This window comes from Polypterus senegalus, chromosome 8 (genome assembly GCF_016835505.1).
Source record: "Polypterus senegalus isolate Bchr_013 chromosome 8, ASM1683550v1, whole genome shotgun sequence".
Lineage (NCBI taxonomy): Eukaryota > Metazoa > Chordata > Cladistia > Polypteriformes > Polypteridae > Polypterus > Polypterus senegalus.
In genome coordinates this window covers 189,076,375-189,148,463 of record NC_053161.1, presented here as the reverse complement: position 1 = coordinate 189,148,463, position 72,089 = coordinate 189,076,375, and the positions used below count along the sequence as shown (strand labels likewise).

General features: G+C 40.3%; 1 protein-coding gene across 1 annotated transcript; it reads left to right on the top strand.

Annotated features, from left to right (window-relative positions):
• The first annotated feature begins 14,642 nt into the window (after positions 1-14,642).
• On the top strand, positions 14,643-66,519 carry LOC120534773 (NACHT, LRR and PYD domains-containing protein 3-like). Its single transcript, XM_039762353.1, is given in 9 exon segments — positions 14,643-14,890; positions 38,802-38,968; positions 48,215-48,381; positions 48,590-48,764; positions 49,649-49,714; positions 56,802-57,391; positions 57,393-58,528; positions 66,157-66,261; positions 66,444-66,519. Coding segments are annotated over 8 exon segments (2,400 nt in total). The 5' UTR covers positions 14,643-14,890; positions 38,802-38,883.
• The last annotated feature ends 5,570 nt before the right edge of the window (positions 66,520-72,089 follow it).

Sequence of the window (72,089 nt, the reverse complement as noted above, 5' to 3'; positions counted from 1 at the left end):
AAACAGTGTTGCTGGAATTTATTAACATAAAAAGAAAAGTTCAAGAATTTAGGAATCTTTAAAAGTTTTATATAGTTCAATGATATCCCCTAATAGTACTTCACAAGAATATATATTTTGTTTTTCAGTCATAAAGACTCACAGGAATTAAAATTAACCAGCTTCATAGCATCAACAAAACGGGTGGACTTATCCAGGTTAGGGATTTTAATTTCAAATGACAAAACATCAAAGACACAGCAACATGAACTTGAAACTCCAAACAATATAATGTGTAGTGCTGATATGGCTCAAAAGTCATTTTAAACTCAAAGCCACAAATGAGCAGCAAATAAAACAACGGCAAATCATCTTTGGTGTTTAAACAGCAAGAGCACGAGTGCTGAGTGACGGTACAATACAATACAATACAATACAGTTTGTTTTTGTATAGCCCAAAATCATACAAGAATTGCCCCAATGGGCTTTAACAGGCCCTACCTATTGACAGCCCCCCAGCCTTGACTCTCTAAGAAGACAAGAAAAAACTCCCCAAAAAGATACCCTTGTAAGGAAAAAATCGAAGAAACCTTGGGAAAGGCAGTTCAAAGAGAGACCCTTTTCCAGGTAGGTTGGGCTTGCAGTGGGTGTCAAAAAGATAAAGGGGGTCAATACAATACAATATACAGAACAGAACAAATCCTCAATACAGTACAAAAATAAAAAAGACTTCTGCTTGCTTAAAAGTACATTGAAATGTATCTTTTAAAAATGTGCTAAGTTCTAACTGCATTGTATGCCCCTCATGCTATTACCGGTAGTAAAAGCAAACACGACACAAGTCGCTACTATTAGAAATACCTTAAAAAAAAAACTTTAAAATTTAGAGGCCAGTATTTTTAAATTATTATCGATTTTGAGGTATCCACAATTGTAAGCTCATTGCTTGAATTTAAAAAGATCGTTGCACTTGAAACTGCCCCTTAACTTCGATATCAATACCATACATGAGTGGTCAGAAGCACAAATTGGGGACCTCCAAGAGTTCACGCATGTTTAAATTTTCTATAAAAAAATCGAAGGTTTGGGGGCGACTTGTACAGCTTTGCCTGTATTCTAGAGCCAGCCCTGAGTGAGCCACATTCCTCTTTATTACTTTAATGGCACAAGTGAAGGCCCCAGTCTGAGTGAAGTGTTAATGCCCTGCTAATTTTATACACTCACAAATTAAGTTAGTAAGTTTATTTTAATGTCCTTCATGAGGCAACACAGTAAATACACCTCTGTAGGATATCTCTACTCGCCTAAAATCTCAGTATGATATACTTGTTCAGAATGGAAACAAAATATACAGTAAAACACTAGCCAACCCGCGGCGTACCATACGCCGCATAATCAGGCCGGTTTTTTAATGATTTTTAAGCACAGGGAGAAAATTAACATTTGAAAAATTGGTAATGTAATAAATCAGCAAGAAAAGCAACATTGTAACAATGCACGGAACGAACCAACACACAATCGTCCGTGCGGCGCTCAGGCGCGGAGGGTGGAACGGGAGGAGAGGAGAAGAACATCCACTCTGCTCCCTCCGTCATGCTAGTCTGCTGAGTTCTCATCCAGTATGCACTGCCCGCTCATGTGCCCACCTCCAACTTGTCACTTGAGTCGTTGTCGACTTTACACAGTCCAGATGCACATGTGACTCACATAGACTTTTCATTGCTCTGTGTGGTTTTGGCTGCTTTTCTATATATAATCCACCAAGACACCCGACCACGGTAGTAGTGAGGTGGGAGGGGGGTGTGTACAAAGGGTAGGGACGCAACCAGAGGGAGCGTATGAGTCACATTTAGTGGGAATTCCACGGCTTGCAGCCCGAATGGGTTTCAACGGCTTACCCACTCCGCGCTGGGTAGACACACGGTCAATCTCAGGCATAATTATTAAATGAATGCTAAACACTTCTGGAAAGACACGAATGTCTAAAACGGGTTGGTGTGAGAATACAACAGTAAGTGAATGAAAAGATGGAACTCTGGAGAGAGCAAAATACAACACAATAGTGAACCCGCGGCATAACAAACGCCGCGTGGCTCAGACGTGCATGTGGACTCTTAGCACAGACGAAAGGGACTAACTGGGTGGTCGGTGAGTTTTTGCGTCCGGGCAAATGGGCAGGCAGTGTGAATGCCTAGAGAGCGAGGGTAGATGCCGGTGGTGAAAAAGGACTGTTGGTGGGCAGGGAAACATCTTCTGTGTTGCTTCCTGCAGGAGCATCTAAGAAGACGCATGTTTGTCGTGGATGAGAATTGCTGTATGTAGCGTATAAAACAGTTTGCTATGGTGCACGCGGTCGTGCGTCGTAACCAAAAACTCGGTTTTTAAAGACTGCTTACTTCATTGTGCTTTAACCTCAGTTGTAAAGGATTGTTTTAAGGATCCCATGGGATACCCCTCGCAAACCGTTTCACATGCTGCATATGGCGATTCACCTCCGCGAGAAACATGCCTCTATGAACTGTCAACGTGGCTCAGAGGTACATGACATGCACATGACATTAACATGACCTGCACTGCATGTGGCCTCTATGACAGACGAATATAAATGATGCCATTTTTTCTGTGTCGTCGCGTCCGAGTTGGTGGGCATGGCCCTGCGAGTTTTCATCGTATCCAATGGTCTTGGAGTTGGTGGGCGTGGCTCCTTCCTTCATGCGCCATAGGTGTCTCACTTGTCGGCGGCTTAGTGAATCCACGCCCCTTCCGTCGTGCTTTCCATGGTTGTCTTGCCTTAGTGAATTATATATATAGATTTTTAAAAAGGTATCATGATTTGCACTTGTACCATCTTTCAAGAAACTCTTAAACTTATGAAAATTAGTAAATTTAGCGCTTAAAACCTAAAACCTAACTTGGAAATGACTGCCGGTAATTATGCAGATGACGTCCAAATATGAATGAATTACTGGTCTTCTCTGTTGCTTTCAAGTTTCAAATGTTACAGAAGATCTTCTAGGGACTTTTTTCACGTCAGCAGTACATCAAGAGGTCAGCATTATTTATTTATTTTTTTTTAAGAAATATTGTTGAGCAAACAATGTAGTTATTATCACTTTTGCTTTGTTCTTTTTGTTGAGATTAAAGACTCCTGTAGCAACTTTTATGTCAGAAGTGTCCATGTTCTGCTGATATTTGAGATCAAGCAGGGGAGAATTATAAATGATAATAGAGAAAAGGAGGATGTTTATGACATGAAAGTGATGACAACATAAATATATATTTATAGATGTGGATATTTGAAGAGTAGAAACTTTGGCTTGGGCCTAATCAATTAAAATGTTTCCATAATTGAATCAAAGCAGTTTGAAATGTCACACTGAGCACAGGACAACTCCTGCATCCATCAAGGCTGTTGCCCCAACATGTTCACCTCACCATGTGAGTCTTTATGTAAACACGTATTTATGTATGTTTGTCATTTATACAAAGTCTATATTAATGTACAAATATTCTGATGAACTTCTTTATCATGGCGCCAGAGAATGATCGCATGTTACATGTTAATTAGCACACAGAAGTAAGAATTTCACAGTACTCATGTAGCACTTATTTAGTTCAATGCAACATATTGTGAAAATACTCCACATCAATAGATAACTCAGCACATATCGTTTCTGTGTTTTATCAGGAAGTAAAGATGATGACTACTATCTTGTTTTTAGTTACCTAAAAATTTAACAATGAAAATTTAAGCAGTCAAATATTTGAGCAATACTGTCTTTGATTACTAATTTAATTTATGTTAAATAAAAGTAAATATTTCCATTTATGTTAGGCTTCATCAAAGTTCATAATTCATAACCAGTTTATTGATAACTGGTGACTATTTTTAATGTCCTTTTCCTGTTTATTTTTAACAGGAGCTGCAGTTTTCTGTGCAGCAAGATAACTTACAAGACAGCTGCACATCTCCCTCCTCTTCTGAATGCCATACTCTAAGAAATGCCAGTCTTTCACCTGCCCCTCAATCCAGTGAGCAAGAATGTTCCAGAAAACTTTTAAGAGAAGCCAGCCCCTCTAAAATCGAATACATACTTCATAGTGACAGAGAGATGGAGCAGGTCAGAAAACACTGCGGCGCATAGGTAAAGAGGAGCATTATATTTTTTCAAAGGATCTTCATTGTAGGTTAATTAGAAATACAACATGGTGCCCATACTGAGGACAACAACAAGGGAAGACAGATAGCCCTCCAAACATGAAGTTTCTTCAATGGCAAAACATACGGTCAAGTATTATCCAATGCTACGTGCAGCTGAAGTTCAAAATTCATAGGTGAGTGTAAGTAACTCGTTTTTATAGGGGCTTTAGACTGAGCAGTCACACCTTGTATTCACTTGCACACTTTTTAAAGAGTGTAATCTCATTACAGGAACCTGTGTTTAAACAACTTCTGAAAAGGCTACAGAATATCCGCACACCTCAGAAGTGACAGGGCTGTATGCTCAAATAAATAAAGAGATGTCTCGGCATCACCACTGACAAGCCTGATGCTGCTGAAGTCGAGAATTCAGGTGAGGCCGATTCCACTGCATCTTCATTTAATTCTATTGCTTCACTGACGTTTGTTAACGTGTCACCTTCTAGTCGTACCCAAGAAGTTCAGACTGTTTAGAAAACACAACTGATTTCATTATTCATTTATATGTTTTTACAGCTGTTGACACAACAGTTGACAGCCACCAAATACAGGCCAGGCACTGCAAAACACTACAGGACCTTTACAAGAAGCCAAAGCCAAATATATTTGCAGTTACCCAGCTCCTTGATCATGGATTTATTGCACAGAAGTCATTTATAGATTCTATGGGAAGCTTTCCCATGCTTTAAACAACTGGATCATTTAAGTACATAAAACACAGACATTCATCCATTATCCAACCCACTATATCCTAACTACAGGGTCACGGGGATCTGCTGGAGCCAATCCTAGCTAACACAGGGTGCAAGGCAGGAACAAATTCCCAGGCAGGGTGCCAGCCCACCGCAGAAACTCAGACATTTGACTGAAATATTTTTGAAAATGGTTTCTTAAAACAAAATATGTTGTAACTTTGAAAAGTGTGCTTATTTTATAGGTAATGGACTAAATGTGTTGTGTTCTTAATTGGAATATCTAAACTACATCACAGAAGTTAAGAGCAGATGGACCAGTTTTTATGGAAAAGCACAGCTGTATGGAGTAATGAAGAAGATCCTGAAGCCTCCACATATGCACGATGAGTAACATTTGTCATGCATATTTTATTCAAACTCATTTTATAGTTAGTTATGCACTTTACTCAGTGTTACAGCATGATAGGCCTAAATGAAAGACAAATTGAAGTTGTTTAAAGTTATGATATTTTGCAGTTGATGCTCAAAGTGTTGTATTTTTTTTGCAATTTTTCCATAAAGAGCAAGTCTATATTATAGTAAGCCAAACTTTGAGAAATTTCATGCAAAATATTATTGCGGCTCTCTTTGCCAGTAACTGTTGATTTATGAATTCCAGGTTCCATTTCCTTCATTGTATTAGAAATGTTGTACTGTGTTATTCTGAAATAAATTTTTGCCTTTAATTATGTTTTAAAAAAGCCATTTATTAGTATTGTAAATAGTTTTGTCTGGCATCTTTTTAAGACACAACAGAATAATAAACTGACTGACACTATCCTTTATTAGGTATAAATAATGAAGGAATATTTTAAAGAATATTTAAAACTTTAAATATGCTCTATGTAAGGTTCATTTCAATTGTTTGTTCATGTTCTAGCATATTAGTAGGTAAAAATAATACAAGACATCATATCATTTTTGGTATAAATCATTTCTAATTTAAGCTTGCTTTATGTTGTTGCTTTCATTAAAAGGACAATGTCTGAGTTACATTAGAACATAATGCGAAAGATATTTAATAATAATTATGTTCTTTTCTTTTTATTTTCATTGGTGAAAAATGTCATCACCATATTTAGAGCTCTGCCATCCATAATTCCTTCATTTTCTCTACCCCCAAAAAATTTGGGAAACAAACATGAGGCATTAGTTCATGTCCTTAAGGTAAAACTTTGCATTTCAACATTGTTTAAAGAAAAAATAAAGAGTTACTGCAATTCTTTCCATCTGTGACTAGCAGCAATTTTCAAGGTTGTTTTTAATGTTAGCTACAGGAATGACATTATACATTAGAGCACTCGAGACGAGAACAGGCCATTCAGCCCAACAAAGCTCGCCAGACCTATCCACTTATTTCTAGCAAAAAAACATTGAGTTGAGTTTTGAAAGTCCCTAACGTCGTACTGTCTACCATTCTACTCGCTTATTCCAAGTGTCTATCGTTCTTTGTGTAAAGAAAGACTTCCTAATGTTTGTGTGAAATTTACCCTTCACAAGTTTCCAACAGTGTCCCCGTCTTCTTGATGAACTCATTTTAAAATACAAGTCTCGATCCACAGGACTTATTCCCTTCATCATTTTAAACACTTCAGTCAGGTCTCCTCTTAATCTCCTGTTTCTTAAACTCTAAAGGCTCAGCTCTTTTAATCTTTCCTCATAACTCATCCCCTGTAGCCCTGGAATCAGCTGAGTTGTTCTTCTGTGAACCTTTTCTTGTGCTGTTATGTCCTTTTTGTAGCCTGGAGAACAAAACTGCACACAGGACTCCAGATGAGGCCTCACCATTGTGTTGTAAAGACTGAGCAGAACCTCCTGTGACTTGTACTCCACACATCAAGGCGCTATATAACCTAACAACACCGTGCTATATAACTTAACATACTATATAACCTAACAATAAAACATTAAACGGTTTGAATAAAAGGGCCCAAAAGAATATAACAATCTTCAGTTTTTAGTGATTTCTTTGCTATTTTAATTACAAGCTGTGTATAACTGCTTCTGTTAAAACTAGCACATTAATTCAGTATTATAAATAGTTAAATGTATAATCAATCTGTATAGGACTACAGAGTATAAAATAAATTCAGCCTGTTTTCTTTGTTGGTTTTTGTTTGTCTTTAAGACCTCTGAGAATCCTGATGCCTTTCTACAGCAAAGACTGACCACTGACTAGCGCTGCCCTTATTGTGGACCAAGATAACTGCATATTGGCTCTTGGAAGTGAACCTGTGACAAGAAATATTGCAGGAAAGTATCATGTACCTTATGGCGTACTATTATGCACTACATCTAACATATCCTAAGTGCATTGCCACTGTCCTCTCTGCAGTTCAAACTGAAATATCACTGGACACAACTCATGAGAAGGATGTAACTGCGTCATACAGGAACACCTTAGCTGAATGGAAACAGTTTATTGGTCAGTAATTACTGAGGCGCTACTTAAGCCTGGCCAACATAATTATCTTGATACATTTTGAAGCAAAATGATTGGTTAAGTGTAACTTTAATTTAGGTAAAGTGCGATTTAGAAACCATTAATAGAAATTGTACATACATTCCAAATAATTTGAAGGAAAAATACAAATATGTTAAAGAAAAATTGTGTGAGCCAAATGTAGAACAGGAAATGCATGTCTATGATGTACTGTGTATAATTGCCATATTATCTGAAAATCAACTAGATAAATTAATAATAAATAATATGATTTTTTGTGGATTTTAACATGTTAAGTTATTTGTGTGGATCCTGACGTGCAAACAATGGTTAACAATAGAATAGATGTGATACAATAGTCTCCTTTTGTAAACTGTTTCTAACTAACTGAGTTTGCTCCCCAAACTGCTGCCTTATGAAAACATGACGTTAATGTTTGCTGTTTCATATTATGTGAACTTCCACTTGCATGTGTGCACTTATTACCTGTGCTTTTCAGCCTCTCTTTTCCATTACCCACAAATGGATTGTTGGCTGATTACTGACGGCTATTTAAGTGAACTTTAAGGTTTGTCAGGTTTTTACAATTAATCGGCACAGCATACAAGGTACCCAGCTCTAATATTGTGCACTTACTATTGTCACTTGCAGTGTTATATTTACAAAACTCCCATACAGCATTCGGTTGTTTTCTTTTGGTCATTTTGATCGCTGATGCCATCTTAGAAAAGTTTATATGCTGAAATTTACCTACTGGGAAGGTCGTGAATTGTATGAACAATGCAAAAATGTATTTCTACTGTAGAGATTTGATCACAAAATCTGGGAATATTTGTGTCATTTATTCTTCTCTTCTTCATCTTAGTGTCGTCCCACTGGTGCTGGTTCCGCTTTTTGGATAGCAGTGTGACATTGTGCGCAATCAAGTGAATGACGTAGGTGTAGTTGAGTGAGCTTCATGTCCATTCTGATCGCATCCAGGCAGTAATTTTTTTGCCATACACTTTGAAGTAGTTCCATTCCACTGAAATCACCTTTGTCACATTTTCTCCATTATTGGCGCAACCTCATTTGCCACTGAATTACATAATTGTGGTAGTGGCCTAGGAGAGTTTTTGTATTTGATTTTTGTTGTTAATTATTATTTAAAATATGCAGGTGGATTGGACCAAGGCAAATGTTGTGTTTGTAAGAGAGTCTGAGTTGGCTGTGGTCTTGAGAAAGCATCAAGCCGTCTTCCAAGAGGAACAGTGGAGAATGAAGGGGATTAAAGTGACACTCACAGTACCACCAAATTTTCACTCAAGGTTTTTGAAGGCGAGTGTTTCCTCTGCTTTATGACCTGACATTCATCAGACTGGAGTGCTAAAATCTGTTTCTCATTCTGAGTTGGCCACACCTGTGGTTCCAGTTGTTGAACATGATCACGTGGGGTCTTTAAGTTAACAGTAAACCCTGTACTCATAGCTGAGCAATACCTCCTTTCTGTGATTCAAGATCTTTTTGCTGGGTTAGCTGGGAGAAAAAAATAATAAAATAGACCTTGGCCAAACATACTTGCAAATGCATGTTGATGGGGGCTCACAAAAGTACCTCACGATAACATCACATAAAAGGTTCTGCTCTTATAGTCGCTTACCTTTTGGGATTACTTACTTGGGATTACAGGCTTTATTCCAGCATATCAAATGCTTAGTTGGACTACAATGTGTCCAGGGTTACCTGGACGACATCCTGGTCACTGGCCGAGATGGCAAGGAGGATGAGGAAATCTGGATAAAATTTTAAGCAGGCTAGAAGAGTATGGGTTGCATGTTTATGACAAATGTGACTTCTTCAAAGCTTCTAAGGCCAAATAATTGAGGCTGACACTTTGCACACTGCTCCTTGTCACACACATGCACATGGGGGGTAGCTAAAGGGTCTAAATGAGAGCAATTCCATTCCAGACCAGGGGGTGGCAGAGTGCACTGACCTTTTATCTCACTTTCCTGCAAAATGTTCAAGGGAAATTCCGCCCTCGATGACTTCACTTCCTTTTCTGGCCTTTAAAGACGCCATATTTGAAAAACTTAATCAGTTCTATTTTGGACTCCGTTCTGATCACATATGTGCTAGCAATGTACCCATTTTGCAGCCAGGGATATTATATGGGTGGCTGCCCAAACCTTTTTATGACTCTTGCATCTGCTTCTTGTGATATCCTTCAAAAGTGAAGGCCGTAGTGGTTGCCTCTGCTCCAAGCAACATCAGCCAACTGAGATCATTCTTGGGTCTCCTGAACTACTATGGGCATTTCATACCACAGCTAGCAACATTGCTGTGTGACAGAAGACCCTGGAAATGGTCGCATGAGTGTGACATGGCATTCAGCAAAGCTGAGGCAACACTGGCTGGCAAGAGAGTTTAAACACTTTTTAATTATTTTAATTGAAAAAAACAACAGTCCATATAATCAAGTCAAAATTACAAAGCAGAATTCAACCTCTCCTGAGAGAAAGAGAGGAGAGTCAACATCAAGAGCAAATCTTCAAAAGCACCAAGTACAGGAGAATGTCATTTCCCAAATATAAATATTTATTCTAAAATGTTATTAATTACTGTAGATCTTGCCGTATTAAAAAAAAAAAAAAGTTCTGCACAGATCCTCTAAATGAGAATTTGAATTTTTTCAATTTCAAATAATATATAACCTCAGTTACCCACTGACTTATTCAAATAAGATGGGCTGGGATTCTTCCAGTTAAGCAGGATAAGTCTACAGTCAACAGTGTCGGACATTACAATCAGTTTGTCTTTCTCCACTTTAAGCCCCTCTGTCAGCCCACCACAAGCAGCTGTTAATGAGTTAGGAGGGATTGTGACACCAAGGCTGTCTGGTAAGCATTCAGAGATTTTTGTCCAAAATGATGTTAATTTGGTGCACTTCCAAAACATGTGGCCCAGTGAGGCTGGAGCTCGATTGCAACGTTTGCAGGTTGACCTTGGATACATTTTGGACAATTTTAAATGTGATAAATGTGATCAGTGAAGTATTAAGTTGAATGATTGAATGCTTTACACATATGGAGCTGGAGTGTATTCTGTGCATGGCTGACTTACACTCCTTTTCTGAGATGTTAAATAAAAGATCCTTTCCCCATTGTAGCCTGAGTTCTTTGAAAGGAAGAGATTTTAATTTGTTTTTATTTCTTGCTGAGATGCTGTCTGAGTCTTCAAGACTGATCAGTATTTCTTCTGGAGTAGAAATGGGGGGAGTTGTGGAAATTTGGGCAGATTGCTTTTAGCAAAGTTTCTGATTTGAAAGTAGTGGAAAAATTGTGTTGATGAAAAGTTAAATTTGAAACATAATTATTCACAATATGCAAAGACATTATCTATATACAGTTATTTAAATGTTTTAATCCCAGAATTAAATACTTTGTAGGCTTGAGGTGTTAGAGAAAGGTGGTTATTATTTGAAGGAGCCAAAAACAAAAGCTTCTCTGTCTTGAATTGCTTTGTTTCCATATTCTGTGTGATTGTTAGGCAATCAATTGATGGAATTTTCACACATTTTGAGCCATCCTAACCAATTTATCTAGCATTTGATGCCACCCCTTATGGTGCTGGTGCTGCTGTATTGAATATTGGGGCAACCGATTGCATTTGCCTGAAGGACATTAATTAAAAGGGAAACAAAATATCCTCAGAAAAAAGACATTAAACATTATTTCCGAAAAAAAAAAAAATCAAACTTAAATGTTTGGTCAAAAACTTACTTTGGCAACAGATACCAACCACTCATGTCTACGTTTAGCTCATATACTGTGGTACAATCTATGACAGTAAGCAGGCATTAGAGCTGAGCATTGCTGATGGGGCTCACAATTATGAGATAAACACAGGACTTCTGAGGCACATGGGAATGCAGATGGCTGTCAAGACTCCCCCTACCTGAACAACCAATAAAAAAGAGGGTACACCTGTAACCCAATCAAGCAGGAAACCAAGGACAATTCAACACTTTCAGAACTACTCGAATGCATTGTCAGAGATCAGGACATTAGCACCCTTCATGCACTGCCTGATGTTCAGGCTTACCTTTCACGTGGTAATGAGTTATAAGTGACAGCAGGATATCTCATGTGGGGCATGTGAGTGATTATAACACCAAGATAGAGGAAACACGTTCTGGATGAGTTACACCTCGGACACTGTGGCTCAGACCAAATGAAAGAGCTAGCCCAGAGTTACTTTTGGTGGCCTGAACTTGATTGTTTTATTGAAGAAAATGCAACTTCATGTTCATCATGCCAAAGCCTCAGAATTATGTCAAGTCCAGCACCATTGCATCCATGGGAATGGCCTGCCAGTCCTTGGCAGTGTGTTCATTTAGACTCTGCAAGACCTGTAGAGGGTGTTATGCTTTGGTCACAGTGGATGAAGATTCTAAGTGACCTGAGGTCACCATCATGTCTATCATCACATCAGAAAAGTTGATCCAAACCTTAAGAGAGATGTTTTCAACTTTTTGTGTTCCAAGAAATTGAGGAATTCCTAAAATATATTGGTATTAATCATCTTCTATCCACCCCTCATTACTAACGCCTTGGCTGAAAGAATGGAACAAACCCTTAAATATGCTCTTAAAGCATCCAAAAGGAAAGCACCTTTCAAACAATATCTTTACACATCTCCTCTTAAATATTGTGACACATCCCATACAACAACAGGTATGTCACTAGCTGATCTGTTTCTAAAATGGTGGCTTAAAACACGTCTTGATTTGTTAAGATCAGCTACCACTCAGGTGCAAGTTTATGATAAGAAGCAGGATCAAGTAAATCAATGGGCCAAGTGGACTAAATATCATGAGCTTCCCAGTGGAGATGATGTTCTTGCTTTTAATTACTTCACCACTGATAAATGGGTACCAGCAACCATTCTTCAATAGACTGGACATGTCTCTTATAAGATATGCACGTGAGACGACTAGACATGGAGACGACATGTTGAACAGTTGCTACCTGGTATACCTGCTGAAACAGTCAGTAGCACAGAAACATCTGAGGCACCAAGTCCTAGTGAGCTGACCTAAAGCCCCTGGGATGCCACCTGTCTCTAAGGCTTTAACTCCTACTGATGTCAAAGTTATCTGAGGCTGAGTTAGGAGATGAACACACACCACATGTATGACACAACCCTCTTAGAAGAAGAAAGCCTCCTGACCATCTTAAGTTATAGTAGCTAACCCTGTATGTGAGAAAATAATAATAAAGGGAAGAATAAAACTTCTGTGTTAGCGGGATGTAGAAGAGGTTTACCGTCTCTCCTTTGTTAGAATGTGAACTGCATTGCCAACATCTTGAAATTCTTCTTCTTAGACAGAAGATGCACTTTTTTAATTGTTACCCACATTAACAGTTTTAAGAAGGGAGGAATATCCAGCATATTTTAATTCTGTTAAACTATTTTGGGTTCCGCAGTAAAAAGGAATTTTGGGTATTGAGGAGCCAATATAGACAGTGTCACACATGTGCGATTAGGAGGCAGTCAAAGAGCCTAAAGGTGAGTGAAACATCGCGAGATAGAGGATTGTCACGTGGTACTTACCTGAATCTCTTTTGGTCAACAGAAAACTTGAAGAAAAATAATTCCTCCACTTCCGGATTCCAAAATGGCCGCGACGACGTCACTTCCGGCTCACCATGATGACGTCACTTCCGACTCCATCAATCCACCTCACTTCCGTCCCATCATGATGACGTTGTTTCCGGTTCCTGTTTCTAACGTCACTTCTTGTCAACCATTTCCTGTCCCATAATCCTTTCCTGTATAAAGTCGCCATTTTGACTGGAGAAAACTGTTCATTGTTTTGTTTTTGAGACTTTGAATCATTCTTTCTTTAATTGTCTGGACGACAATATATGGGGACGGTCCCCAAAACTTTGTTTTGTGTTGTGTAACATTCTTTTGGAGAAGAATAATCATCACAATAGATAGATAGATAGATAGATAGATAGATAGATAGATAGATAGATAGATAGATAGATAGATAGATAGATAGATAGATAGATACTTTATTACTCCCAAGGGGAAATTCACATAATCCAGCAGCAGTATACTGATAAAAAACAATATTAAATTAAAGAGTGATACAAATGCATGTAAAAACTGACAATAACTAACATGTACTCAGCAACAAGAACCTGTTACAGTTTATTACTTTGAACCTTCTCCATCTTTCTCCTTTGGTCAGTGCAATATTATTGCATTCAGATATAACATCCCACCTATTAATGGAGGTGGGCGCGCCTCCCTGATAAAAAGCATTCACAATAGGACTCTGATTTAACGCTCTAATATCTTGAATTTCCATGCATTTAAAATTTTTGGAAGCTGATGTTGACATAGGAAAAGCTCTTGAAGAGACACAACTTGTTAAGGTTATGTTCACACTGCAGCAAAAAGTAACTCTAACCTGATTTTCTTTCTCCTGTCTTGTATTTTATTTTATTTATTTATTTTGACTCCTCAGATAAAGTTAGTGACTGATCTAAATCTGTATATTCTGAATGTGCCCCACATGCACAAAATGATTAAAGCAATTCTGTCAGACCAATGCCATCTAAAAGATGCTGGTTGCTGCTCGACTTCACATCATTTCAGTGCAGGACGTGAATGAATTTGTCAGCTCAAGATGGCAACGAAGTGAACCGAGAAACGAAAGAGCAGAGCTGTGGGTTTGAGTGCATAGAAAGATGTGGCCCAAAAAATACTGAGGGTGATGAGGATGGTTTGGATGCAAAACAGTCGTTACAAGAACAGTGGAGATACTTCTGAAAAGTTTTTGATTCCATTACACTTTTTGCTAATTATACTTCTCTAGAAATCAGATTGTTGTCACATAAGAGTGAAAAAATGGGAATGGAGCTGCAGTGTGAATGGGGTGTTGTACACGGTGGTTTAACAATGGTGCAGTTGTCCTCAACAACACAACACATTCATGAAAAGGAATAAAATCAGAAAAAAATTTTCAATTTCAATAAGAAATAAGCTACTTACTGTAGTTTGAACAAAGCATGTCGCTCATCCCTGATTTTTAATGTGTGCTAGGAAGCAATAAATGGGAGAAAATGGACTGGTGGACTGGTGAGGGTACAGAGACAGACGCTTGCGCCTCTGTGGCCACCACTCTGTATGCGTCTGTAATCTGAAGAAAGGCCCACACGTCAGTATTGTAATTGTGTCTGTTAATATCTGTTAATAAGGAGCACCAGATAGTATAAAGTGGGCCCCTTGACTGATGAAGACTCACCAGACTGCATTCCTGTTTATTTTTATTGCTTTAATAACACGACCGCACTTGCTGCTTTCAGACTTTGCTGTAATACAAAAAGAGCAGCCAGAGAGCTGAGAGACAAGCCGAGTCCTGCTGCAGCCTCAGGTGTGGCCTCATAACTGACAACACCTACAAGTTGAGGGGCAGCAGCGACATATTGAATAAAGTCACATCATCGTCAGTTCACGGGACATCAAGGACATAAACAGGTAAGGAGAATAAAACTAATAAACTGCTCAGAGTAACTTGTGATATTCTGGTCACTCAGGACACTGGAGGTGACTTTCAGAATCTCATACTTGACTGTTGGTAACAAAGACATTAAATTATACTGAGCTGATGGAGCAGGACGGAGTTACCTGACCTGGAAATCTTAAAAAACATTGACATTAATTACTTTGTGTAACGCAGTATCACACCTATGTGTGTGTGTTTTACAAATAGCAAAAAGAAAATGACAGTTATTATAGATGTAAAATGTAAAAATTCTTGCTTTGTCTGTTTAGTGTAAGTGTATTGTCACACGTACACAGCAGAGTGAAATTCTCATTTTCATGTTTCGTCGCTGCTCTCGGCTGCCATGCTCGCTGTTTCTTTATTTTACTGTTTCTTGTCAGTCCTGATAGCAGTGCATTAAGTCTGAGGACTAATGTGTGATAGAAAATTGAATTCTAAATCTCTAATGACTCCAACATTTTATTGACCTCCATCAAGTCAGATTGAGTTTTATCTCAGGATTTTCACTTTGTTTACTGCTGCCATAAATTTAGGTTTCATTTTTTCTTGTTTCATTTAAGGCAGTTTCTGCTCTTGCATTCTATGCTGCTGGTTGTTAGGATTTGATTTTATTTTGATTTTCTCCGACCCATTCGTGTCTTTTTCAGGCCTTTTTTCTTGTTTTTTTGGTGTGTTGGCCTGTGTTTTGCTGAATACACTTCTGCCCTTTTCACTTTTTATTTTAAACATATTTAAAGATGTGTCTTGGAAAAGTGTTCACCTCTTGGCAGGTTTCACATTTTCTTGTTATACGTACAACATTGGATCATAGAGGATTTAATTGGGCTTTTTTTGCAAACACTCCCATTTTGTATGATTTGGGTTATTCTGACAGCCATATTGGTTACGGTTATGATGTTATTGCTACCATGTGACATCATTTAATGGCCTTCTTTAAGATGGCGGCCCAGTGTGCCTCTCTCCTAGGTTAGGGATGCATTGCTAGGTGCTTCTTGTTTGATTTGGCAAAGATTTTTTGATGGAAACAAACTTCTCTTTTGTCAGGGCTTGTTTGATCAGCTGCGTTTGACCTGTTTCAGATTTTTGATTGAGATCATTGGCCTTCCATGGGATTGGTGTTGTGGTCACTTGTAGTTTGTCCTCTTGTTGCCTGTTCATGTTGGTGATTCACGGGTCAGATTGGCCTTTATTGAGTCCAAGTCAGCAGAGAATCAGAAAATTGTAACAAATCTACATAAGTAAAAGTGTGTTTTTTATTTTTATTTCTCTGCACCACTTGGTGAATAACTTGTACTCTGCAAGATCCATCTTGCCATGTCAGGGCCACCAGAGAACATCCTGTGATTGAGTAGCATGTTTAAAAATCAATAATTGTTTCATAATCAAAAAAGGGAAGACAAGAGGTGGAAGGCTTACGACTGAACTGGCATCTTGAATTAATCCTGAGGGCACCATGTTAGATACCATAGGCGGTGGGCTAACTGGAGCAGTTATACAGGTGGGCCTTGAGGGACTGTGTATCTGTGGGAAAGAGTTTAGAGTGCTATTGAACCACAGATATAACTTACCAACATTAACATTGTGTATTTAATTTATTAAGGTTCAACTTGTTTTGCATATTTTTGTTTGTTTTGCATATTTTGATCTTCTGTATTTTCAGGGACTGGATTTCTGATGTAATAAAGAGGAGTGTTGATGTTCTTGGTGTGTGTTACGTGTTCATGTGCCTTTATGTATTGTGATTCATTTATGTGGGGTTTTGTGAAGTATGTGTTGTGTATTGTGATACGTGATTTTTTAAAACTTCTGTATGGTATTCCATGATTTAGATGAGTAAACTCTGCTTGATTTAAAGTGTTTTCCAATTAATTGTGAGTCGGCTACACGAACACCACGTGTTTCACGTTAACTCAAGGTGGGCCTCGGCAATCCACGATTACGTGAGCACCATAAATGATAACATCAATCAGAGCTCAGAGGAGGGAGCAACATCAGCTTTAAGCCGACTTTAAGTGTGATGCAATGTATGTATGGTGTATTAGGGGACAGCTCTGAAAAGATGAAGAGTTTATTTAATTGTCATAAAACAGAAGAATAGGTAACAGAGACAATGGCGGTCTTTTCAGCAGTTGATAAGGAAATAATTTTTGATAAATATAACACAAATTAGAAACGCGAAAGAGGACTCAAGGCCATCCAGCTCAATGCCTGAGTACATTACAGGTCTGAATTTGTGCACTGTATAATTAAATATTAATGGCATTATTCACATAAAAAAATGTAAACCTATTATTTTATGACCGTCTTACTTGAAACATTTATCACATGTAAGTATTCAATAGTAACATGAAAATCTTTTGCCAGCAATTATAAATTATATACAAGAATTCCTAGAATATGTACTTACATGCAGACATATTTTGTGAATTCAGCCATCAAAGAAAGCTGCAGCTTCAGTGAGGACTACGATGTCTCAGTGCCACTCCTGTAGAGGAGTTTACCATCATCAGAAGGTCAGACTGGACGATACGACTGGCCATTCACATCAGTGTCATTTTAAAGGACAGACCTGTGCACTGATGCTGTGAATGATTTGTATTTTACATCATCGGCCTCTAGCTTGGCGGTGCTGTTATTCGCACACCAGTGCAGGCTTTTGTCATGGGTACAACTTTGGATAAATGCACTTTATAGTGAATAACTCACCAAAACGTCAACAAAAAAGTCAAACTGATGCAAAGGTTTTGCACAGCAGTTATGGCATTGACTCTAGTGAGTTGTCTTTGCAATGTCTGCCTTCATCTAATCGCATAGAAAGTTTTTTTTTTTTTTTTTTTGCAGATTCCAAGAGGTCTGTGTTGTCCTTTTTCTCTTCCCTGCAGACAGTCTGAGCTCCTCACTCAATAACTTTCAAGGAATAAACACACCTTGGATGATCTCACAAGGGTTTGGAAAGCAGCCCACCTTTTTAGGCCTTTAATGTAATCACAGACATCTTTGTGAAAATCAGCACCATGAGTGCCAGACCAGACTTGACGATTGTTATAACGAGTGTTTCTGTTTACTGGCATATCCTCAATTGCAGAACATTTTGGATTTTTAATATTTTACTACTGGACTATTGTAAAAATAATAAAGAGGTCAAATGTATTTAATTATTGAAGTACATGAAATTGTATCTATGTTTCTTTTTATTATTTTACAATTTACATACAAATACTTTAATGACAAGGGGCTTTCTTTCTAACCCTCTTTGTGCTGAAATTTTAAAATACAACAACAGGAGCCCACCAGGGTTGGTCCTAGAAGGTCTTTAGGTGTGACTTTCTTTTCTTGGACATTTCACATCTCTGAACTACTCTGACTTAGAACTGGTACTCTTTTTTATATACAGTATATAATGATGTTAATATGGAACACACATCTTTTTATACTTTTTAAAAATTTTCTTTTGTCTTTCACTAACAAAAATGGCAATAGGAACAAATGCTGTAATAATTTAAATGTGATATATATTGTCATTTTTCAATAAACGGTAGAGTTTTTAATGTTGTCTTACCACTTGGCAACAAATGGCAGGTTAATAATTTAATCAATAGTAAGAATGCAGCAGCATTAGACATGTTAGAAAAATCTCCATTAACATGAGGAAAAAGGTGGAAATGAATGACAATTAAATGGTGCTCATTTTTAATCAATATTTAGGCTATGAGGATTTGTTATTTTGTAGTGAACATGTAAGATTAATTTATACAAGAATTCCATTAAATTAGACAGTCTACAAAGAACAAAAAAAAAAGGAAACTTTACATGAGGTTCTCTTTCGGGACTTTTGTGACCTCCATCACATTATGCTCAACTTCACCTTTATGCTGGCATGTGCCAGGCTAAGGGTTGACACTTCATTTTCTTGGTTGCCAAGTGTGACTTGCATTAATTCTCTTTGGTGGTACCAATAGCAGCTCAGATTAGCGTCTTGATGTAAATGTGGCTTATGTGCTAAATGTTCTTCATATAATAATTATAATAATAAGTTACATTTATAGAGTGCCTTTCATAAACCCAAGGTCGCTTTACATAGAGTAAATAAAAAAAAATACACAGAAGGCAAAAGTTTGTAGAAAAGGAAAGTTTTCAGAATACCCCGGTTTGACATTTTATAATTCACTAGCCGACCCGCTACGCCGCATAATCAGGCCGCTTTTTAAATGATTTTTAAGCACAGAAGAAAAAATAAACATTTGAAAAATCCGTAATTTAATAAACCACCAAGAAAAGTAACATTGCAACAATGCACGCTACGAACCAACATACAATTGTCCGTGACTGAAAGCGGCGGAGCGCCGTCGCGCCTTCTCCTTCCAAAGCGAAGGACGGGGTTGAACGGCGCTCATTCAGTACGCACTGCCCACTTATGTGCCCGCCCCAACTCCCTACCTGAGTCGCTTTCGTCTGTGTACAGTCCACACGCACCTGTGAGTCACGTTGACTGTTAATTTTCCAAACACCGCCTCAGTCGGTTTCCACGTTGATTTTTCATTGTTCTTTGCAGTTCCGGCTGCTTTTTTTTATATATAATCCACCAAGTCACCCGACCATGGGGGGCTTTACAAAGGCAGGGGCGTAATCAGTGCGGCGTATGACCCGCACGTACTGGGAATTTCTCGTTTGTGGGGAACAATTGCAAGCCACGGTCTCCATCACGAATGGGGTTCAATGGCTTAACCACGCCTCCCTGCGCCGGGTAGACACACGTTGATCCATTCAGTGTAGCGCGTGTGCAGTACCGGACATACAAGTGCATCACAGACCTGTTAATGCTCAATCTCACGTAGCTGAAAGCCACTTGTCCCTCTAAGAATTTGGACGGCGACCGCTGTTGGGTCGTGTAACTATTTAGCAGGCGGGAGTCTCATTCATTTTCGGAAATAACCAGCCAAATCGCTCCACCAACTAAGAACTGCCATGCACCACCACCCACAGAATCGAGAAAGAGCTATCAATCTGTCAATCCTGTGCGTGTCCGGGCCGGGTGAGGTTTCCTGTGTTGAGTCAAATGAAGCGAAAGGCTCCACACCTGGTGGTGCCCTTCCGTCAATTTCTTAAAGTTTCAGCTTTGTAACAATACTCCCCCCTGAACCCAAAGACTTTGGTTACCAGGTTGGCTGCCCGCCGGGTCATGGGAATGACGCCGCCGGATCGCCTGTTGCGGGGCCTGCATTGGTGAAGCAGGTGAGACGGTAATGAAACAGAGGCACAGGGCTTATTGGTTTTTAAAGACTGCTTCCTTCATTGGGTTTTAACCAATGCACAGAACGAACCAACACACAATCGTCGGTGCGGCGCTCAGGGTGGAACGGGAGGAGAGGAGGACATCCACTCCGCTCCCTCCGTCATGCTAGTCTGCTGATTTCTCGTTCAGTATACACTGCCTGCTCATGTGCCCACCTCCAACTCGTCACTCGAATCGTTGTCGTCTTTGCACAGTCCAGATGCACCTGTGACTCACGTAGACTTTTCATTGCTCTGTGCGATTTTGGCTGCCTTTCTATATATAATCCACCAAGACGCCTGACCACGGTGGTAGCGAGGTGGGAGGGGGGTGTGTACATAGTGCAGGAGCATCTAAGAAGACGCATGTTTGTCGCGGATGTGAATTGCTGTATGTAGCGTGTAAAACAGTTTGCAATGGTGCACGCGGTCGTGCGTCATAACCGAAAACACGTTTTTTAAAGACTGCTCACTTCATTGTGTTTTAACCTCAGTTGTAAAGGAATGTTTTAAGGATCCCATGGGATACCCCTCGCAAACCGTTTTACACGCTGCATATGGCGATTCACCTCCGCGAGAAACACGCCTCTATTAACAGTCAACGTAGGTCGGAGCTGCATGTGACCTCTATGATAGACGAATATAAATGACGCCGGTTTTTCTGTGTGGTCGCGTCAGAGTTGGTGGGCGTGGCTCTGTGAGTTGTCGTCGTATCCAATGGTCTTGGAGCTGGTGGGCGTGGCTCCTTCCTGCGTGTGCCATAGGTGTCTCACTTGTCAGCGGCTTAGTGAATCCACGCCCCTTCCGGCATGCTTTCCATGGTTGTCTTGCCTTAGTGAATTATATATATAGATTAGTGGGTTGTGTGTAGAATGTTTCATTGTGAGAAGGGTTTTTGTATATGACGTTTGATATTTAGAAAAACAAATTGAAGTCTTTACTGTATGGCAGAATACTTAGTAGGACATTCATAGATCAAGAAATCCTGAACTTGGCCTGTGATATGAAACACAGCAAGAGTCCTTTAATTGGTGTTTCACAAGGCCGTTACCATCTGTTCATGGTTATTTGCTGTATAGAGCAGATTAGAGATCTAAATAAATAAAAGTTCTTTCTGGAACCTTCATGTGGAAGGGCCTTTTGGGAGACAAAAATGATTCCCCTTTGGTATTGCCCTGAAAAACAACTATGGCCCCTTCATTTTTTAGCGTGTAGAGCGGTTTTTGTGTGGCGTGTTGTTGGGGTTTTGTGAAAGACAGTTGTGTCAAGTGTCATTGTGAATTGTCATTTGTGGTATGTGATAAACGGCTTTAGGAATATATGTGCTTGGGTAATAAATGATGGGAGTTGCAAGTTTTTTTTTTTGTGGAATGATTCTCTTTTTTCTTTTGTCACCATTGTGAAGCACTAGGATGGAAATGAAGAACATAAAAACTGGAATTTTTTTTTTTTGTGAATAAAGAGGAGGCCACATTAGGATGTTAATAGTGAAGGCATTCCTAGACCAAAGATCCAAGAATTGATGATTGTAACCTTGCTGTCTGTTATGTCCAGAATTGAATCCTGTGTTTCTTTAAGAGTTTGTACATAGTTGATTTACTAAAAGACAAGGCAGGATGGGAATAAAAAGGGTGTGGTTTGTGGGAAAAAGAAGGTTGAAATAAAAAAAATAAGAAAAACATTTGGGCAAAACCCGAGTGTGATGAGTTTTTGTGTCTGGATACAACATTTTGGCAGACCAGGATGGCTGAGTTCACGTTACCCATTCCTGACCATCTCAGGAGAGCCTCCGGTGCCCTGGCAGAGATGGATTGAGTCGTTCAAACTACATTTGGTAGCCCTTGATGTTCAGGATATGGCGGATGCTAGGAAGAAATAGATAGATACTGGTGCTAGAGTGTCTCTTTTAAATAAAACCACGTTTGACAGGTTTTTTTCTCATGTACCTGCTAAACCTGCAGCTGTACAACTCTCTGGCTATGATCAGTCTCCTATAAATGTCCTGGGTACAGTTTCTTTGACTGTGAGTTACAAAGATAGAACCACTTCAGCAGTGTCTTTCCACATCACAACAGGTGGAGCTAACATCATGGGGCTTGATCTTTTCCTTGCTTTAAGCTTGATAGTATCAGACTTTGAGGATTGCCAAATTTTACAAGATGTGGACTCCTGGCTACAGAGGTTTCCAGCCTTATTCTCAGGTCTTGGCTGCATCACTCGTTTTGTCCACAAGCTGACGATTAACCCAGACATAGCCCCAGTGATTCAGCCCCTTCGTCGGATTCCGCTGTCACTACGTGAGGAGGTCTCTGCGGAGTTAGAAAGGTTGTAGGAGGCTGGCCTCATTGAGCCAGTTGATGCTTCACCTTGAATATCAAATCTTGTAATGGCACGGAAAAAGAATGGCAAAATTTGTTTGTGTGTGGATTTGAGGGAAGTTAATAAAGCCATAATTCCTGATAAATATCCATTGCCTACAACAGAGGAGCTCACAACGCAGTTCCAGGGTTCAGACGTTTTCACTAAATTGGACCTGGCACAGTGCCATTACATGCTGCTAGCCGGGATTTGACTGCTTTTGTTTCTCACTTGGGCGTTTTCAGGTTCACACGGATGGCTTTTGGATTAAGCTCAGCTCCAAGCTGTTTCCAAAAGATCATGTCACTACTACTGGCAAACATTCCTGGTGTGTCGATATATTTAGATGACATTGTGGTATATGGCCCCACACTAGAACAACATGATATTCGTTTGCAGCAGGTACTCCACCGACTGGAGCAAAGCCAGGGCACCTTAAATGTTGAAAAGTGGATTTTTAGCACTCCAGAAATTGACTTTGTGGGGCACAAACTTACGTGCAATGGCATCCAGCCCTTGCTGTCTAATGTGGATGCTATACTGGCCTTGCCGGAGCCTAAATCAACTACCGAGTTGGCTTCATTTTTGGGTATGGCAAATTACTACCTTTGTTTTCTACCACATTATGCTGACAAAACAGCACCATTGAGGGCCCTTTTGAAAAAGGATGCTACATGGGTTTGGACTGCTGCTTGTACACCGGCAATTCATGACATCAAACAACAGCTCACAAGACCACCGACACTAGCTCATTGTAGCATAGCTGCCCCCAGTCTGGTCACATGTGATGCCTCAGCTGTGGCATTGGGTGCTGTTCTATCCCAGATAGTTGATGGTGTGGAGCGCTCAGTTGCTTTTGCCTCCCGTGCCCTCACAGATGCTGAACAGAAGTACTCTGTGGGAGAGAGAAAAGCACTGGCTTGCTTGTGGGCCTGTGAATGTTGGCATATTTATCTTTATGGTCGGCATTTTACCTTGTGCACTGACCACCAGGCATTAACCGCTCTTCTGGGCAAGGCGGTTCAGGTCACAAGTCACTCCAGCTCCTCCGGTGGGCAGATCGGTTAAACCAGTATAACTTTAAACTACAGTTCACACCTGGCTATGAAAATACAGTTGCTGATTTACTTTCTAGGGCTGTTTCCGTATCCCTGCCTGTGGTTCTGGTCTCAGAGGAGGAGAGCACCCATATTCACATGCTGGTGGTTGTCATCATGGAACTGATGCAGGATTGAGAAATGGAAGAAAGTGGGAGGAGGTACAAATGGTCAAAGACTGTCAAGAAAACGTAACTGTAAATTACATAAGACAGGAGTCCAACCAGTGCTGATGTGTGAGAATACAATCTGGGTCATCAAGAAGAAGTAGGAGCTACTCATCAGGACAGAAAGAAAATAGAAATAAGGATGTCAGCAAGATGTCAGGGGTATCATGGGAAGTGGGGTGATATGGTGCGGACACCCAGTTAGAAATGCACTTTGTTGGTGGATGAAAAGACATGTGAAGGATGGCAGATGCTTAAGTAAAGAGATTTGGTAACAAGAGATTTGAAAGTGTTGGTCTGAAGGCAGAGGATGCTGTGGTCAGGATCAATGGAGACCAGGATCTGCATGGCCGACTGTTAACACCTGAGCAATGGTTTCAAGTAAAACAAGAAAACAGCATTGCATACTTCTATTATGTAGCTGTGATAAAATGAGGACAACATCGTTAAAAAGACGACCAGAGTGGTGATGCAGAGCAATTTTATCTGAAAAGAAATCATTGAAGTCGGGGTCTGCAAAGTAGGATGAAGTTTCATGAATGGTCATCTTTTGTAAGTGTTTGGTTTATTACATCCTCACAAACAGTACAAGAACGAAATGCTTACTGTGAATCTGAGGCTTCATCGATGTAACTGTTTCTACTAAAACACTGATGACTTAGGATTTCTGAAATCCCCCATAAGTGTGGCACAGATAGACGAGGTGCCGAGTACTGAAGTTCTGCTCTGAGTCCAAAGTGAACACCGTGTGGTTGTAGCCCACCTCAATATTTAATCAAACTGGTGTTCATTGTTCTCACTCACTGACTACAGCAGTGCTTGAAGGGCCTGACAGTCCATTTTGTTCATTTATTTGTTTTCTTAGACCCATTTAATCTGGACAGAATTCTGATAAGTCAGACCCCATGTGTCTTTGATATGTGACAATGAAGCCCCTCCTGAGCCCATCTACAGTGTGCTTTCTGTGTTAAAGAATTACAAGCTGATAGCTTAGTCACAGATTCCTGAAGTGGCCCATAATAATTACAGTACTTGAGGAGTCCCTTCTTGTAACTTAAGAAGTAGCCATGTGTTTCCTGTAAATCCCATTTTTCTGGTCTTATTTGAGTGCAGTTCTGACAGATCACGGCTGTGACAGGCCCTGCACCAATTCATCGCTCATTGTACTTCAAGGCAGGCAGTTTCTAGTTGTTATTGGTCTTGTTTGCTCTTTTCACAAATACCCTGAGACTTCAATCAAACATTCTGTATGGTCCTAAAGTCAATATCGGTTTTATTTCTTTTTTACTTCATGTCACTTGTAAGTTACCATTTTAGTTTAAAGAAATCTCACCAGTTCATTAGTTTCAAACCCACTTTAGTAGTTCTTTGTGGCTGATGTGTAGGGAGCCCCCATTCTGAGAGCGGACACAGACAGATTTCATTAGCAGCCATTAAATAAGATGGTGTTGATGTAAAGGCCACAAGGAGTGCCTGACTCAGGACCAGACAAGCTCTCTGACCGTTCAACATTCTTTTGTATTAACATCAACCCTGAACCAGTCTTAGTTAAAAATAACTTATATAGGGACAGGAAATTGTTAATCAAAGATCATTTAAATAATAAAATAAGAGGTTGGTAATGAAAACATCAGAGGCTAAGGGTCCGTACTGGCATTTGAAAGGTTTCTGGTTCAAATCCCACTACTGCCTGACGGAATCCTACTCTGTTGGGCCCTTGAGCAAGACCCTTAACCTGAACATCATTACAGGGGTGCTGTGCAATGGCTGACCCTGCACTCTGACCTCATAAGGTCATATGAAAAGACAATTTCCCCTGGGGGATTAATACAAGATAACAAATGGGTCAGCACCTGTGTATATAGAGACTCTGGTGAGGTGCTCTGCTCCTTCTCACCCACTCAGCTTTGCCAGTGAACAGTGTCTGGTGATGCCACCTCTGTATGGCATCAAGTCTCAATCCAGACTCTTTTCCTACATTTCCTACTTTCTACTGTATGTATTTCCAAGTTGGTGGAATGAGGTGCAAATGAGGTGTCCCATCTGTGAATATCTGTTTAATGGATTTAGAAAAAAAAACAACAACTATGCTCTGTCATCTTTTTTTATTTGACAATTAACTTGTAGTTTAAGTTTAACTACTTTATTGATTATAATCGATGATTGTAAATGTATGAGTTATTACATCTTTTCACTTGTGGCAATGAGAAGTCAAGCAAAATGTCACCTTTAATTGGCTAACTAAAAAGATTAAAATATACAAATTTTTGAGGCAACGCAGGTCCCTTCTGCGGGTGAGATGTAATACAGAAACTGGAGTTCCCTGTGTTTATATACACACTAGGACAAGAAACAACATTGGTAAACCTTTAAGTGAGACATCTTAAATGTAAGAAATTAATAGACCTCTTCAGGCTAAGATTCATTAAGCAAGAAAGGAGAACAATGTATAGTCAAGATCTTTGGATAAGACAGCTCTCCAAAAAAGTATTTTAAAGTTTCTGATAAGTTTTTTAATAAAATATGTGTCTGTAGTCAGGTTGTCTGTGTCATATCTGGCCATAAAACTCTTGTCTCTATTCAAACCATGTTGTAATGTATTAAATTTTAGCATGAGTTTAACTTCCCATTCTTTTCTCTCTTGCTGTGTTTCAAAGTTACCCCTAAGCCATTTGACTTTAAATTCCCTCTCACAGTGTCCATGCCTGTTGAAGTTGGCTGCTACAGGACCATCCCTATTTCCATGCTTGATTTGGCACCTGTGTAAATTCATTCTCTGGTGGAGTGTTTGTCAAGTTTGTCCCACATGTCAGGACATTTCATATAGAGAATTAGGTGGACCACTTTAGGTGATCTGCAGGAAAATAATCCCTTTATGCGATGTTCTAGTCAGCAGTGTGGCAATCATCTTTTGTTCCCTGTCCTACTACACTTGCTGTTCAAACAGGTCCAAGGCTAATGTTACTCGATTATACAATACAATACAATACAATGCAATTTACTTTTGTATAGACCAAAATCACACAAGGAGTGCCGCAATGGGTTTTAACAGGCCCTGCCTCATGACAACCCCCCAGCCTTGACTCTCTAAGAAGACAAGGAAAACTCCCAAAAAACCTTGTAGGGAAAAATGGAAGAAACCTTGGGAAAGGCAGTTCAAAGAGAGACCCTTTCCAGGTAGGTTGGGCATGCAGTTGGTGTCAACAAAGAAGGGGGTCAATACAATACAATACACAGAACAGAACAAATCCTCAATACAGTGTAAAAATAAAAATTTTAGAAGTATATAGCAGAATTTAACAGTAGATGATATCACATAATATGATTTGGATATTTTTTAGAGTCCTGGAGACCTCATCCATCAAGCTGCCTCCCCCATTTGGCCATTCCACAGCTGAAACAGAGCTGGGCCAGCCAATCTGATGAAAGGACCTCTCTTTCCCATGATTCCTGTGATCCTCCATCAGGGATGGCTTTACCATAGGCAGGCAAAACAACTTGGCAGGTGGGCCATGACACCAAGTGCCACATTTGAGAACTGAGAAGAGAAACAGAATAGGTGAGGGTTAGTATCAAAATATAATTATCATGTTACTTATGTTTAAGTGCTAATGACTGACAACAGAGATGCAGTCTGTACAGTTAATCAGCAGCTCTAGTCAGGATATGCTAAACTGAAGTAGTGAGTCTTCAGCGGGATTTAAAGGCTGAGACCGAAGGGGCATCTCTTATAGTAGCAGGCAGACCATTCCACAGTTTAGGGGCCCTGTAACTAAAAGCTCGACCTCCCACTGTTATTTTATTAATCCTTGGAATCATAAGCAGACCATCATCTTGAGATCTTAATGTGCGCTCAGGTTTGTAAGTCATGATAAGTTCAGACAAGTAAGCTGGACCTTGGCCATTTAATGCTTTATATGTTAAAAGGAGGATTTTGAAATCTGCCCTAAACTTAACTGGGAGCCAGTGTAAGGATTTAAGAACTGGAGTTATGTGTTCATATTTTCTTGTTCTTGTAATAATTCTTGCAGCAGCATTTTGGATTAACTGGAGGCTGTATAGAGAACAGTTTGAACAGCCAGTGAACACCGCATTGCAGTAGTCAATCCTACTAGAGATAAATGCATGAATTAATTTCTCAGAATCCTGTTTATTTAGAAAGCCCTTAATTTCCTAACATTTTAAGATGGAAGAAACATGTTTTGGACAACTTTGTAATATGTGCTTTAAATGACATGCTAGAGTCAAAGATAACTCCTAGATTGCTGGCTGATTCAGTAAAATTAATTGGGATTCCAACTGAGTTAAATGACGACAAAATATTGCTGTGATCAGCGTCATTCCCTCCAACAATTAACATCTCTGTTTTATCTGTATTTAAAGACAAGTAGTTCTCATTCATCCATTCCTTTAATTCACTAACACAACTAATTAAAGACAACATCGGAGAAACTTCATTTGATTTAAATGAAAGGTATAACTGGGTGTCATCTGCATACGAGTGAAAATTAACATTATGTTTCCTAATGAGAGATCCCAGTGGAAGCATGTAAAGTGAAAACAGTAAAGGTCCCAGTACTGAGCCCTGGGACACCATATTGAACTTCTGTGTATAATGATGGAGTACTGTCAGCACATTTCTGTACATATTGGAATCGATTTGATAAATAAGACCTAAACCAAGCGAGCAGGGGCCTGTAAGCCCAACATCATTTTCTAGCCTGTGCAGTAAAATAGAATGGTCAATGGTGTCAAATGCTGCACTTAAGTCCAACAACATAATTACAGTGGAGTTTCCTTCATCAGAGGATATCAGAATGTCATTTACAACCCGTGTTAGTGCGTTTCTGTACTATGACCAGTCGAAACCAGACTGGAATTTCTCAAATAAATTGTAATGCGTAAGGTGTGACTGAAGCTGACTGGCACTACTTTTCTAGTATTTTAGAGAGAAATGGTAAATTTGAAATAGGCCTATAATTATTTAGTATGTGTGGGTCTAGGTCTGACTTTTTAAGTAAAGGTTTAATGACTGACACTTTTAGTGCATCAGGTACTGTGCCATGCAATAATGAACTATTGATAACGGTTAGAATAGGCTGCAAGAACATCCATTGCACTTTTTACTAGTTTTGTTGGCACTGGATCTAGGGAACAAGTAGTGGGCTTCATTTTAGAAATTAAAGTTAAGACTTCCTGGTGAGTTACAGGATTAAAATTACTAAAGTGCTGAATGCAATGTGTGGCAGGGTCTGCTAAGCTAGTATTTGGTTTGTACTGTGATGCTGAGATCTGGGATCTTATATTTTTAATTTTCTCATTGAAGAAGTTCATAAAGTCTGTACTGCTAATATCTGTTGGTATTTTGCACTGTAGATCTGAATTCCCATTTGTTAATTTAGCCACTGTTCTAAGTAGTACCCAAGGATTTTTATTATTGCTATCTATTATTGTAGAATAGTATTCTGAGCGAGCTTTAAAGACAGCTTTTTTATATTTATTAACACTCTCCGTTCATGCAATTTGAAAGACATGTAGCTTTGTTGTTCTCCATCTGCGCTCCAGTTTTCGACACTGTGTCCAGAGTATCTCTCAAGGTCACATTATAATGTGATGTTAGCTGATCTAAATTGTTTTCCACGTTTACATTTGATGTTAACTGATCTAAATGGTTTTCCACAATTACACTCGACTTACTCAAAGTATCTACAAATTTTGAAGCAGAATTACAATCTATCAGTTGCACTGTCTTTGTTTTAATCTGGGAGTGCATTGGCAAGGGCAGAACTAAATCAAATGTAATTAAGTAGTGATCAGAAATAACTTCATTTAATGTAGTAGTATTTAAATTTTGAATTTCAACTTTATGTTATAATTAAATCTAATGTGTGATTATGATTATAAGTTGGACTTTTGACAATCTGACAAAATCCTACTGAATTTAACAAATAATTAAAACATTTGCTAAAAGTGTCAGTTTCCACATCAATGTGTATATTAAAATCCCCCATCAGTACAACGTGATCATAATTTATAGCCGAATCAGATAGAAGGTTGCTAAATTCAGTCACGAACAATGAATATGGCCGTGGTGGTCTGTAGACTAGCACTATAATTGTGTTGGAATCTGTTTTATTATTTAAAATAAATGCCTCAAAGGATGTAAAGTCGCCTATGTTTTTAGACATGATTTGCATTTTGTTACAATGAATTATTCCTAGGCCTCCTCCTCGACCAGAATCTCTAGATTTATGAAGGTACGAGTATCCATCTGGTGACGCCTCAGCTAGGGGAACAGTGTCACATTTACTAAGCCAGGTTTCAGTGAGAAGACACAGATCAGATTTTGTACTTAATATAATATCATTTACCAAAACTGCTTTATTGTCAAGACAGCAAATGTTTAATAAGCAGCATTTAAATCTGCATGATTCTTTCTGAACTGGTGATATATATTTTGTTTTAATTTGAAGTAAATTTCTATTACAGATGCCCCTGGTGAAGGGTCTGGTTTTATCCCTTGGTCTAGTTATACACCTTATTTTTTGGTTATCAATTAATTTAAGGCTTGTATCAAGACTAAATTTGCTAGATGCCCCACAACAAGGATTTTGGGTAACAGCTTCAGGATAGTAAGGTGGTATTAACAACAGCCTTCCGATACATAAATCCCGGTCAGTGTGAAAAGTAATGCTCGTGCACGAGCCTTCTGTCCCATCCCAACTCCTCCCAGAATTACGCCTCTTTCAATATGCAAATCAATATAAATTGCCCATAAGCTCAGCCTTCTGTGAAAAGACAATGGGAAAAGCACGGGGAAAAATACAAGAATTTCAGCGAATACCAAGTGGAGGCTAAGGAAAAACATACTATTTGTTTAATTAAACTGTGGTATTAGCAACAAAAGGAAGCTGATCGAGTGACATAGCATGTTGGAGAAACTTGAAAGCTCAGATATCAAAGTCGCCGTGAAAAGGCGAGTCGTAGCCCACCGTCTGAGTGTCATATGAAAGCTTATTAGGGTACAGAGAAAAAAAAGGCACACAGTGGGGAAAAAAGCACGAAATGTCAACTTCAATCTCGAAATTTCCACTTTAATCATGTAGTTTATTTTGTCGTTAAAGTAGAACATCATAAATGTCATCTTAAAATCGTTTAATTAACCAGTTTCTCAAATCATATCGTAATTAAAGTTGCACGTTAAATACTTTGCTTTGTATGTGATCTTCTATGTGCTCTATGTAAGTGAATCACTACTTGCTTCTTAAACCGGCTCTCTTCCTCCAACTGTACACAGAATCCATTACATTCGTGATATTACAGCTCTCTGAATAACTAAAATACTGAGATGTATACGTGATATCATTTTCATGATGATAGGAGTTAAAGCACGTTATTAAACATGGGTTTCACGGTACAGTAATTGTGCGCGACCTTCGATGAAATTATTTATTGCAGCAGTACTCATGGGCGGCTCTAGGCTTGTGGCGGCCCTGAGCAGAGAAAGAATCGGTGTCTCCTTCACCTGCCGATGTCAGTAAGGTATCTTATGCACGGTGGATGGCCACATCCATTGCGGACACTGTATAGCTGCCTCGTGCTCATGACACAAGCGTTTAACTTTTGTCGAAATTTGCTGCTGCGTTTTTGGCTGTGTCGTTATTTTCTCTTTCTGTTTTATATTCAACTAGCAGAATACCCGCGCTTCGCAGCGGAGAAGTAGTGTGTTAAAGAAGGTACGAAAAAGAAAAGGAAAAATTTTAAAAATAACGTAACATGATTGTTAATGTAATTGTTTTGTCATTGATATGAGTGTTGTTCTCATATCTATCTATCTCTATATATATATATATATATATATATCTACAGTATCTATATATATATATATATATATATGTTGTTCTCATATCTATCTGTATATATATATCTCTATCTATCTATATATATATATATATATATATATATATATACTACTTGCAGCGGAGAAGTAGTGTGTTAAAGAAGGAAAGAGAAAGAAAAGGAAACATTTTGAAAATAACATAACATGATTGTCAATGTAATTGTTTTGTCACTGTTATGAGTGTCGCTGTGATATATATATATAGCAAAACACCCGCGCTTCGCAACGATGTCATGTGTTTAAGAAGTTATGAAAAAGAAAAGGAAACATTTTAAAAATAATGTAACATGATTGTCAAAGTAATTGTTTTGTGTATTTGGCGGCAGCGTCACGAAGTTGTTTTTGGTAGCTGCATCAGAAAATGTACAACGACGTCTGACACGCCTCCTTTTTACTGTTTTCTCAAAGCTTGGATTGCTGCTGTCATATATACACACACACACACACACACACACACACACACACACACACACATACATACATACATACATATATATATATATATATACACATATATATACACATACATATCTTAATATCTACATATCTATATATACATATCTACATATACACATATATATATATATACACTAGCAAAATACCATATGTCCATAGCTATATTTAATGTTACCTTAGTCCTGGCACTTAAAACTTTCTCTCGCAGTTTCGCTGAGTTTGTGTCAAACACCACCCTGACCATCTCATCTTCCTCTCCATAAGCACAGTCCTTCACCCGTGAATATTTACCCGTGGCAGTTTGCTATTGGATTGCCGCTGACGGACGGCCTTATATGGGCAGGCACTAAATTACAAACGCCAGCGCAGCCTGTCTATGAACTTAATTTAAAGTGTAGGTTTACATCGTGCTTTGTTTCCGAAGTAGCAGAACTCATGAATATGGTTGTATATGTCACTCGCTCACGTCTTATTGTTTCGCTGCCTTCTCAATAATATAATGCATGTTTTCTTCAGCGCTTTTTTGAGGTCTTCCTGGTTTTCTATGTACTGCGTGATTACGTGGGTGGCGTAATGATGTCACACGAAACTCCGCCCTCACGGCGTTGAAGCTCATCTCCTTTAAAGTAAATGGAGAAAAACTGCTTCCAGTTATGACCATTACGCGTAGAATTTCGATATAAAACCTGCCCAACTTTTGTAAGGAAGCTGTAAGGAATGAACCTGCCAAATTTCAGCCTTCCACCCACACGGGAAGTTGGAGAATTAGTGAGTGAGTGAGTCAGTGAGTCAGTGAGTCAGTGAGTCAGTGAGTGAGTGAGTGAGGGCTTTGCCTTTTATTAGTATAGATATATATTTGCGTGGCCGCCCCTGCAGTCCTTGCTTTTCTTTCTCCAAGTAACCAATCATCACGCAATTAGCTCTGTAATAGACGTTAAGCCATCTGTAAGCTTATAGCGCCGATTCTTCAAAACGTTTAAGGAACATCGAACAATATTCGCAGTACATGTTTAATTATTCTATCCTTCACACCAGTCCCAGCGAAGAATATAGATTATTTAAATGAAGTTAAAGTTTTTTCTGTATAATATAATAAACATATTTTTCTGCATTTCATCTTAAAATGATATTGTCATCATATGTAAATACGCGCTTTATAAAGTGGCTCAGGTTGTGCAATATTATAACTGTAGTGCAAGTTTACAGTGAGGTAATTGTACTTATAAGAACAAACAGTTCTACAAGGAGCAATTGATTAAGTGTGTTTATAGTTATTATATGAATAATTATGTTAAGATACGCTCCAAAGTCCTATCTAAAAGGATTGAAAAGGTACTTCCTTCAGTAATATCACAAGACCAAACTGGATTTATTAAAGGCAGACACTTTGCTTCCAATTGTTGATACCTGTTTAATGTAATATATTCACCAGCAAAGTCTAACACCCCAGAGATATTATTATCATTGGATGCAGAAAAAGCATTTGATATGGTTGAATGGAACTAGCTTTTCACTACATTGGAGAAATTTGAGTTAGGTACAAACATATGTGCATGGAACAAACTACTGTATAACAATCCAGATGCTTTTGTTTGTATTAACAACATTAATTCACACTACTTCAAACTAGAACATGGTATCAGACAAGCATGCCCCTTGTCACCACTGTGTTTTGCAATTGCCATTGAGCCACTGGCAGTTCACTATCAAAATGCTTATGAGATAAAGGGGATTATCCGAGAAGGACTTCAACAGAAAATGTCTCTCTATGCAGATGATATGGTACTGTATATATCAGACCCACAAAATACTGTGCCTGCAGTCTTAACAGCACTTACAGAATTTCAAAAGATTTCTGGTGTCAAAATTAATTTGAATAAAAGTGTGCTCTTTCCATTGAATTCTCAAGCACATAATATCAGATTGGACACCTTCCCTTTTATCATCACAGATCAGTTTAAATACCGAGGGGTAAACATCACAAGTAAACATGAAGCTCTTTATTAACAAAATATTGCAGTCTGTATGGAAAAAACTAAGCAAGACTTGCACACATGGTCAACCCTTCATCTCACTTTAACTGGAAGGATTAACATTGTTAAGATGAATATCCTTCCTAAGCTTCCTTTTTATTTCAAAACATTCCAATATACATCAATAAATATTTTTTTAAGAAATTAGATTCAACCATAACCTCATTTATTTGGACTTCTAAACATCCATGTATCCAAAGTGCAACCCTGCAAAAACCTTAGACAGAAGGTGGCATGGCTCTACCTAACTTTCAGTTTTATTACTGGGCGAATTTATAAGCAATAAAATCCTGGACATGGACACAAATAGATGAATATACACAGGCTTGGTCTGCAATAGAAATAAAATCCTGCAGCACTTCTTTATATTCCTTGCTTTGTACCCCAATAAGTACAAGTTATCGCCAATATACTAACAACTAACAACCTGAATGTGCTTCTCTCACTCAGAATATGAAACCAATGTAGGACATACTTTAAGATAAAGAAGCTTTTATCTGTGGCATTTCTGCACAAGAACCACCTTTTCCACCCTCTCAAACGTACGCAGTTTTTAATGTCTGAAAAACATTCAGGATTAAATCCCTTAGAGATCTGTACATAGACAACGTCTTTGCAGCCTACAAACAATCACACTCCAAATTTATCTTTCCAGCAACACATTTCTTTCTCTACCTTCAAATCAGAAACTTTGTTAAACTAAATCTGTCCAATTTTCTTCAACTCACAACTATGCCGGAAAAAAATATTGATCAGTCTTGAGGACCCAAACAGCATTTCTGTAATATATAAAAACCTTTTAGAGTCTTACTCCCTTTCAAAGATCAAATAGGACAGTGGAAAAAGGATCTCTCACTCAACATCTCAGAAAAGGAGTGGAAGGTAGCAATGCAGAGAATTCACTCGAGCTCCATATGTGCAAGGCATACAATTATTAAACTTAAAATTATATATTGAGCACATCTGTCTTGTTTAAATTGTCCAAAATGTTTCCAGTGCAAGATCCAACCTGTGAATGTTACAATCAAGTTCCAGCCTCACTGGGTCACATCTTTTGGGCCTGTACCAAATTAACATAATTTTGGACCAAAATCTTGAAATGCCTTTCAGACAGCCTTGGTGTCACAATCCCTCCTAATCCACTAACAGCTGTGTCTGGTGGGCTCACCGAGGGTCTTAAAATGGAGGAGGACAAACAAACTGTAATTGCCTGTACTTCACTATTGGCACATAGACTTACAGTATCTTGCTCAACTGGAAGAATCCTAACTTTCCTATTCTAAGTCAGTTGGTAACTGATGTTATATACTATTTGAAGCTGGAAAAAAAATCAAATTTACACTTAGAAGATCTGTACAAAACTTTTCTAAAAACTGGCAGGATCTAATCAATAACATTTTAAAATAAGCTTTTAAATTGAGGAAGCAGATTCTTCCCCCTTTTTTTTCCTTTTTTCCCTATTTATTTTTACTCATTTATTAATTTATCTATTTCCTTATTTTTATTAGCTTAAAGTTTTACTCTGCAGGCCTAGCTCTCTTTCTCAAAGCTGGAGTTTGATTGTCTGGAACCAATTGTAAAACCTGAATAATTTGTATGAAATGATATTTGTTTTTAAAATCAATAAAATTCCCAAAAAAAAATAGCTGACTTTGTGGTGATTTTGTCTCTTGCTATAACTGTCCTGTCACTGGGTGAGTTTGCTTCTGCCTCTCCATTTTGCAGTGAACTATCTGCCTTGCAAGCTCACGTTACCAATGATTAGCCATCTTCTCTTAATGCTGTTGATACAGTTACGTGTCTATACAGTATTTCTGATTACGAGATTAACTCAGTGTACAAGATGGTTATGTGTTCTGTGGTGCTCGCCTCATTGCTCCTTTCTCTCAGAGTCACATGTTGGTTGCATTCACTTGTCTATGTCACCAAAGATATGTGTAAAGTAGACAGTGCGTGTGTGTCATCTCTATTGGTGGCCAGGTATAGATGGCATGGTTGAAGTTCATGTCAAAAACTGTCAACTGTGCCGATCTTCTCATCAGACAGCCAATTCCCTTTTCTACACCTGTGCCATTTCCATCTGAACCCTGGGAGAAACTGGTAAGAGATGTGGCGGTCTATTTGAAACAGCTGTCTGGAATTATTGTTATACACTAACCCTGACTGATTATCATTGCAAGTGGCCAGAAGTTACCTTCACTGTTTCTATTTCCACTCAAAATGTCATACATTTCCTTATCTCAGTCTTACCAGATTCAGAAATCTGCACACCCTTGTGTCAGACAACACCTGTCAATTTACATCTGAAGACTCTGCAGTATTTCTGAACACAAGTGATATAATATTCATCACATACACATCTCTGTATACCATCTGACTGCATACAGAGCATTGGAAGTTTGCAATGTGATCTCAAAGGCTTCATTCAGTCTGTTATCTTACAATCAAAACCCTGGAGACCTGCACTCTCTCAGAATATCTTCTAATATACCATTCAACACCACATGCTATTACACCACATGTTTTCCCCTTCATCATAGAAAATTACAAATACATCTCAATGTCTTTCCTCTTCCTCTTTATAGCAAGGCTGACGATCTTCCTTCAAGGGAAAACAAAAACCTACACTGATGCTAGACGTGGAGTGCATAGCCCTCATTTCCAAAAAGGGGACAAGGTCCATCACAACCTGGAGAAGTTCAAAAACATATTGGTCCTTGTAATTATCTGCCAACAGATGAGACGAAATGTCATTCTCCCACTTATCCAAGTCAGATGCACCTGTGGCAAAGAATGATAAAATGGACTTACCACTCAAACCTTCATTGCCACCTATGCCTGAGGTTCCTTACAAGATACAAGAATACAAGTTTGGATGTGGCAAGAGTCTTCAAGAATAAATGAGGTGAAAAGATTCACCAAGGTACAGTAAGTCCAAGAGCAATGAGCAAATTCAACCATGAAAAGCACTTACTATCCCTCAGAAAGCCAACTGTTAGTAAGGCTTGTAAGTCAATGGAGGATCAAGGCCACGAGGCAAACCACAAAGCCCCGGACCTCTTTGCTGAATCTGCTCAGAGCACAAGAAGAGAAACTGAATATGAAGTCATAGAGGATATCGAGAGGAAGCCATGGCCGAATTTACCACCAGCAGCAGATCGTAAATGGGCAAAATTGGATGAAGATGTACATATTATACTAGATAGCAGCCTAGAAGGAGATGACACCAAGAAAAGTAATGCCATAGTAGAGGTTGTGTGTCAGGCATGTGGTGATGCCTTTGGCTTGAAGGAAGGTAAGACAATCGGGCTATCAGCAGGTCCCAGGAAGAGACAGTGAAAGGCTTCATAAGCTAAGGACACTCAAGAAAAAGTGTCAAAAAGCTGATGATGAAGAAAATAAAGCTCTGAGCCAGCGAAGCTCTAAGGTAGGGCAGAGGAGGAGGACGTTTGGAGCTTGCGTGACACAGAAATGATCTAGAAAAAACAGAGAGAGGAGTAGCGACAGAGGAAAGAATTTTACAAGAACCTCTTTCAGTTCATAGACATACTCCTGGAAAAGCCAAGAAGTGGGAAACTGGTGAGCTGTGAGGAAGAAGTAGATGACAAGGTAGCAGCAGCACATGGGGAACCCAGCATGGAATGCCCTCTTCGATTACCAATTTTAAACCACACATCCCTTACAGCACAGCAGATTTCACCAATAAAGAAGTAAAGGGCAGTAGTGGAAAAAGCTCAAGCAGGATCTGCACCAGGACTATCGGGCACCATGTATAAGACGTACAAAAACTGTCCGCAGGCTCTGAGTAGGATATCTAAAGTGTTGTAGGCACTCTGCTAGTGTTCAAGTCTGATGTTCCTACTTTTTCTTCCAGAGTGATACTTTGTTCCTAAAGAACTGAATTTGGCAGGATTGACCACTTCAGAGAAATCTCACTGCTAGATGTCAAAGGGAAAATATTGGAGTACCTTATTGCCAAAAGATGAACAACAGCTGAGTCTTCACAGCACATTGTATTGAACATCTATGAATGTCTCAAGGAAGAGATATTTTGGCAGAAGTTAAAAATGAAACTATATTTCTGTTTATGAAGTGAAATTATTAATAAGATGATAAAATATCAATTAATGACAAAGTAATCTATCTGATTTTATAATGCAGATTCTAACAGAGGTTGTTACTTCACCATTTATTGTGATTGAGAATGAAAGTGAAGCTTCTCTGTGTAGTTGCAGCAGCTCGGTTTCCACCAAAGGTGTTAAGACTGTCATATAACGTGAGGAGAACCTCCTGTGACTTCACCTACAGGCTCCCACATCCACTGGAGAACCTTAAGGGGCTCCAGACTGATAAGAGAGGACACGGTCATTGAGTTGACATGTCGCAAAAATGTTTTATTGTTTTCTCTCTCAAGGTTCACAACTGCAGTTCAGCTCCTGTGTCTCTTATTAAGTTTCTAAAAGCTCAGATGTTTGTGGACCTTCACATGGAGATCATGTCCTTTAAGTGTTCAAATGAGTGACACACCTAAGTCTGCCGTCTAACTACTCAGCTCTTGTTGTTATTTTAATTTTATTGTCCTCTCTGTTTTGTTTCCACAGTCCTAGCCTGCTGAGAGATCATTTGAACTTGAAAGGAGCCTTTAGAAGACACAAACGGTCATTTAAACCACAAAATCTAAAGATGAGTGAAGACGGCTTGTGTGAGAAGTTTGTGTCAATGATCTCCAGGAAAAGAAGATCAGATGAAGACATTGCTGCTCTGTCTGGTGAGAAAAACTTGGTGACTTTCTCCTTGAATTTCAAAATCTTCATCCCAGAACAGTTTGAAAGACACACACTTTATGCACAAAACCAAATTCCTTGTGTGTGTTATTATTATTTTTTGGCATATTATTTGCTTTGTTAATGTTGAGTGTGTGGACTGCTGACTTCTATCACTCACTGTGTTGATTTCTTGCTGTTTGTGTTTTAATCTTTGTGACTTCACATCTGATTGCCACTGAGCAGTGCTTTTACAACTCCATAGTTTAATATTGTTTAAATGTTCTGTATATTCTGTTAACAGTAAGTTCATGTCATATCAGTGTGATCTTTTATCATCACTCTTTTACTTTTCTGGTCCTGGTGCTTCTGCAGAGATCCTTAAAAGGCACACATTAAACACCACAGCTTTCAAATGAGAGCGACCCTTAAAAACACAGTCCTTCACAAAAGCAGGCCTCAGTGCAAACGCAGTGTGACGCCGTCAAAGAGGGTCCACAGTCGGGGGCAGGGCCGTTTGAAGGAATTTGGGGGCCCCAAGCAAAATGGACATGGAGGCCCCCCGCACGCACGCATGCACGCAAAAGGAACCACAGCATAGCCATACAGTTTAAATTCACTCACACTTTATATAAATAAAAAAGGTTTACAGTGCAAATACTGCTGTTGCATATAAAGTGCATAAAATTTGAACATTTTCAACAATTGAACATTTGCAAAAAACACCACTGTACAAATAAACAATCATTAATAGAAGGTAAAATGACAGTTAATTAATCTTTAGTCTTTAGCTATGCATTTACTGAATGAGCACTGTGCAGCTGTTTGTCCGACTGTACTGTATTTTATTTTATTTTTCTAAACTGTTTTAATTATTCTTATTTCTTTTATTATTTTAATTTCTTCTATGTAAAGCACTTTGAATTGCCATTGTGTATGAAATGTGCTATATAAATAAACTTTTTACTGTTAACAAACAATGAAATTATAATTAAATGTTTACTAATTATTAGTAGTGCTGTGAGTCGACTACCAATGCTTAAAAACATCCCAAGCTAATGTTTGATGCACAGAATTTATTGTGTGGTTTTCCTAAATAGATTATCACAGTGGAATAGTTAGTATAGCATGCTATGCCACTTTCATCAAAACCTATTACAAAGCTATAGCAATGTCATGTCATTTATGTATGATACATAAACATATTTCTGCTAGCCTACCTGCTGCAAAATTGCACCATTTGTACAAGACAAGTAGAGCTATTTTATGTGTGTAATTTATCACTTACCACTGTCTTGTTTTTTCTTATCCTCCTCTTCCTTTCTCTTCTTTCTTTTTTGGCTTCCTGAAGCATAATTCCGCTTCATGACTGCCGAGGAAGTTTTGTATTTTGCCGGCAGCAGAGATCGCGTGGTTGGCTGGCTGCTGTCAGCGAGGGGGGCCCCCTTGAGGGGGATACCGATAACAGTGTCATTGCACTTTACTGCATTCACTATCAATGGGGCGCTCACACAGTTTGTCGCTGCATTTTATTCTTAACCAGTCGTTGTCTTGGTGCCCCAGGCTTTATAGTCACACATGTGCACATGGGAAACGGTTTCACTCTTAAATAATGTTGTTTCTCAGCCAAATCAGGGGATGGCACTGCCATTTAATGCTTTCTCCCTTTGTCCCTCTGCAGACCAACCAAAGAACCCTCCTAGTATGGTCACTTCAGGGCTACAAGTCCTGCCTACAGGTGACATCACTTGCGCCTCCCAGAACCCTCCTTCCTCATGATCTCATTTCCAGTCCATGAATTCCCAGTTCTTCATGTGCACTTCACAGAAATAGAACAGCCTCCCCAATGTTAGTTCATTTGTGGACTCCGATCTGTTAAGACGTGTTTTCTTTTTGCACGTGGTCCTAGAAATTTTTGAAATCATAAGAAAAAAAATTGAAATGTCGATATGTCAGGTAATTGAAAGTTTCTTCGGAGGTTTCCTTCTGTCAGCGTGCTCGCCTTGCTTATGTATTAGCGGCAGAAGGAACAGTAAAAGGGACACTGTTTGCCGATGTGCTCGCCTCGCTCCTGTATTAGCAGCTAAGCGAGTGACTCTTTCTTCGGAGGTTTCACTTTGCTGGAGCTTCTGGGCCAGACAGACGCCCACACTTCCACGAGTAGACGTTTATTTATAAGATATATATATATATATATATATATATATATATATATATATATATATATATATAAATATATCTATACTAATAAAAGGCAAAGCCCTCACTGACTGACTGACTGACTGACTGACTCACTCACTCACTCACTGACTCATCACTAATTCTCCAACTTCCCGTGTAGGTGGAAGGCTGAAATTTGGCAGGCTTATTCCTTACAGCTTACTTACAAAAGTTAAGCACGTTTTATTTTGAAATTCTACGCATAACGGTTTATAACGGTCGATAACGTCCGCCATGTTGAACTTTCTTATTTATGGCCCCATCTTCACAAAATTTGGTAGGTGGCTTCCCTGCGCTAACCGAAACTGATGTATGTACTTATTTCGATGGTATGACGCCACTGTCGGCTGCCATATTGAACTTTCTAACGTCACTAATTTTCCAACTTTCCGTGTAAGTAGAAGGCTGACCTCATCTTCACGAAATTTGGTAGGTGGCTTCCCTGCGCTAAACGAAACTGATGTACATACTTATTTCGGTGGTATGACGCCACTGTCAGCCGCCATATTGAACTTTCCAACGTCACTAATTCTCCAACTTCCCGTGTAGGTGGAAGGCTGAAATTTAGAAGGCTCATTCCTTACGGCTTACTTACAAAAGTTAAGCAGGTTTCATTTCGAAATTCTACGCATAACGGTCATAACGGTCAACAACGTCCACCATGTTGAACTTTCTTATTCATGGCCCCATCTTCATGAAATTTGGTAGGCGGCTTTCCTGCACTAACCGAAACCAATGTACATACTTATTTCGGTGGTATGACGCCACTGTCGGCTGCCATATTGAACTTTCCAACGTCACTAATTCTCCAACTTCCCTTGTAGGTAGAAGGCTGAAATTTGGAAGGCTCATTTTTTTACAGCTTACTTACAAAAGTTAAGCAGGTTTAATTTAGAAATTCTACGCGTAATAGTCATAACGGTCAACAATGTCCGCCATGTTGAACTTTCTTATTTATGGCCCCATCTTCACAAAATTTGGTAGGCGGCTTCCCTGCGCTAACCGAAACCAATGTACGTACTTATTTCGGTGGTATGACACCACTGTCAGCCACCATATTGAACTTTTCAACAGTCTTTGTTACTTATTGGCCCATCTTCAAGAAATTTGGTACGTGGGTTCCCAACGCTAACTGAATCCTACTTACATACATATATACGTCCATAGCCTGCAGCTCAGTCACCGTGTGAGGCGGCGTTGGGTCCCCCATCTCAACGCCTCCCACGTTGTTGGCTGCCTGCCTATATAAGGCCGTCTGTCACTCCAGTCTCTTCATTTCCTTCCTTGCTTTGCCACAGGATTCACGTCTCCCTGCTGATAACTACAACCTTTTTATTTAATCCACGGCTTCTCCGCTGTTTTATTGTTCATTTATTACGATTATAGTTATTGTGTAGGTATTTTAGACTTACTTTACATTGTTCAGGTACTCATTTCCTTTATCATTCCAACTGTACCCACATTAACATGTCTATCGAGGTGATCACCATCGATCAAAGAACTGTCACTTACTGAATGGTTTCCATGCCCGGAGATGGCACCTATCTTTTCCATTCTCTTTGTTACATATTGCACGGCCATATCAGGCTCACTCTTGATATCCGGAGGAACATTGTGTCTTATGTATTGAATGACTGGGACAGGCTCAAGGTGTGGACTGATGACGGTACAGCAGATAATTATACTACACAGGAGCACTAGAAGAGTGAAATGCTTAAGCCCTTCACCTATGGTTCTGCATGTGAGTTGATGGCTGCCGCTGAATTGTTCGGTTGTCGCTTTCAAGTGTACCGAAATGGCCAAATATTTTACACCTTTGGACAACCGCCAATGCCTCTTAAACATCTTAGATTCACAGGTGACGATTTCAGTAGTGGACACTTTGATGTTTATGAATGTTTAAACTCTCAAAATCTGGATGTGATTTTATCGATGAAACTGGTTGTATACTTACAACGCTTGACAGATGCTGAATGTCACTTCAACACAACAAGTCCTACAAATACTGTCGTAATTGAAACAAACCATGAAACTCAAACCGATTATGACAGCAGCAATCCAAGCTGTGAGATTTGAAACAAGATTGCTGTTCACATGGCCAACTGTACGTTTCATGCTCAAGAGTAAGCTCAGCGCACAGCTTGGTCAGATTACAACCGGAGGGCCGAACTCACAATGTGGTATACAAAGAAATCCTTAACAAATAATTATTGGCATATTTTCCCTCAGTTTAAAAAGGTTTAATTTTCTTCTTAATAAAACTTTTAAGGCAGTACTTTGCCACTGTGAAGTGCGGGTATTTTGCTATATATATATATATAGATATAGATATAGATATAATGTGTGTATATATATATATATATATATATATATATATATATATATATAGAAATTAGATATAGATATATATACTGTATATATGATGAGTGTGCATGTATGTATGTATATATATATATATATATATATATATATATGACAGCAACACTCATAACAGTGACAAACAATTACATTGACAATCATGTTACGTTATTTTCAAAATGTTTCCTTTAATTTTCATTACTTCTTTAACACATTACTTCTCGCCATGAAGCACGGGTATTTTGCTAGTATATATATATATATATATATATATATATATATATATATATATATATATATACTGCTCAAAAGAATTAAAGGAACACTTTTTAATCAGAGTATAGCATAAAGTCAATGAAACTTATGGGATATTAATCTGGTCAGTTAAGTAGCAGAGGGGGTTGTTAATCAGTTTCAGCTGCTGTGGTGTTAATGAAATTATCAACAGATGCACTAGAGGGGCAACAATGAGATGACCCCCAAAACAGGAATGGTTTAATAGGTGGAGGCCACTGACATTTTTCCCTCCTCATCTTTTCTGACTGTTTCTTCACTAGTTTTGCATTTGGCTACAGTCATTGTCACTACTGGTAGCATGAGGCGATTCCTGGACCCTACAGAGGTGGCACAGGTAGTCCAACTTCTCCAGGATGGCACATCAATATGTGTCATTGCCAAAGGTTTGCTGTGTCTCCCTGCACAGTCTCAAGGGCATGGAGGAGATTCTAGGAGACAAGCAGTTACTCTAGGAGAGCTGGAGAGGGCCATTGAAGGTCCATAACCCATCAGCAGGACCAGTATCTGCTCCTTTGGGCAAGGAGGAACAGGATGAGCACTGCCAGAGCCCTACAAAATGACCTCCAGCAGGCCACTGGTGTGAATGTCTCTGACCAAACAACCAGAAAGACTTCATGAGGGTGACCCAAGGGCCCCATGTCCTCTAATGGGCCCTGAGCTCACTGCCCAGCAGCATGCAGCTCGATTGGCATTCGCCATAGAATACCAGAATTGGCAGATGCACCACTGGTGCCCTGTGCTTTTTACAGATGAGAGCAGGTTTACCCTGAGCACGTGACAGAAGTGAAAGGGTCTGGTGAAGCCATGGAGAACATTATGCTGCCTGTAACATCATTCAGCATGAGCAGTTTGGTGGTGGGTTAATGATTTTCTGGGGAGGCATATCCATGGAGGGTCACACAGACCGCTACAGGCTTGACAAAGGCACCTTGGCTGCCATTAGGTATCAGGATGAAATCCTTGGACCCATTGTCAGACCCTATGCTGGTACAGTGGCTCCTGGTGCACGACAATTCCTGGCCTCATGTGGTGAGAGTATGCAGGCAGTTCCTGGAAGATGAAGGAATTGATACAATTGACTGGCCACCACACTTTCCTGACCTAAATCCAATAGAACACCTCTGGGACATTATGTTTTGGTCCATCCAATGCCACCAGGTTGCACCTCAGACTGTCCAGGAGCTCAGTGATGCCCTGGTCCAGATCTGGGAGGAGATCCCCACAACACCATCTGTCATCTCATTAGAAGCATGCACCGATGTTGTCAGGCATGTATACAAGAACACAGAGGCCATACAAAGTGCTGCGTACAATTTGGAGTTGCTGTAATTAAATTTTGGCAAAATGGACTAGCCTGCCACATAATTTTTTCACTCTGATTTTTGGGGCGTCTTTGAATTCAGGGCTCTGTAGGTTGATCATTTTCATTTCCATCAAACGATGTGGCATCCTTTCGTTCCTAACACATTACCCAGTCTATATCAGTATAGATATCCAGGAGGATTTCTTTTTCCCATTGAGATCTGATGTGTTTTCAAAGTGTTCCTTTAATTTTTGAGCAGTTTATATATATATATATATATATATATATATATAAAAACATTTTTAAGAAAATCTAAACAAACCACACAGCAGACTTATTGGTCTCAACTTGTAGTTTTTAAATCATTTAAATGGCGGTACACATGTGCCTGATTCTTATGCCTCCCTGTACAAAGAACGGCATGGCGATCTGAGCAAACCTTTGTCACACATCACATATATAACTTGTTAAAAAATAAAAATGTGATATCTGTCTCTTTCATGAAGCAATAACAGAAAGCGCTCCAACTTTCAAATTAGTTAATTACAGTTAATTATCAGTCAAATCAAATCAGTTGATTACAAACTGCCTGAAGGGCCCTGAGTTGCCTCAAAAGCTTGCTTATTGTAATCTGTTCAGTTAGCCAATTAAAGGGGTCATTTTGCTTGACTTTTCATTGCATTCATATTGGCTGACACAATGAACACCCTGATAAATCAGTTACCTAAGTTGCATCTGAATGTTATGCTATGCATACTGAAACAAGCACCAAGATGGAAAGATGAGACAAGCACAGAATGGGAGTTAAGGCCAGTAATGTGAGTGTGTATTTTACAACAGATCTTAGTCTTCTAACTTCTTAAAATAAGAAAGGGTTCATTTTACTACAATTAAAACACATAGAAAAACAGACTTAAAAATATAAGATTGTCTGCTATTTAGATATTTATAATGGTAGATGTGTCATTTTTGTGTGAAGATGATTGACTTACTAGCTGATTTAATAATAATTCTTTGCATTTATATAGCGCTTTTCTCACTACTCAAAGCGCTCAGCAATTGAAGGTTAAGGGCCTTGCTCAAGGGCCCAACAGATCAGAGTCCTTATTGGCATTTACGGAATTTGAATCGGTAGACATCCTGGAGCTGACATTACAGAGACCATCAAAGATGAATGGCTTGATCCCAGTTCAGTTATGGGTTTAGGAGAGTCGGCTTAGAAAACGGACAAATGGAAGAATTGACTAACATCACAGTGTGATTTACTCTGCAAAGGTGCAATGAAAAATGAATTTCGGTTCACTTCATTATCCAGCTGGTTAGAATACCTAAAATGCCAACACCACAATAGTTTGAGTGTGATTTACCGATGGTCACATGCTTCTCTAACTTTAACGCAACTTCCTCATCAAGTTTGTGCTTTATAAATCCCAAATTCTGCTTAAGAAATGGCTTGCGCACGTTTCCAGGCCCAGCAGTTGGTTGGTTTTCCTTCTATGAGTCACAATGAATCTGAAAACACGAGAGAGAGAGAGACAAAGCGCCCATTTGACTCCTGAACACCTTCACCTTTAAATGCTCTTTAGTTTATTCCGAATATTAATATGTAGCTGAGTAAAGTTGTACCGCTAAAAGGTGAGTGGCAGGCTTGTTATCACCCATCAGTTTCTCATATGCAGGATTCATTAAGCCAACTGTTCAGAGAACAACAAGATAACTTTAAAAATCAGCTAACATACTCAAAGAGGCACTGCAGCCAATTGTCTAAAGAACGGGGGGCTTGTTCTTCAAGAAGTCCAAACTTCTTATGAAAATTACCTCAAAAGTCATCTCTGCCAATTGTGTATAATTTTCACCACTGCTGTGTGTGCATTTTGATTGGCTGAGAGATGACTTGAAAAATAAGAGGCAAAGCTGATTGGATTCATCAACATCACATGACATTGAATTGCCACTCACCACACTTTTCAAACGTGGAAGCAGCCGACCAGCAGCACCTCAGTAATCAAATATAAACTGACAGGCAGATCCTGTGACTATTTCAGTTCAGTTCAGTTTATTTTGTCTGTCGCTCTTCACCAAGTGCAGGCTCAGAGCGCTGTAACGAGTTCACAAGTAAAACACAATTATAGACGTCACAAAAACATTACGCACACACATATACTGATGAAAGTCTTTGGGTGTTAAAGTTGGAAAAAAAAAAACATTTACTGCTGGAGCAAAAGTTGGTTGTGATGTGCGCCAGTAGCTTCACTCCACTGTAGGACAAGTTGGCATTGTCCCATTTGACTTGGCTTTCTGTGGCACACAAGGCCTGATAATTTATCAGAATAAAAAGAGGAGCAAAAATCCAACTGCACTACCACCACCTGAACAGTAAAATGAAGGCAAAACTGCGACTCTACCATCATTGTGGTCATCTGAGTCATCTAAAAATGAAGACATAATTCAAGGATCAGCTGACATGTTTGTGGAGATGCCTTCAAACAACAAAGGAACCCAAAAGGACATTCATGTTTTAGGCTTGAAACCCCAAACTGAATCTGGAAAGGACCTTTGATTCAGTTTGATCACCACAGGCTGCTGTTCCTTTAAAGTCAGGTATGAGTATTTCTTTTGGAGCTGGAAGCTGACCACACTACAGTGACCAAGACAGCTGTGATCTTTGAGCCTTGGAGATCAGAGCTCATTCAGTGTGTTAAAGATCCACTCCTCTAAACTTGAGTTTTGTGGTTAGTGATTGAGTGTCTTGTTAGTCATCTTGTTGATGTGGTGGACCTATCTTTAAGTGATAGTACTAACCAAGCAAACCACACTGGCCATCACGGAGTTGTAGAACATGTAAAGGATGTCACAACTCATATTAAAGGAGCAGAGTCTGCTCAGCCCTTTCTTATATACAGCAGCTCCACTGTGTTATGAGACCAGTCCGGCCTGTCATTGATGTTATTCTCTCATATTTACAGTGTGAATAGATGAGGCCACTAGTTAGGACTGAGAGAGGTGGTCATGTCAGACTGAATTCTCATCCCTGAGCCTCCCTGATTTTTCATCTTTTCTTTTTCCATTTCAGGTTTAACACACAAGTTTCCTAAAGTAATACAAACCTTCTCTCATGAGGATCTCCTCAAGATCACCGAGTTCTATAAGCCCTACCTAGCCTATGTGATTTACTACGACATTACGAGTATCCTGCAGAACCTGGCCACCAAGAACATCCTCACCAACGATGAGGCCAAGGTAAGCAGGTCTCCCTGTCAGTACAAGGCCAGAGAACTGAGCAGAAATGGTGAGCTCAGGAGAATCATCTGAGACTACCTGACCCTCCATAGCAGGTCTTTCTGTTATTGAGAGGTCATCAGACCATACTAGCTAACACATTACCCTAGCTCTGCTCTCCCAGTGGTCTTTTCTAAACTAGCCCTCTGGTCACTTGCTTGTCTTTCAGAGATTCAAAGCCAAAGAAAAAGGTGAGGGGCGAGCAGGTGTGGAGTCCTTCATCAGTGACATAATGAAGATGGACAATGTGGTACTGGTGAGCCTGTGGAAGGCACTGGCTGAAGAACATATGAGATTTCCATCCCCAAACCTGACAAGAATACTGAAGGAGGTGACAGAAGGCGGTGAGTTAATGGAGTCTTGAGAGAGATCAAAACAATGAATGTTTAGAAATCACAAAAGGAAACAAAGTGAGAGACACAGGAATACAAAACACAACCTTACTGTCTGTAGGCCACCAGACACACAACTGTCAGGTCCATCCCTCACACCGACACACCTGATTTTTGGCCATCAATGCCAAACTTCCTCCAGTTCCCCTCAATTTCTCTTTTTAGTGTCTATTAAAATCTGTAAAGGGGTCAGTGGTCCTACCAAATTATTTAGTAACTGGTGTGTTACTGTCACCTATGTGCCACATATCATGACAGCACATTTGACTAGCATGTCACCTCTTCTACACTTTATAAGCCTACAACTACAGCCCATCAGGATGATCAGTAATAATACTTTGTTTTTCTTTACTTTAACAGGAAGTCACAGATTCTGCTGTTATCTGACACCCCTGATGTTGGTGTATGTAAATGTTAGTTTTAGATGTCCCCAGATTCCCACTCTCATGCTCATCCATGTTTATTTTTTCAGAAGTTTCCTCCTCAAATCCCCATGAAGCTTGTTGTTCTCCTGAGGCCTCAGTAAAGACTTCCTAGTCTCCACTTTGCTTCCTGCTCTCCTCAGCATGATAAACACACACAATGTGTCTGCTGTTCCTTATACTGTCTGGTGTGTCATTTTCTTGGTCTTTTTTCCTGGACAGTTAATTTCAGACTCCCAATATGGACACACATTGCTGGTTTGTTCTTTACTTTCAGATGTTAACTCTTCATTGTTGCCAGACAAAGTGCACCTTCGTTTTTGATATTTTTCTGATTGTATACCTCACTGTGTACTTCTGTATACTTTTGTTAATCTTCCTCTTTACTGCTGTAACTGACTCTTATTTCACCAGGACCAGACCTCTTGATTAACATTCAGGCCAGTCTCCAGCCCACTTCCATTGATGATAGTATTAAAGGTAAGCTTCTGGTCTTGTGTCTCCGGTCATCAGCTCCTCCAGGATTCTGCTCCTCAGTTAGAACAATTCTGATGAAATCAGGCCATTCATCTCAAAAAACTCACTACTCTTATTTAATATTTTTCTAAATAACTGTCAATTTTTGAAAGGTCCTATAGTCCACACTTTTTCCTTGTGTCTGTTGTTCTCTTTCTGGAGAAAAATGTTAACATCTGTGTGATCCATCTAATATAATAAAGTGCATCCACCATATAAATTACTTTTATAATGTTAAAAACTTAATTAATGACATCTTCATCTGCCTCTGTTTAAGCTGAAAAGGTTCAACTCCTTCAGTCTGTCCTCAAAGTTCAGACCTCTCAGTTCTGAATCAGTCTTGTTGATCTTCTCTGGACTTTCTTTACTACTATAACAGACTTTATGTACCTGAAGATCAAAACTGCAAACAACACTCCAGATTAGGCATCACCGGTGTGTCATAAAGCTTTAGTATAACCTAACATGACTTGTACTCCACATGGGGGCGCTATATGACCTGGCATCCTGCTAGCCTTATTCGTGTCTCCTGTGCACTGTAATAATGATCATTTCTCTACAAGTCCCAGGCCTTTATTCTTTCAAGTTTCAGACCTCTGATTGTGTATTTTAATCTAAAATGTTTACTTCCTACATGTAACACATACAACATTAATTTACATTAAATCTCATCAGCCACATTTCTGCCCAAACCTCTATGCTCTCCAGATCCCTCTGGTTCTGCATTATCTACCAATACACCCAGTTTGTTATCTTTGTCAAAGTGAAGTGTCTGATCATTTTTTTATATTAAAAAGAGCATCACCCCCAACACTGACCCCTGAGAGACACCACTGTTAACATGATCAATTTTTGATAAGGTTAAGCTCAACACATCTCTTTGCTTCTTGTGTTTGAGTCAGTTCTGTACCCATATACAGACTGTGCTTTTTATTCTTTTACACCTCTCTAGTCATCTGCTTTTGTTGCTTCCTCTTATAATTTCACCTCACTATTGGAACATGATCTCCTCATCCAAACCGACGCTGACTTTTCACTGGCACTCCTGTTCTTCACATGTGCTGCTGTGATCCAATGATCCTGAGGACTTCAGTTGCTCATACTTCATGAAGATCTCTGAGTGGCTGGTCCTGAAACTGCTCTAACCTTTGGTTAGAGAATATCTTGTTCCTCTGGAGTTTGCCTATCAGACACATGTAGGTATTGAGGATGCTCTGATCTTCATGCTCCACAGAGTCTACTCCCACTTGGACAAAGCTGGCATCACAGTCAGCATAATATTCTTTGATTTATCCAGTATCTTTAACACCATTTTGCCTCATTAATTGGGGAAAAAGCTCAAGACTTTGCATCTTGATGCCCCCACAGTCTCTTGGATCACAGACTACCTGACCAACAGACAGCAGTCTGTGAGGCTGAGGGACTGTGTGTCAGAAGTGGTGGTGTGTAATACTGGAGTACTTCAGGGAACTGTTCTGTCTCCCTTCCTGTTTACTCTTGCCACATACAGAAATTCTCAGATGACTCTCTACATCACAGACTGCATTACTAACAGAAACGAGTAGACATACAGGAGGCTAGTGGAGGACCTTGTCGTGTGGTGAAGAAAGAAACCACATGTGGCTCAGATGATTTAAGATACAGAGTTATTAACAGTCACTTGTTACGTCTATAAACTCTTGTTCTAGTGCTCTGTTTTTTGTAAGGTTAGCCCAGTTAACAAAGCAATTAATGTCTCCCATGACTGTGAAATCCCCCTTGAAACTTGTCTTTTTAATATTCTAAAAGGATGTAAATTGAAACTATTGATGTCATTAGGTGGTCTGCAACACACTCCACATATGAGGCCTTGACCGCTAATGCTGTCTCATCATACCATACATCCTCACTAAGCTGTGGCTCACCATCTAATTGAAGACGCTTTACGTTTAAATTGTGTTTTATATACATGGCGACTTCCCCACCTTTGTAATCAACATCTTTCATGAAGAAGAGGCCTGAGTTTCCTCGTACGCTTGCATATTGTAATCTTTCTAGTCAGCCAATAAAGGGGTCATTTTGCTTAACTTCTCACTACTGCTATCTTCTTCTGTAATACACTACAGTGGCTGTTTGTTTGTTTGTCCAGGATATTAAATCCCCTGTAGCTCACAAACCGTTTGACCTATTGACCTGAAATGTGGTACACATATACTACGTGACGTCTACTCTCCGCTTTCAGGTGATGATTGACCTCCAAGTTTATTCCTCTTTTTATTTTTATTTTATTTTACTGTAGAATCAACTCTCAGCAGCAGGTAGCAGGGCGGCCATATGGCGCATGCATACGGGCGCCATTCTCATTCCCTAACACTCTCGCCATCACTTTCCCTACCTCTTCATATCTTAAATCATTCTTGAGGCAGACTGAAGTGCCAGCTTAAGTGAAAAATTAAAGGACAACGTACTAAGTAATTGCAACACAAAAACTGACTTAATCAGTTTTAACGTGAAAAGATGCAGACAGAAGAAGAGAAGCAGCAGGCCGCTAGGGTGGAGGAAAGAAGAGCTGCTCAGGAAGAAACAAGCACATCAACCTCTGAACAAACGAATGCTAAACGTACAGAGAAAGAGCATGAAAACTAAGAGTGCTCAAGTCAAGTGTATTCACTGCACGGTACTGGTAATATTATAAATGCAGTGGATTCCAGGAATATTTAGTCCCCTTCACTTTCTACGCATTTTATTTTGTTGTAGATTTAACTTGAAATGAAGAAATTGGCCATTTCTGCACTTCATTACACATTCAATAACCCTTAACGAGAAACTGACATCATGATTTTTAAAGCTTTGCAAAAAATATTCAAAATCAAAAACTGAAACCTTTCATTCCTAGAAGTCTTTAGACCCTTTGCTGTGACACACCAAATTGTGCTCAGGTGCCTCTTGTTTGCTTTCATTCTCCTTGAGATGTTTCAAGAACAGATTAGAGTCCACCTGTGGCCCCCTGAATTGATTGGATGTCCTTCAGAAAGGCACACGTGTCTCTGTATATAGAAGATTCAACAAATCACACTGCATGTCAGGACAAATAGCAAGCCATGAAGTACAAGGAACTCTGTACAATCAAGTAGTGGTGAAACATGGAATGAAGCAAAGGGATAAAACCATCTGTAAAGCTTTGAGCGTTCAGAGGAGCTCAGTGGCCACACTTATTGTGTATTTGGAAGAAGTCTGAAAACACTTGGGGCCTCATGCATAACACAGTGCATAGAATTCACACTAAAACATGGCGTAAGGACAAAAGTGGAAATGTTTGTATGCACAAATAAATCCAGATGCTTAAATCTGTGCACTTGCCAACTTCCATGACTTCAACTCCCGTTCAGTGTGAAAAGTAACACATGTGCACACGCCTGCTGCCACTCCTCAGACTCCTCCCAGTATTACACCTCTTTGAATATGATAATCAATATAAATAGCTCTTACGCTCAGCATTCTGTGAAAATGCAATGGCAGTAGCATGGAGGGTAAATAAAAGAATTTCAGTGAATACCAAGTGGAGCCAAAGAAAAACTTACTATTTGTTGGTTTAAACAGTTATAAGGAAGGAAGCTGATCAAGTGACAGAGTGTCAGAGAAACTCGAAAGCTCAAGTTCACAAAATCGCACAGTGCCCAAAATAAAAAAAGAAGTCACATATCAAAGTCGCCGTGAAAAGGCGAGTAGTAGCCCACCGTCTGAGTGTCATATAAAAACTTATTAGGGTACAGAGAAAAAAAAAATAGGGACACAGTGGGGAAAAAGGCCTTGAAATGTCAACTTTAATCTCAAAATTTCCACTTTAATCACGTAGTTTATTTTGTCATTAAAGTAGAACATCATAAACGTTATCTTAAAATTGTTTAATTTACTAGTTTCTCAAATTCCACAGTGACTAAAGTAGCACATTAAATGCTTTGCTTTTTATGTGTTCTTCTATGTGCTCTATGTGTGTGTGAATAACTACGTGCTTCTTAAACGGGCCTTCTCTTCCTCCGCAGGACACAGAATCTGTTACATTCATGATATTACTGCTCTCTAATTAAGATATATCCATCCATCCATTATCCACGGGGGCCTGCTGGAGCCAATCTCAGCCAACACAGGGCGCAAAGCAGGAAACAAACCCCAGTAGGGCGCCAGCCAAACACAGGGCGCAGACACACACATACCTCCCCACACACCAAGCACACACGAGGGACAATTTAGAATCGCCAATGCACCTAACCTGCATGTCTTTGGACTGTGGGAAGAAACAGGAGCACCCAGAGGAAACCCACACAGACACGGGGAGAACATGCAAACTCCACGCAGGGAGGACCCGGGAAGCAAACCCAGGTCTCCTTACTGCGAGGCAGCAGTGCTACCCACTGCGCCACCGTTCTGCCTAATTGAGATATATACTTGATATAATCTTCATGATCATAGGAGTTAACCATTTATTAAACATGAGAACACGGTGGTGCAGTGATAGTGATGAGCTGGCACCTCGTCCAGAGATTGTTCCTGCCTCACGCAAGATACTTGCTGCGCCGTGCACGACCTTCGATGAAATAATTTATTGCAGCAGTACTGTCTCTCTCAAACATACTAACCCCCAATTCCTGCCCTTCCTTTTCTTTCTCCAAATAACCAATTGCCACACGATCAGCTCAGTAATTGAAATTAAGCCATCTTTAAGCTTAGAACGCTTCGTAATGTTTAATTATTCTATCCATCTATCTTTCCAGTGTCACACCAGCCACAGCAAGAATACAGTGCGAGGCAGGAACAGTCCCTGAATGAGGCACCAGCTCCTCGCTATCGCTGTGGCACCGTGTCCTCACATGTTTAATTATTAACAATATAGATTATTTAAATGGTGTTAACATTTTATCTGTATAATGTAATAAACATATTTTGCTGCATTTCATCTGATCGATGATATCGTTATCATATTTAAATACGTGCTTTATAAAGTGGCTCAGGTTGTGTAATATTATAACTGTATAGCAAGTTTACAGTGAGGTAATTGTACTTACAGTATAAGAATAAACAGTTCTACAAGGAGCACTTGATGGACTGATTAAATACATTTAGAGTTCTTGAGATGAAACTGTTTCTGAACCGAGAGGGCCGTACAGGAAAGTCTCTGAAGCGTTTGACATATGAGTGCAATTCAATAGACAGCATGGCTGAGGCAGCGTGTGCTTGATGCTGTATACCGATAATTCTCTTGCTGATCAGCTGCTGTAGAGCTGTGATTCCACACTCAGATACAGTGATATAAATACTCTGAGTAGTGCAGAGAGAGTAACAATGCTAAAGTAGTTATGGTATTTGGAATAGTTTGGCCATTCTGTGGACCAATATATTGTTACAGGTTAATTACAATCAGATACATTAAACTAATAAACGATATGTGGTTAGTTTCACTGTATATGATAAAGCCGCGTCAGGTATGTGGATCAAAAAATGAAAGGGAAACCACACTGGAACAAAAGCACTGCTTTGACGCTGGATGCCGCCAGTTTGTAAAACTGAGCAGAGAATTTGCGTATGCCAGGGTTTTAGCTACCATGAAAATGTGTGTGGCTTTACGCCAAGTTTAGTTTTTATACATCGCGATGAAAGCGTGGAAACGGGAGTATGCAACATTTACCATTTATACATGAGGCCCCAGGACACTTCATGGAGACTTTTCTATCCATCCACAATGAGTAGCTGGGCAGGAAGGGCCTTGGTCAAGGAGGTGACCAACAATACAGCAATCACTCTTAGAACGTCAGAAGTCCTCTGCTGAGATGGGAGAACCTACCAGAAGTATATCCATCTAAACAGCACTCCATCAATCAGGCATCTTTTGGAGATTTGCTAGATGGAAGCCCCTGTTAAGCAAAAGGCATATGAAGAACTCTGAGTGCATGAGGAAGAAAGAAACAAATCCAGAGAGGCCCTTGAAGAAAATCTGCTGCAGAGATCACTCCACCTGAGACTGGGGTGACTTTTCAATGCATAAAGTCCACAACACTAGAGTGGCTTCTGGACAAGTTTCTGAATGTCCTTGAGTGGGCCAACCAAACCTCAGTCTTACACCCCATACAACATGTGTGGAGAGTCCTGAAGATGGCAGTTTACAGAAAGTACTCATTTAATCTAATGGAGCTTGAGAGGATCTACCAGGAATAATGGGATAAACTCAGCAAATCCAGGTGTGCAAAGCTTATAGAGACTTAGCAAGAAGATTTGAAGCTGAAAATGTTGCCAAAGGGGCTTCTTCAAAGTATTTGGTTAAGTGGTTAAACACTTGTATTAACAAGAGATTACATTTTTCTGAAAACATGTTTTCACTTTGTCATTATGGGTTATTCACTGTTGATGGATAGAGAGAAATGTTAAATATATCAATTTAAAATTAAATCTGTAACATAGTAAAATTTGCAGAAAGGGATGGAGTCAGAATACTTTCTCAGCCTACTGTTTGTTCAGTTACACAGAATACAGTTTGTTATTTTTTTCATTGCATATAAGGCCAGTGACTTAATTATTTTTGACTCTTTGAGTAGAAACTTCTGAATTGTTTCTGTATTTGTTTTTACATTGTTGTGGGTATCCATTTATGTGAAACCAGGCCTGTCCTAACCTCCCTGCTACCTTCTTCCACACCCTCATCGTTGAGTTATCTACTTATATGTCCCACCTAACACCCCCACACCACCCACATTGATGTCCCTCCTGATCAAATGCATCTTGACAGGGTTTCCCAATGCCCCATAAACCTGTGCCCTTCTATCCTACCCCAAGATGAGGCATGCGTTTAAACTTTCTAATCTCCTCAGTCTTATATGGACTGAAAAGTCAAAACATCAGAGAAGACCACCATGTCAGTTCCACTCCTCAGTTTGGCACTTAACTCCTTGATTGTCAAACTGTCACTCTGCCTACACATTTGTCTTTTTTCTATTATGACCAATGAGAACTAAAAACTCCAAAAAGTTCAGTTTTTTTTTTTTTTTGTTCTTTTTTCACAATTTCTCTTTATCATTTTCAGGCCTTAATGAGACACACAGAGGTGGTGTGTCTGAATCTACAAAAACTCTGGAGGACCAGGCGTCTGCTGGAGATCAACACACCAGAGCAGTGGGCTTTGAGACTCGATACACAGAGCTGATGGTCATCAAACAGTACAAAAGAACCTACAGTGAAAGGCACCATGAACTGGAGAAGATGGGGAAGATTCATGCAGAGCTAATAGAGGAGCGGACAAAAGAGAAATGTGAGAGAATCTGGACTGAGCAGCTTTTTAGGAGGAGTCCTGGAAGTGAGACAGACCCTCACATTGTAGTGGTCAATGGGGTGGCTGGAATTGGGAAGACCACCATGGTTCAGAAGATCATGTTTGACTGGGCCAGAGGCACTCAGTACCAGAGGTTTACATTTGTGTTCCTGTTTAAATTCAGGGAGCTGAACCTACTAGACACAGAGACAGAGCCACAGATGCCTCTGACCAGGCTGATTGTAAGGCACTATAAATATCTTAATGATCCAAAGTTGAGTGAAATCCTGAAGAAACCTGAATCTCTCCTCTTTATATTTGATGGACTGGATGAGTACAAACACAAACTGGACTTCACACCAAGAAAACTCCCCTCAGACCCAGTTGAGAGCTTTCCCTGCCCACATCCTGGTCTCCAATCTGATTAGAGGGATATTACTGAAGGCCTGCACAGTCCTGATAACCACCAGACCAACAGCCCTGGAGACCCTCGACATGGAGAGAGTTGATCGATTTGCAGAGATCCTGGGGTTCTTTCCTGAACAAAGGCTGATGTACTTTAAGAAGTTCTTTGGTGATGCTGATCAGAGCTCTGAGGCTTTTCAGTATGTGGAGGAGAATGCCATCCTGTACACCATGTGCTTCAACCCCTCGTACTGCTGGATTATCTGCTCTGTGCTGAAGAGCCACTTCATGACACCTGAAGAAGAGCGAGGAGCTGCCCCCAGAACTGTCACTGAGCTCTTTGTGATGTTCCTTCACAACATCCTCACCAATCACAAGCGAGAAGCTGAGGACCAGCAGGAAATTCTGGTCAAACTAGGAAAGATGGCTTATTATGGGGTTGTGAACAGGACTCTTGTGTTTTATGACAAGTTTGAGATGTCCACCTTTGGTCTCCGGCCAGTTCTGTCCTCTCCATTCCTCTCAGGATTCCTTAAAGAAATCCTTCAGAGAGAAAGCACTCTGGAGCACACGACATACACATTCTATCACCTCACCATACAGGAGTTCATGGCCGCCTGCTCCTTCTACCTCGATCCATCAGGGGGTGTCGAAGAGCTGCTTGAGAAGTTGGAGACGTGTAAAGATGCCCAGTTTGAGATTCTCACTCGATTCCTGGCAGGACTGGCCAGATATTCTGTGTTTAAAACACTGGAGGGAGTCATGGGGGAGTTTAAGATGAAGACAGCAAAGCAGATACTGGAGTGGGTGAAGAAGAAAGCTAAAGAGGCGCTACGAGGACGAGATAAAAGTGAAGCTCTGCGAGTGTGTCAGTGGCTCTATGAGACTCAAAATAAGAAATTAATCAGAGATGCCATTGGGAAGGATTTAAAGATGGACTTTAGTAAGACGACTTTATCTCCTTTGGACTGTGCTGTTCTGGGCTCTGTCATCAACTGCTGTGGAGAACTTGAGGAGCTCAACCTGTCAGACACAAAACTCACCTCAGAGTGCATCACGAGACTGGCACCGGGGCTCATCTGCTGTAGACGTGTCATGTGAGTAATAAAACCTTCATGAGTTTAGTTTGACTGTCAGTGGACACTGAGGGTGACATTAGTGTGTCCAGCAGGGGGTGTCAGGACTACAAATAGACGGGGGTCCATGTCAGAACATACACTGCTGTGTGTCACAGTGGCACCTGAAAAGGAACAACAGCATCTAAATAACAACAGACATCAAATAATAATTCATATAGAAATTCAAGATTAGAGCCTCTTTGTTGAGAAATGAGAAAAGTACAACTGATTAGAAAGTTCTATAAAAGACATTTTTATGTTATTGTGAGATATGTCTGTGCATTGAAAGCCTGTGTTGTAATTTTTGTAGTGTGTTATTTTTTAAAAAATTATTAATAGCTGCAGGAATTAATAACTTTAATCTCAATAAGTAAGTTTCAAATCTGTAGAATGTTCACTTTTGTCTAAAGAAGCTCTCAGGTAATAATGAGACTCTCCTTTATCGTGGAGAATATGAAAGATCAAACACACCTCTGTGTCCACAGAACAGTGACAAGTGATGGGGACACAACCTGTGTGGGGTCTTCATCCATAAATAAACTACAATGTGTACTGTGGCAGGAGATAAGCGAACAAAACACTCCTTAGCCCCCCAGTAGACGTCATCAGGCAGGTGACGGGGTCTGACACTGGTCAGAGATGACACAATTACTAATTAGGACAAATGTAGCAACAGACGCATTGCATTAAAAAATAAAATGTTCATCACGGGAAATAAAATAAATAAATAAATAAATAATAACAATAATAACCAATAGGAAAACTCCAAAAGAAACAATTCACCTGTTGCACTCATTCAAATCAATAACTTGGGAAAAAAACAAAAAATCCATCCACTAAACCTGAGCCACTTCTCCCAAATCAGTTCCCCTCCTGAACTGAAACCCCCCCCTCAGTCTGCTTTCACAGGGTTTGTAAATGAACCAGCTGTCTGCAACACTAACTTAACATACGGCCATCTTGTAATGCATTCTGGGAGTCCCCCATTAATAAGAATAACATGGTTAGCACTAATAAACTCCTCTAAGAACAAACCAACTTCCTCCGGCCGGTCGTCTCTCCCCGATTGCTGAGTTTGTTTTATTTCACCTCCTCACTCGTCAATCACAAATCACCAGCAGCCTCATATTGGCGTCCAACGGCAGCAGCTGCGTCCTTCACGTGCACCGCGGGTGTAGTCAGGAATGTGGAGCCCCCCAGCCGTGTAAAGCCAATCAAATCACAGTGACGCCCCACTTACATCATTCTGACTAATTAGGACAACAAAGTAAATACTTTCAAAAACAAGGAAAAGAAAGAACTCGCCATAAACTCAAGGTGGTCTCGTTATTTATGGGTGATAAAACATTTTAAGTACAAGTGGGGCTGCAGCCTCTCACACCTAAACAGTGAAACATCTTTGAATAGAAAAAAAAATTCAAAATGTAATCTTTCTTTAATGGAAACACAAGTTCCATAATTACTGTACTTTGTTAACAATTTGAAAATACAAGTTGACATAAAACGTGTCCTGGCTCATCTAATAATTGAAGTGCCAGTCTGAGGGGGCTGCCATTGTGCCAGTGCCCTCCACAGAAGAGTCGTTGTCTGTCGCTGGCATCACGTGTGCTGTAGAATGTCAAGTAATCATACGTGAGTGCTCAGTTATTTCACGTGTGCTGCGGTCATATTAATACTTTTTTTAAGTAATTTATATCCTGTGCCCAGTATGTCATGAAAGTGTAAAGTGATATCTTTATAAATTAAATTGCTGATTATAAAGAGCGTAGAGTTGGCGGAGAATAAACAGCCTGTAGCAGAATCTTTGTGGTGAGCAGTCGGTGATGAAGGAGTCTGCACTGAGCATGAAGAGGCGCCATGAAGAGATAGCACTGACCCTCAAACACTTCAGAGACCCTTCTGTGCTGTAAAGTCCGTCAGTCCAAGTGCTCGGCTGCCCGCCCGCCGGTGAGTGGAGGTGAAGGTCCAGCCTTGGAGTGTCGCCCAGAGCTGAGCTGAGTACAATACAATAGCATAGAGTGTGTGTGTGTATAGCGCCCTCTACTGAGCGCAGGGACAGACTCTCAGGTGAGTATTGATGATCAGAAATATACAATTAGCACAAGTAAAGAAACAGATTTGTAAAACACACAGAAAACAACGGAGAGAGTGAGCTACAGGAATGGAAAAGAACAAAATCTGTCAACTAATTGATTGGTGAACTCTGGTCTGGTTATTCATAGAAATTGAAAAAAGCAGATTTGTATTTCATTTCAGTTAGTTTTCTGTTTGCAGTTTTAATTTTAGTTTTTGTTTTTCACTCTTTTACTTTCACTTTTATTTCATTTAACATAACACTTTTTCTCCACTTTAGTTGTAGTTTTCATTAACAATCCTAACCTCTGAACTCTGGCTGTCCGCACTCATACTGTAGAAATATGGAGTTCACCTCTGGAACTCGTTTTAGTCAAAGTGATCCTTACGGGGGGGCAGCACAGAGGTGAGCACTGCTACCCCACATCTCCAGGTCGCAGGTCAAATCCCACCCTCTTCACTGACTACTTAAGGTCTTTAGGGTGTAAAGCAGTTCAGAAGTAAACCCCCCGATGATCGTCACATAGCTGACTGGCCTGACCATACGACAGCAGGACATTAGCAGCAGATTTGTGATGGAGTCACACCTGAGAGTCGACACCATCAGGACTGGCAGCCCTGACACCATGTGGTGTGCCAGCTTTGTGTGCTCAGCAGTGACATGAGAAGGTCATCAGTCTGACCACTTCATTGGCTCGCAAGTAGTATTAGGCAGGGACATTCTGTCTTACTGTCAATCAAAATGATTAATGACCTTAAGCCAGCCCCCTTATGACATCACACCTGAAGTCCCGCCCCTTAAGCCCCTTTTATGCCGTCATACCGGAAGTCCCGCCCTGTATGACGCAATACCCGCCCCTCCACATGACCCAGCCGCCGCCCCCTTGTAGTGGATTGGTGAAGGACACCCTGTCCCCGACCAGACTCTGCCTTGAACCCGCCCCCTGCACCTGATTGGTTAAGGAAACTGTCAAGGGCAGTTTGATGGTTGTTTACCGGCTCCTTGAACCCACCCCCAGCACCTGATTGGTTAAACAAACTGTCAAGGGCAGTTTGATGGATGTCTGCCCCCTCTTTGAACCGCCAACACCCCACACCCACTTCCCAGCCCCCCTCTCCCAAAAAACAAGCCCAGGCTTGTTACAGCCTTTACCTCGACAAGACCAGACCTGCCCAAGGTCGGCCCTCGACAAGTCCAGGCAGGTTGATGCCTTGGCCTGGACAAGTCCAAGCACGTTCCTATCCGTACCCTGCCGGCCTGAAGGGCCTTCCTTGGCCCCTGGTGAGGCAGCACCTGACGGCTGGCCTCCCCACACTTTCCAGTCCCCCACACTTCCCTGCCACTTCTGAAAGCCCTTCTGAAAGTGCTATATCAAAAAGCAAAGCATTTTCTAAAGACTCTGAGCAGGAAATCTGAAATCGTTTCACAGAAAGATCTAAGCATCCAGCTGCTGAATCTTCCATCTCACAGAAAATCCTCAAGCAGCAGGTTTCCCAGAGAGAGAGACAAGCAGCCTGGCTTTTAGCAGCCCCGCTCTCTCTACACACAAGAAGGAAAGTCAGGCTCTGCAAGCTGGAGAGGATCTAACAGCCGCTTTGTGCGTACGAGCAGGCAAGTGACTTTAGATGGAAGATGTTAGGTACCTCACTGGGGGGAGGACTCTGTGAGTTCGCTTGCAAACAACTGAGCCCGCCCGTTTCGAGCACCCATCTCCCACTGGGTGAGGCCCTACGAGCTTGCTGGCTGGTACAGAAACTGTAATGTCCCACCCTATTTGCATAACAGCTCATTGTTTCCTGGTTATCACATAGCATGAGACAAGAAGGACATTCTGAGAAGTAGTTTCAGAGAGCCATCTCCACTCCAACTATTTTAGACCGATTTCTCAACTATCAGCTTGCTGTCTGCAGGTTCCCTTCCTCTGACGCCAGCCTGTTCATGAGTGCCCAGAACGTCTGTCCATGGAATGTACTTCACTTTTCAAGGTGATGCATGAGATTACTAGTTTGATATAAGCCTTGTAAAATTCACACAGACGTATGCCGCAGTTCCCTTTTAAATCACGTTTGAGACGTATAAAAAAATCTAGCCTGGGCTGATTGGTGGCTGAAACCAAAAATGTTCACATATATACAGAGCTTAACCTTAGGGCTTATTTTCTGGGGTCTGTCTAAAATCAGACAAAAGACAGTTACTAAAAATGAGCAAAACCCAAATTTCCTTAATTACATTGTCCTCCTGGCTGAGTAATGGACCATGTCCTGTACATGTCGAGAGGCCAGCCCACGCCTGACGTCCCTTACACTATATAACATGTTTGGTTACTCTTTTTGTAAGTATAATATAATGAAGTTATTTTTGAAAGTATCACCACACTGGTCAAAATAGACAGATTCCAGGGTGGTGCTTACAGTCATTAATCATTTTGATTGACAGTTTGTCAGAATGTCCCTGCCTGATACTACTCTCGCATGTCAAATGTCACTTTATTTTTACTAACTGACTTAATGTCTTGTGTGAATTCTAGTAATCGACTGACTGCCACCTCTAATCTGTCAGCCATATTTAAAATGTTTCTAAATTCACAAACCAAATCCTCAATAGATGGACAGCACTGCTGACTTGTATTGTCATTGTGAATGTCCATTCAGGTGGCTTCTCATCAAGCAGTGACATCAAATGACCAACATGAGCTGACTTTTAGAATCAGGATTTGGCTGACAATCAAACACGTCCTTTGTTAATTCAAACATCCCCTCCATCTTTAGGGTCTCCGGTAAAACAAATCACATGGTGACTGGCTGGTCCTTTACGTGACTCCCACCAGCTACTGGCAGACCACCAGCACCTTGATTTATGTGAGCACTTGAAGTGGAAATATCAGTTAGAGTTTGTCACAAAGTAGTTGTCACTTGTGTCTTTGGGGTCTTTAAATCTTTGACCTCTCCCTGAAGGGGCTTCATATCTTTGTAAACCCGTCTTCTCTCACTGATTCTGTCTTTTTGAATGACCCGAGTTTAAATCAGGACTAACATCAAAATGGCCAGAAGAGGAGATCAGAACTGAAAGATCAAAAAGCCGAGTGTCAAAACTGAAAATAAAATCCAAACTTGCAGTCGAAACACAAAGCACCAGTTGTGACGTTGAACTTTTAAACACACGTTGAACTTTTAAACACACGTGTGCTTATTCTTTATGTCACATCCACAAACAAGATAACACACAAGTACAATGGACTGAACTTTGTACTCTTGATCTTTGACAAAACGCTTAGTGTGACTCTGATTGTGACTTTGTAGCAACTCCTTTACAACAGACACACAGAATAGTGACACACAAGAACTTAAGATGGCGTCACTGGAAAATATAAAATATAATCAACTACCTCAAAGTGTAAAAAATTCAGAAGAAGTAATAACAGAAATAACCCAAATGACACTCAAGAATTACAAAAACAAGAATAACTTTGCAATATTCACATAGTTAAAAAAAAAAAAACACATATCATTACAATAACACACTGTGACCAACATGGGGTACAAGACCACTGAGCAGCTCACCTCGGCCTTGGAGCTTTAGAAGGAGTGAAAAGTCTGCAGCCTGACAAAGGCCTGAAATGCGGCGCTGACTTGGTCTTTGGCTCATCTTCTTGTTGGCCATTAAGAAGATTTCAGTTGTGAGTTGAGCACACAAACTGAGGTCAGTGTTTGTAGATCTGTGACAATTCAGAGTTTGTCCAAAGACATTTGATTTGTGGCCCTTGTCACTTGTATGTCACTCTTATTTGTACACGTTTTACTTTAGAGGTTTATAGTCACCATGTCCTTGAGTACTTAACACATAAATGTGAAGCCACCAACACCCCTGAAGTCTTATCAGCATAAAAATGAAAAAAGAATCAGCACCAAGAGCCGAGAGCTCAGTCGTGTGTTCAGAACTGCACCCTGGTCCCTGATGTGTGTCTAACCACTGTGCCACTGTCCTGTTCATGTCACACGTTTGAGTGTCTGTGTGTCACTTCAGCCCTCCTGAGCCTTCACACTTTGACCAAATGTTTAACAACACAATAATCAAACACTTCAGTCAGTCGACATTTTTAGGTCATCTAAAGACACCAAAGCGTCCCATTTGATCAAAGGCCTGATAAATCAAATTCACTGAGATGGCCGCCTTCTCTTCACACCTTCTCAGTCTGACTGACATCTCATGTCCCGCCTCCTCTGTCATTCTGGCCAATCCTGATTCCCAGTTCTGTGGCCCAGTGGCTGTGGTGCCACACTTGACATCCCAGTGACGTGGGTTCAGTTCCTGCCTGTCACATGCTGTGTGACCCTGAGTGAGTCACGTCACCTGTCTGTGCTCAGAGTAAGAATACAAGGAGAGAGCTGGACATGTAAAGTGACTTTGGATTGAAAGGCGCTATATAAAATAAAGGGGATGGCTTTGTCTCTCTTCATATTTTTATCTGGAATGTCTTCATCAATATTTGCACACAAATTCTAATTTGTAAACTGCGTTCATTTGTCCACTTTGTCACAATGACACTGAAACACATTTTTATTCTTTATTTGATTTTTATTTTTCTATGTCTTATTATTGTATTCCTCTGTCTTATTTATTATTCAGTTTTATAAATTTGGTCCTAAAGTGTCTATAAAGAGCAGAGGCCTGTCCAGGGTCCAAACTCTCTACTAACTACCAAAGCTCTTCATTCCACCGTGTCCGTGACAGCTGGTGTGTGTGGTGACACTGAGAGAGACCCTCGCTATGACTCAACAAGCCCGTCACCTTGAACCCATGTCATCACCCGGCTGAGTGGAGTTTGTCCATTGAGCTCAGGTGGCTGATAGGCCTTAGAGAAGATGGCTGGACAGAGTGGAGTGTCACTAAGCAGCCAATGACCCTCTGTGTGTCCCTCCAGGACTGGACTGTCATGTCCTCCCATGTCCCATCACCTCTCCTGTCACCTCTCCCTTGTCACTTATTTATGTTTGGGCTCATTGTGTTTATTTGTCCTCTTGTTTGTGTTGTCAGTTTGTGACTAGCGCTCTATAAAATAAAGGCTGACTGATTCACAGCTGCTGTCACTGAACATCTGGAGAGGCTGACATTTGTAAATGGCCTCCTGTCAATCATTTTAGTTGTGTCCTCACCCTGAGTCCTGAATTAGGGACAGAAATCTGAGTTTGTCACTCGACTGTCACCAACTCAGAGAAGAGCATCTGAACATTCAAGTGGAGGACAAGGTCAGTCCTGCTATGTGACACTCCTGTCCAGTGTGATGGCTGACGTCCTCTCATCACTCAGGGTATCAGGGTAACCTGACAGACAGAAGATACTTCAGGTATATAGCGCCTTGAAGGGCAGCATTGGTGTGGAGTTCAAATTGTGTTTCAGTTCAAATGCTAGCTGCAGCCTGCTGTTCAGTGACACACCTGAGCATCCAGCTCTGCTTGTAGTCATCATGTCACTTATTGAGACCACCGATGGTCTGTCTGTCCACATGTCCTCACTTCTCTCTTCTCCTCCACAGCCTCATGTCATGTCGTCTCACCTCCAGACGTTGCTCAGCTCTCTCCTCAGCTCTTTCTTCTCCACACTCACGACTGACTGAACTGAACCTGAGCGGCAACAACAAAATGTATGATTCAGGAGTGGATCAGCTGTGTGAGGGGCTGAGGAGTGAAAACTGCAAATTAGAGAAACTGAGGTAAGTGAACAACAAGTGAGTGTGTGTGTGTCTTTGTGAGAGTGTGTGTGTGTGATTTGTTGAATTGTATTTCTGCTGACTTTATGGCTCTGACTGTTTTACCCCCACAGTACAAACACTGTGTTTAATCAGGACAGACTGCAGTGTCAGATTTGGACAGATGGACGTGAGGTGGACTCAAAGTAAATAAATTAAGGCAGCATTGTGACCCTGAGCCCCTCCCCCACAGTGGCCACTGTCACCGTTCTCTCCATCCAGTCTTTAATTTTCTTTCTTGTCCCCTAATGCCACACTTAATCTTGTCCCCAACCTCCTTTGTCACTTTCCTCCCTCACGCTCCTCTGATGTCCTCACTAAAGTTTGTTAAAGTCACTGAAACAGAATAAGAAAGAGGAGGAGGAGGAGGAGGAGGACTGAGGTGACAGAACAATGAGTGCAGGACATCAGAGATAAGGAGAGACAAGAAAAGGAGAGAAAGAAAGAAAAGTCAAAAGAGAAATAAAACAAGAAAATTAGGAGAAGGAATGAGAGCTGGACATACAAAAGAAAAGGAAGAAAGGCTGACAGCAGCAGTAGGAGTTACCAGCCAACCACAGCATGGAGTCTGCATGTCCTCCTAGTGTCTGTATGGGTTTCCTCCAGCTGCTCTGTTGTCCTTTAACAGTCCAAAGGCCTTCATGTTAGGTGGATTGGTGATGATAAACTGGTCAGTGTGTGTGTGTGTGTTCACCCTGTGATGGACTGGCCTCCCATCCAGGTGTTGTTCCAGCCTTGTGTCTGATGCATGCTGGGATAGGCTCCAGCTGTCCTTTGACTCTGCTCAGGATAAGCAGATTAGTAACTTAGAAGGACTAATGGTGAATGATGTTGAACCTGAGTCCACAGTCAATGATCTGAGTTTACCAAACACCACAAACTTCACTGAACTGAATGAACAAACAACTGACTAGTCAGAAGAAACACAAGGCATTATGGGAAACAGAAGGAGTGGGAGAAAGAAAAGGACATGGGAACTGAGGACTTGGTAAAAGAGGAGTAGGAGAAGGAAAGAGAACTGAGAGCTGGAAATAAATACAAGGAGGGCAGTGACAGGGCTTCACCACTAGAGGGCAGAGCTGAGTGGGGGACTTGAAGACCTGCAGATCAGGTTGATTGTTATTTTTATTATTACGTCCTGTTTGACTGATGTCTTTAAACAAGACGACACACAACATTTGAGGTGCAATTGGCTTCAATTCTTTCTTTTTGTACAGGCAGGTGAAGTGACTCCCTTGAGGTCACACAGTGTCAGTGTTAGAATTTTTAAACCCGCAACCTCAGAGTTTGAAGTTTGATGTGTTTGATCTGTCATCTTTGAATAAACTTCATCCATGATGCCAAGACCTCTTTGGGAAAGGCAAAACAAATCATAAAGGACCCCGGTCACACAGCATGGACATTTGTCTCTCTCCTTCCATCAGACAGGTGCTACAGAACTATGAACACCTGAACTGTGAGATTTAAGAGCAGTTTCTACACCCCGGTAATAAGGCTGATCAACTGTTGTATGTCTGAAATCAAAGGAGTGAATGAAGTGGCACAATACCTGAGGTTCTTGTGTATGTGACGCCATGTTTAGTATTATTTACTGTGATTGTTACTTAGTGATTGATTGTTAGTGAAGATTAGATTGAAGGTTGAACTTTAACTCTGTCTGATGTTTTATGTTGAAGCTTGTTTTCCTGCTTTATGACAAATAGTAGAAGGACTAAAATAACTGAACTCAATACCACTGAGATCTTTAGTAGATGGAGGTCAGCTGGTCAATGGCACCGGTCAGCATGTCAGGTCTGAATGGCCGAGGACAGAAGTGTCACATGTCAGTCTTGTCCTCACTGTCCATCATGTCATTGATCGTAAAGTCCAATCCAGTCAGTGTCCTTAATGGTGTCACAATAAACACACAGAGTGTCCTCAGTGTCTGGTTCGTGTGACATCAGGAGAGTCCATCAGGATAAACAGTCTAACATCAAGCTCTCTAGTCTCCAGCAGTGACCCTCATGCTGCATGGCATCCTACAAATCAGACAAAGTGTCTTCAATTCAATTCAGTTTTATTGTCCTAAGAGGGAAATTTAGTTTTTCATCAGATTTTGCAGAGGAGACCACAACATAATGTTAAGGACACATCACAAAGTACACAGCCATCAAATTAATGAAATATAGCAGTGAGTGTAATACTTCTGGTAGAACATATTAGACATCAAAATTAAACCAACATTTACTTTTAACTGATGACTGATGCAAATGCTGCTCTTCATCATCTCATGATTTAAGGATGTGGGTGTTTATTAAAACTGAATTTATTTAAAAGATTAATAGCAGTTGGAATGAAACAGGATTTGAACTGGCTGCTTTTTATTCTCTGAACCTTCAACCTGTGACCTGACGGTGAAACCTGGAATTGCGAATGTGGCGGACAAGTCGTGTCTGACAGAAGACCCTCTGCCATCTATAACACTTGCTTGTTAAACACGTCTTTGAGATCGGACTGTCCAGTCCTTTTTTATTTTACTGCTCAATTTTATAATGTGCTTTATTCTGTTTTTGTTTTGTTTTGTTTTGTTTGTTTTGTTTTGTTTTGTTTTTGTTTTTGACATTAAGATTTCCAAACCAGGCTAGCAGTACATAAATACAAACAGACACAATACAAGATTTATAAAAGAGTGTCATCATGGAAAGACTCACAATATAAAGACTCGGCTTCCTTAAACAATGTGATGGGCGGCGTTGAGTCACTACCAGGCTGGAAGGACGGGGGCAGAGAGCAACTGTGAGGCACTACCTCCTCTGGGACGCTAGAGAGCAGCCCTTCTAGGTGGCTGGGAGATCACAGATTCCTGCAGGGCACGATGGGACTTGGAGTTTGGTGAAACCCTGTTGGGTTTTGTGGGGGGTGCCAGGGGAGCTGCAGAGCCCTAAAGTGGACTTCCACCAGACCTGGGAGTGAGTCAGATAATATTGATGATGTACCTGGAGTACACCCAGGAGTTGAATAAACAAAGAAAGAAAGAAAGAAAGAAAGAAAGAAAGAAAGAAAGAAAGAAAGAAAGAAAGAAAGAAAGAAAGAAACTGTGTTTTTCCCTTGAGGACATTGTGTTCTTCATAGGAAGCAAAGAAGCAAAGCTTCCCCACATATACAGTAAATAAAGGTGTGCTGTGTGGAAGTTTGTGCCCGACATGTCTGTGTTGGGGTCAGGACAGCTGTAAACACCCCTGTGATCCACAACAGTTGAGCGGCTGCTGTCCCTTTTTGCTGATGGCTTCTGTGATCTCCTTAAAAGTCAGCTGTGAGTCTTTGATTGTCCTCAGATATTTATAACTGTCAATGATCTCCACTGCCTGCTCTTTTGGTGATTGTTTCTTGTAGGTGACTGGTGCTGCTGCTAAGTTTATTAGTTCATTAGCTTTTGTAACATTGAGTTTTAGAAAAGACACATCATACCAGTTTACAAAGTCATCTCCCACTGGACCAGGACTGGTTTCATTCACACTCAATAAGCAAACAGTCGCGGAGTCATCAGCACATATTAAGATGAACCTGTCCTCAAATTTACTGAGACCACCATTAGTGTAGAGGAGTACAAAAGAGGTGAAAGAACAGACATGAGGGGACCTGTGGATGAGGACAACATGTCAGACAGACAGCCATTGGCTTTCACTCTTCAGTTTTTGTCTCTTAAAAATTCAATCAGCCATCCGACCAAACTGAACTCGAAATTAAACTCTTTAATAAGTTTCTGTGCAAGAAGGTGAGGCTGACTGGTGTTAAAGGCTGAAGAGATGTCTACAAACAGGAGCCTCACATGAGTCTTGGTGCTCTACAAGGGGTCATACAAGAGATGAAGTAAAGTGACATAAGAACATAAGACATTCGACAAAGAAGAGGAGACAATTCAGTCCATCAAGGCCATTTGTTTAGTTAATAGCTAAGCTGTCCCAATAGCTCATCCAGATTCATCTTAAAGCTCATCAAGGTTTCTGTTTCAACTCCATGTCTTAGTAGTTTGTTTCAGAGTCATGCAACTCTTTGCATAGTGAAGTTCTTCTTGGCTTCAGTCCTAAATCCACTTTCTTTTAATTTCCATTGCTGTCGTCAAGTATGAGATTCACCCTTAAGCTGAAAGAACTCTGCAGGATCTCTTTTATCAATGCCTTTGAGGATTTTAAATACCTGGATGACGTCCCCACACATTCTCCTCTCCTCAGACTAAGCAGGTTTAATTCTCAATGTCTTTCACAGTTGGACATGTCCTTCAGTCCCATCATGCACTTGGTTGCTCTCCTCTGCACAGCTTCAAGCGCTGCTGTGTCTTTCTTATATCATAATGACCACAACTGCACACAATACTCCAGATGTGGTCTCACTAGTGCATTACATAATTTGAGTATAATGTCCCTGCTGATGGTCACCACTAGAGCTGCCAATCTTGAGTGGTAAATGACAGAAAAATTCCAGTTTGTCATCCTCACCCCCTGGTCAACTGTGACAAGTCCATCTGGTCACATGAACGCAGGACGCCGTCAGTCTCATGTTTGTGACGTTCTTATCCAGTGTTGATGTCCACGTGTCAGTCTGAATGACTTGGCACCAGTCAGTCCACCATGAAGGCAGGAGACCCTGTCAGGTATATAGCGCCTTACTTTAAAAGAATGGCAGTGGACTCGTGTCCACACTGCACTTCAGTAAAAAGTCAGAATACAAGTGGCCATTGAACCTTTGTGTTGTTTGTCCTTCTGTCTGTCTGTCTGTCTGTCTCTCCTCATGTTCTCCCTTCTCTCTCTTCTTCTCCACAGCCTGTCTCATTGTGGTCTCACCTCCAGATGTTGTTCAGCTCTCTCCTCAGCTCTTTCTGCTCCACACTCACGACTGACTGAACTGAACCTGAGCTACAACAACATGGAGGATTCAGGAGTGGATCAGCTGTGTGAGGGGCTGAGGAGTGAAAACTGCAAATTAGAGAATCTGGAGTAAGTGAACAACAAGTGTGTGTGTGTGTGTGTGTGTGTGTGTATCATGAATTGTATTTCGTGTCACATTATGGCTCTGACTTTTCCACTCCCAAAACACAAACTCTGTGTTTAATCAGGAAAGACTGCAGTGTCCCTTATGGACAGACAGATGGACGTGAGATGACACAACTGCAGATTTCCTTTTAATAATTCAGTTCATAAAGACAGCATTGTGACCCTGAGCCCCTCCACCACACTGGTCACCCTCCTCCACCTCTCTGTCCAGACTGTTGTTTTATTTCTTGTCCCACAAGCTCACGCTGTCCATTCATTATTTTAATCTCGTACTTATTCCTGTCCTCCATTGTCACTTTCCTCCTTACACTCCTCTGATGTCCTCACTAAAGTTTGTTAAATTTCACTAAAATAGAATAAGGAGGAGAAACACAGTCAGTGTGAGGAGAAGAGACGACTAAAGTGACAGAAGACAAAGAGTAGTGGACAGCTAGAGCTGGACTGGAGTGACGGATAAGGACAAGGAGAATAGAATAGCAAAGATAAGGAGAGACAAGAGAAGGAGATGAAAAGGATGAATAAAAGAGGAGGACAGACAGAGGAATAGGAGGAAAGGTGGACAGCAGCAGTAGAAATGACCAGCCAGCCATACACAGAAAGAGAAGGTCACAGGGAGGAGAGGATTAGGACTGAAGGCAGTGTGGACAGTAATTTGGGTGACACAGGAAGTGACCGCCATTATAGCCAAGT